The 72,089-nt window shown below is 40.5% G+C and overlaps 1 long non-coding RNA gene across 2 annotated transcripts; it reads left to right on the top strand.

Annotated features, from left to right (window-relative positions):
- Positions 1 to 14,606: 14,606 nt before the first annotated feature.
- LOC135983941 (uncharacterized) lies at positions 14,607 to 59,072 on the top strand. 2 transcript variants are annotated; one of them, XR_010601803.1, is made up of 4 exons: positions 14,607 to 14,686; positions 51,029 to 51,162; positions 55,901 to 55,980; positions 57,125 to 59,072. It is a non-coding gene; the product is annotated as an uncharacterized LOC135983941 (long non-coding RNA). The 2 variants fall into 2 exon arrangements; XR_010601802.1 differs by lacking the exon at positions 14,607 to 14,686 and adding an exon at positions 21,425 to 22,272.
- The last annotated feature ends 13,017 nt before the right edge of the window (positions 59,073 to 72,089 follow it).

Here is a 72,089-nt window from a genome sequence, read left to right as displayed (position 1 = left end):
ATCAGCAATACCATAACCTGAAATTCTACAAAATTAAGATCAAAATATCCTGACAATATCCCAACTTGTGTGCAACCTGGTGAGATAAGTTCTATCCTTAGTTTTCCATAAACACAAGATTTTATCAATGCTAAGCAACTCTAAACTCCTAGCTTGGCCAGAAGAGTACAGCTCTAGAAAAGAAAATACTCATCTTCCAGACTCAGGCCTAAACAATTTGTTAAATTACTACTGCTGGTGAGAATATTTTGAAATATTTGAAATTTGGACAATTTTTTTTTTAAATCTATTATTCCCCCCCCCCATTTTTTGATTAGCTGTATTAACTACTCAAATGCCATTTCATCAAGCTTTCATCTCTGTTTATAAATCGTTGTAGCTAATCCCATTGTCTCTCTCTCTCAAACACACAGACATTACCAACATCTGTGCAACAAACCCGAAATATCTTTTTATAAAGGAATTTACCAAGTATAACTTCCTAATAATTTTAAACACTTTATTATGCATATGCATACACAGTTGTCTCAGCAACAGTAGATATAATACAACAAATTATTTCATACACATACAATACACATACAACTCACTCTAACAAAAGCATTTTTTTTCTAGCTTGTGGCTGTCTCTCAAAACACTGAAGAAAACCTGTTAAATATATGTACAAAGCATTTGATAGGGTGACTCTGCAGTCAGGCATGCATGTTCACATCTCCTTATTAATGAGGTATCTACTCTTAAAATGTGATTAAGAAACTAATTGGGTTAGCACCCCAGAGAAAAGGTCGGTGATATTTATCACCAGATTTTAATTCAGTCACAAGCTCTCAGCTTGAGCTGCAGCTCCTTACTTCCCAGTTGTAGTTGGTACTGCAAGAATAACTCAGGCTACTAATGGTAAAGTATATTTTTTGTTCTAGTAATGCCAATAGACCCCTTCTGGATTGAAAAAGAAAGACAGTTAATAGTGTTTAACTGTAATAAATCTTTTGATGATATCAGCACACAAGATCCTTAGATCTTAGAGCTTTTGGATACCATCCTCCATTTTTAACTGAATTTGACTTGAAGAAGCAAATTCTGAAGCCATCATAGTTTTTTAAATACAGATTTAGGGTACAAGCCCCCTGTTAAAATTCCTTCTGAGATAGAATCTCAGACAATTCAGTGGAGGGGCCACACTTATGACACCACTTTCCATAAGTCTAATCAGAGGAGGTGTCACATTTGCATTTGTTTATAACTTAACCACTGAGTTCATTTTTCAGACACTCATATTTCTAATGATATTCATTGGTACCTTATTTTGGGGAGTTGGGGGATGTTACCCACATAGACTGCTCATGAGTAATGTTGTTTTTTTGACACTGAATCAAGGAAAAACTTGCAGCATGTTTAGAAGCCTGATGCAGCTCCCTCTTAGAAATAAGAAAAACTTGTTTTATGTCTATAATCCTTCTTTGGTCTGTTTTAATAGAAATCCCAGGACCCACATCAGTTTTCCATTTGTTTAGAAGAGGTCATATCAACTTGTTCTTACTAGTTGTTTGCTTACTTGTAAGGCAGCTGCAAGAATCTTTGCCATCTTCTTCTTTGCATATGCGCAACGTGCTTCAGGAGGCACATGACCAGAATTCATCACCAAATTTGGTCTGCTGGTTGGATCATTAGATGTGAACGCTGACATGAATGCTGATCCATGTCCCCTATCCTTATTCTTCTGATAATGATGGTTTCGTTAGAGGTTGTATCCCATTCTAGATTTCTCTTTCTGCTTTTAGATACTTGGTTCTATAAACACATGGTACAACTTTATAATACAAAGACATGATTTGCTCTATAATGATTCCATAACTTTGTATAGTTTTGTTTCAGATACATTATTGATTTATTATCAATTATTAATTATTCTTATTCTTTTGTATTGCAGTAGCAACTAGGAGCCTCAGTCCTGGACCAAGACCCCATTTTGCTAGCATTGAACAAACAGAACAAAAAGACAACCCCAGCCCTAAAGAGTTTACAATCTAAGTAATTTTTAAGATTTTAGGTGTTTATTCTAACACTTTAACATAATATCAAGATTTGGGTTTTAATATTTCTTTAAGAAATATCACCACTCAACTCCATGGTTGGCATTTGATATTTCTGTTTTTGGAGCGGTCTCATAATATCCAACTTGGTACATTGCAACTAGTATTTATTTCTTCATGGTTAGTTTTTTTTTTTACTCAATTTCAAATCCAGGTGAGAGTTTTCCTAGTCGAGGCTTTCTGAATTCAAGTTTTAAATAAGAATTCTCAAGATGCATTATCAAATGCTTTACTAAAATCCATATGTGTGGAGATATATAAAACATTCTCTGCATCCCTTTTGGTAGCTCTGCAGTTGTCCAAGGTGCATCAGCAGTAGTTTTTAGTACCACAGTCAGATTGGAGAAAAAACAGATGAATTACCAATTTTCAGTTTAGGAAAGATGCGTGAACTTGACAATTACCAATCTAATATACTAAGGCCATGTCTACACTACAAAGATAAGTTGACTTAAGTTACATCGATGATCATAAACCACTGTAATTACATCACACACAATGCTCCTCAAGTCAGAGGAGCACATCCACAGTTGGTGCTCTAGGAATGATAGAGATCAGTGCAACTTGGGTAGCTAACCCACTGTGCAAATTGCCACCTTCTCCTGCTAGGAGTTCTGGGAAGGGATCACAGTCCATCACAGGGGAGGGATCACTGCCTCATGATACAGTTTTCTCCATCCCATAATTCCAAGGGTTTTGCACCACTTTCAACTGCTGCTGTAAACTTTGCGCCCATCATCTCTGCCTAAAATCATGGATCCTGCACTACTCACCAGTCTTGTGATAAGCATTATGAACACAACACAGCTGATCCTGCAGTATTTCATGAACTGCAAATCTGAACAGGAATCCGTGGTGCCTGCCCTGCTGTGTGTCATGGAAAGAAACAATTCAAGATTGATGTTGGCATTTACGGAGCAGCTGGACATGGTGGACCACCACTACTGGACTCAGGAAACGAGCACTGAGTGGTCGGATCAGATTGTGATGCAGTTGTCTGCAGAACTTTGTATGTGCAAAGCCACCTTCCTTGAACTCTGTGCAGAGTTTGTCCCCACCCTGGTGCAAGGACACCAAAATAAGAGCTACCGTAATGGTGGAAAAGCATGCAGTGATCAGTGGGTGGAAGCTGGCAACTCCAGACTGCTACTGGTCGGTCACGGATCAGTTTGGAGTTGGGAAGACCACCATGGGGTTCCAGTTTTACAGGGCCATTAATCTCCTCCTGCTATGAGGGGCTGTGACTCTGGGCAATGTGCAGGAAATAGCAGATGGCTTTGCGGCGATGGGATTCCCTAACTGCGGTGGGATGTTAGAGGACATGAATATCTCAGTTTTGGCCCCAGACCATCTTGTGATGGAGTACATCAACATACAGGGCTACTTCTCTATGGTATTGCAGGCACTGGTGGATCACCAGGGTTATTTCCCTGACATCAATGAGGGGTGGTCAGGGAAGGTTCACGACACACACATCTTCAGAAACACTGGGCTGTATAGAAAGCCGCATTCAGGGACTTTCCATATCAGAGGATTCCAACAGGCGATGTGGAAATGACTATAGTGATCTGGGAGACTCAGTTTACCACTTACTCCTGTGGCTCTTGAAGCCATGTCCCAGAAACCAAGACAGCAGCAAGGAGCACCTCAACAGGCTCAGCAGATGCAGAAGACCATAGAATGTGCATTTGACAGATTAAAGGGTCACTGGTACTGCCTTTTTGGCAGGTTAAACCTCAGTGAGGAAAATACTCCATGGTCATAGCAGCTTGATGTGCTCTGCATAACATCTGTGAAGCCAATGGGTAAAAGTTTCCCCAGGGATGAAGTGCTGAAGTGGATCATCTGGCGGCTGATTTTGAGCAACCAGACACCAGGGCTATTAGAGGGGCTCAACAGGGGCTATTCGAATCAGGGAGGCTTTGAAGAAGAATTTTGACAATTAACCCCAGTAATGTGTCTTTCTGTAATGAATTAAGCCAGGCATTGTTTACTTGCCACTTTGAATGACCCCTGTAATGATTCCTGCCTGAGTGTTAATTGTAGTCTGCAAATATGCCAATTGCCACAGTGTATGAATTTCTGTTCAACCACCCTGTGTAGGCCACAAATAAAGAATCACTGTCTTTGTAAGACTACATTTTTATTAAACAGCAATGCATAGATTAATATTTCTTACAAGGGACATGACAGTGAGCACCACTTTCTGAGGTGAGGATGTCACAGATATGTGTAAGCCCAGCTGTTGTTATGGAAAATGTCCCTGAAAGAAGGGTTGGAATTTGTGGGGAGCATGGGCTGTTATAGCAGGGATAAAGGAGAGACAAGACAGAACTGGGGGGGAGGGAGGAAATCAGTATCTTAGATGTCTGTATATTAGTGTGAGAAGTATAGGGAATAAGCAGGAAGAACCCCAAATGCTAGTAAATAAACACAACTAAGACATAGTTGGCATCACAGAGACCTTGTGGGATAATATGCATGACTGGAATATTGGTATAGAAGTGTATAGCTTGCACAGGAAGGACAAGCAGGGGCAAAAAGGGAGGAATGTTGCCTTATATATTAGAAATGCATACGCTTGGACTTAAGTTGAGCTGGAAATAGGAGACAGACTTGTTGAAAGTCTCTAGGTAAGGATAAAGAGGGTAAAAAATAACAAAACAAGGGTGCTGCATTGGTAGGGGTCTACTACAGACTTCCTAACCAGGCATGAGGCTTTCTTTAAACAACAAACAAAATCATCCAAAGCACGAGACTTGGTGGTGATGGGGGACTTCAACTACTCAGACATCATTCTGGGATGTATTAGCAGGAGTGTTGTGAGCAAGACACAAGTCATTCTTTTGCTCTAGTCCATACTGATTAGGCCTCAACTGGAGTATTGTGTCCAGTTCTGGGCACCACATTTCAGGAAAGCTGTGGACAAATTGGAGAAAGTCCAGACAAGAGCAACAAAAATGGCTAAAGGTCTAGAAAACATGACCTATGAGGGAAGATTGAAAAAACTGGGTTTGTTTAGTCTGGAAAAGAGAAGACTGAGAGGGGACATGTGTGATGTTATAAGTATAATATAATATCTCATTGAGAGGTGACAGGGCCAGAAAGAGTTAATTAACTCACAGACCGAACCTTAAGGACTGGTTAGGAAGATATGTAAATGAATAGGAGCTTTGAAATGCAAGTCTGCATTGTTAGAGATCTCAAGGGTAGATGTTTGCTCAGGTCTTGTGATGTAAGCAAACAAGTCTTGTCTATTGCTATAACTTTAATTCAAAGATCAAAAAAGGAATATTAACATGATTCTTGAGTGAAATAGTATTATTGACTATATGTCTCTTTGAAGGTTGTGGTAATTTGTATCTAAACTGTTTAATGGATAAATTACCCTGTGCTAATTGCTAGGATGTTTGGAAGGAAAGTTAAGCCTATTGCTTTTTTCAGGCCAAAAGGCTGCTGGAAATGTAGAAGAACCCTGGGACACAATCCTACTTCATCTTAGATCTGCTTTGGGTTTCAAGAGGGGCAAACCTTAAACCATAAGGATTGAGATCCCCAATTTCCTGGAGCCACCCTGAATATGGACATTGGACTATAACCTATGGACTATATCTAAAAGGACTTTTGGCAACTACAAGCTCACCTCTGCCATGTATCTAAACCTCAAGAATTAAATTCAAGTCTGTATGTATATTGATCTTTTAACCAACACTCTCTCTCTTTTCTTTTTTAATAAACTTTAGTTTAGTTAATAAGAATTGGCTATAGCGTGTATTTTGGGTAAAATCTAAGTTATAATTGAACCTGGGTATGTGGCTGATCCTTTGGGATTGGAAGAACCTTTTCTTTTATATGATGAGATAAGATTTACAGTAATCATCATATCTGACAGGTGTGTCTGGATGGAGGCCTGAGGCTGGGTACTTTAAGGGAACTGCGTTGTTTGGACTTCTAAGTAACCAGTGAGGTACTATAGAAGCTGTTTTGTGCTGGCTTGCTAAATCTAAGTATTGGAATATCCACCAGCATTTGGGGTTTGTCTGCCCCTTTTTGTTTGCAGTTCACCCTAATTGAGTGACCTCAGCTGGCTCCTACGGGCAGCACCGTCACAACATGGTAACAGTTTTCAGTATATAAAAAGTTGTTAAAAGGAGGAGGGAGAAGAATTGTTCTTCTTAACCTCTGAGGATAGGACAAGAAGCAAAAAGCTTAAATTGCAGCAAGGGAGGTTTAGGTTGGCCATTAGGAAAAACTTCCTAATTGTCAGGGCGGTTAAGCACTGGAATAAATTGGCTAAGGTGGTTTTGGAATCTCCATCATTGAAGATTTTTAAGAGCAGGTTAGACAAATACCTGTCAGGAATGGTCTAGATCAGGGGTCGGCAACATTAGGCACGCGGCTCGCCAGGGTAAGCACCCTGGCAGGCCGGGCAAGCACCCTAGCAGGCCGGGCCAGTTTATTTACCTGCTGACATGGCAGGTTTGGCTGATCGCGGCCCCCACTCGCTGCAGTTCGCTGTCCCAGGCCAATGGGGGCAGCGAGAGGCGGCGCAGGCGAGGGATGTGCTGGCCACGGCTTCCCGCCGCCCCCATTGGCCCGGGACGGCGAACCGCAGCCAGTGGGGGCCGCGATTGGCCAAACCTGCCGTGTCAGCAGGTAAATAAACTGGCCCGGCCCGCCAGGGTGCTTACCCTGGCGAGCCGCGTGCCAAACATTGCCGACCCCTGGTCTAGATAATATTTAGTCCTGCCATGAGTGATGACCTGCCATGAGAGATGACCTCTCAAGGTCCCTTCCAGTCCTATGATTCTATGATTCTACTTAAGGAACTAGCTGAAGCAATCTCTGAATCATTAGCATTAGGATGGGTGAGATCCCAAAAGATTGGAGAAGGGCAAACCAACTTAATTTCCTTTTTTGACAATATTACTGGCCTACTGGAAGGGGAAGCAGTAGATGCGATATATCTTGATTTTAGTAAGGCTTTTGACAAGAGTCTCACCTGACATTCTTATAAGCAAAGTTTGAAAATGTGGTCTAGATAAAATTGCTATAAAGTAATAGGATACAAAGACCAAACTCAAACTCAAAAAGTAGTTATCAGTGGTTCACTGTCAAACTGGGAGTATATATCTAATGGGATTCCGCAGAGGTCAGTCCTGGGTCTGGTACTATTCAATATTTTCATTAATGACTCGGATAATGGAGTGGAGAGTATGCTTATGAAATTTGAAATGACACCATGCTGGAAGGGGTTGAAAGCCCTTTGGAGCACTGGATTAGAATTCAAAATGACCTTGAAAAATTGGAGAATTTGTCTGAATTCAACAAGATGAAATTCAATGAAGACAAGTACACTACACTTACAAAGGGAAAATGAAATGCACAATCACAACAGGGGAATAACTGGCTAGGTGGCTGAAAATGATCTGAGGGGTATAGTGGATCACAGATTGAATATGAGTCACCAATGTGGTGTAGCTGTGTGTATTAACAGGAGTGTCATATATAAGACAAGGGAGGTAACTGTCCTGTTCTACTCGGGACTGGCTAAGATGCCTTCCAGCCCGACATTTCTATGATTCCACTGAATCTATAGGCAAATTGTTTGTGTTTCTAGAACTTGAGGCATAAAAAGATTTGCTTTCTTGTGTATTGGTGGTTTCTTGATGTAACACTATTAATGTTTCATTTTTGTCCTTGCAAAATAAACCAAAATGTTCAAAAGCATCCAAACAATAGGATTTGTTTGTGTCCTAAATCTTTTAATGTTCACCTATTGTTAATCATGATTCTTAATATTCTTGGAACTGCTTGTATGATTACCACTTTTTTTCTGTCCATGTGTAACAGAGATGCAGAGATTGGTGTGCACAACCCTGCTCAATTCAGATATTTGGACTAGCTGTATTCTGCCTTTATTAAATTTTCTGTGACTAATGGGACTGATGAATAACAAATAGCATTATAAATGTAATATAAAAAAAGCTAAATGTATAATATATTTCAAGCATTGCTTACTGCAGTGTGTCCCAAACTTGGGACGCTGCTTATTAAGGGAAAGCCCCCGGTGGGCCAGACCAGTTTGTTTACTGGCCATGTCTGCAGGCCCGGCTGATTGCGGCTCCCACTGGCTGCGGTTCACAGCTCCAGGCCAATGGGAGCTGCTGGAAGCGGTGCTGGCTGAGGGATGTGCTGGCTGCTGCTTCCTGCTGCCCCCATTGGCCTGGAGCGGCGAACCGCGGCCAGTGGGAGCTGCGATTGGCCGAACCTGTGGACGTGGCCAGTAAACAAACTGACCCGGCCTGCCAAGGGCTTTCCCTAAATAAGCGGGAAACACTGGCTTAATGGAACACTATATAAATATAATAATAAATATATACAGTCCCAAATATCCTTGCTGGTCTTTAGCTTTTAGTACCATTTTTAGGAAAAGGGAGCTCCCAATCATTTCAAGTTACCAATATCAGCCAGGCAATTTGCATGTTGTCTGAAAACAGGTAGCAACAGCAGCAGGTTAGGGTATAGCCATCCTGAACAGTAACTGAGAAGTGATTAAAGACACCAAAATACCCTGTCGTAAGACTATTGGAAGCAGAGAAGCTGCACCTCACAATCACAGCTAATTTAATACCAGGCATCAGATCAAAACGATTTCTTTAATTTTCCAATGATTTACAGAGAGTGAAACCTAAACAAATAAAATGAACAACAAAAAACAAAACTGTATGAGTCCTTAGATTCTGCTATTCATATATCTCTGTATTTTATCTTGAAGATGTACAGTACAGCAAAGTGGGTTTACTAATTAAGAACACTGGACTCACAAAGTTCATTCAACTTTCCTTTTGTTCAAATCCATTTGACAAAAATTACCGTATGTGTCAGTTTAAAAGCACTGTAATCATGCGGCAGTTCATAGTACCCAGTCAGCTGGCATTAGTTTCAATAATTTCTTCCCTTATGAAGTTGACTGAGGACACATGTAGAGAAGTGAGTAAAACTGATGTGAAATAATAGAATCTGTATCTTTAAATTCCACCTCTGGTGTTGCATTCTTAGATCAGATCAACGATCAACGTAACACATTGTGACTCCTTAAACATAAAGTAATGCCAAATTGTTCTTGAGCAAGTCAGATATTATTAGGTAGGATCCTATTTGTCAGAAGATGACAGTTGCCGTCGGGGTGTGGGATACACGTGAGAAATGTAAATGTGTTCTGAGGTTCCAAAGTTCATTATTATACAAGCCCCCAGCAAATCAGTACATATGTAAATGATATGCACAATGTCTTAACATGATGCATCACACAGGAGGCATGTAACACCTCTTCTGGATTTTTTGAACCCTTAGTCCATAAGTGTTTGTTATGGTTGTTGGCAATATGGGTGTAGATTAACGGAGTAGATAAATAATATTTGTTACCTTTGCTTAGAAGAAAATTCCTACTGATAGTCCATGTTCCTCTTTATTGGAATATATATTTTTCCAGTCTTTAAATAATACCAGTGAGAAGAGCTATAAGTGTCCTGTACTCACCTGTGGATACATTGAAATTCTCTATTAAATTTCAAGTGGAATTTCTATTAACATGTGAAGGGGTCCACTTTACCATCTGTATTAAGAGACTACAAACCTTTTGTCTAATTAATGGCCTTGCTTTAAAATATACAAGTCTACCTTAATTATTTGAGCATGCTATTATACTGCGCCCAGGCCAGGGCATTACTGCAGTCCTTGCCTCAGCTGGCACCACCTGGAGGCATGTAATATCCAGTCATGGAGAGCCTAAGAAAGATTCTGCTCAGGCAAGAGAGCTGCTGATTGGCTTCAAACATCAAAAGATTGCAGTCTAGGCCTCAAACATCAGATATAACAGATATAGGCTATTTTGGTGGTACCAGTGGCAAGCCTCTAGGTTCACCTGCTAGGTACTGCTGCTTCCATAAGCAGCCTTAATCTCTGTTATTATGAAACCTGCAAATAATCAAATAAAATCAAATATGGGCTGATTATTTTTCTTCCTTATATGTTATGGGAATCACTTTTTCTTGAGAAGGCATGAGTGTTTCTCTTTAGAGGCATACTGTGCATACTCAATTATATCGTGTACTTTAAACTCTCTGTTTACCTGTCCATTTCTCAAATCAGGATCAACACTTTTAATCTTGTAACCTTCACCAATGCATAAGGGTAACTCAATCTTAGACATAAGTCTGAAATCCAGACAAAGTACAGCATTAGAGATCTTTTCTTTGCCCATATAATTATTCATATTTTATTTCCATCTTTTACCTTTTTAAAAAAAAAATCTTGTCATTCTCCCTACCATTGATTTAGTTAAATTAATTTTCTTCATCTTCATGTCTGTTGAGGAAACTGGCTAATCAATACATTGGGTTTTTTTGTTATTATTTGTATAATAGTAATAACTAGAGGCACAAGCTGAGATCCGAGACACATGGTCAAGGCTCCTTCCCCACTCTGAACTTTAGGGTACAGATGTGGGGGCCTGCATGAAAACTTCTAAGCTTAACTGCCAGCTTAGATCTGGTCCACTGCCACCATTCCCAATGGGCTAACTCCCTTCCCTAGGTAGCCTTGAGAGACTCTTCCACCAACTCCCTGGTGAACACAGATCCAACCCCTTGGATCTTAAAACAAGGAGAAATTAACCACCCCGCCTCCTTTCTCCCACCAACTCCTGGTGGATCCAGATCCAATCCCCTTGGATCTAAAAACAAGGAAAAATCAATCAGGTTATTAAAAAAGGCTTTTAATTAAAGAAAAAGGTCAAAATCATCTCTGTAAAATCAGGAGGAAAAATAACTTTACAGGGTAATCAAACTTAAAGAGCCCGGAGGAACCCCCTCTAGCCTTAGGTTCAAAGTTACAGCAAACAGAGGTAACAGAGTCCCAAGAGCGAACTCCCCCCAAAACAAAGAGCACAAACAAAAGCATTCCCCCCACCAAGATTTGAAAGTATCTTGTCCCCTTATTGGTCCTTTGGGTCAGGTGTCAGCCAGGTTACCTGAGCTTCTTAATCCTTTACAGGTAAAAGGATTTTGGAGTCTCTGGCCGGGAGGGATTTTATAGTATTGTACACAGGAGGGCTGTTACCTTCCCTTTATAGTTATGACACACATGGTGCTAGGTACTGTACAAACCCATGTTGAGAATCAATCCCTGGCCACAATTTACAGAGAGCTCATGATTTTACTTGCATAACTTCACATATGTTCTATTGGAGCAGAGGTGGTAGAACAGGAGGGCAGGGGGCTAGAACTCCCCGGAAATACTGAGGGGATGGATCTGTTTCCACCTCCCCACATATCTTGCAGAGGTGAGAGCGGGACTGAGCTATGTTCCATGCACATGTGGGAAGGGGTGTGGAGATAAAAGCAGAATCCAGAGGATGGGCTGGAATGGCCGCCACAGCAGACGAGATCAGGTCAGCTGCTGGGGAACAGGTAGGACTCCCCAGGCCAGCTCAGTCCCAACTTCAAGCTACTGCAGGTCCCAGTATAGACACCCAATCCAGGAAAGGAGCAGGAGCATGTGCACCTACCACCAGGGTGGGTTGCGGGACATAGCATCGACATCTGGGAGTCATCAGCACACAGAGCACCAGCCTCACTGGGCATGGAGAACAGGGGACTGTGCACCAGCTGCCAAGGAACTGCATTAGGAATGGCAGTAGGAACCACAAGGACACCCCTTACCAGCCTGGAGCCAACTTGTTCTCCTTTCTGCCCTCAAATCTTAATAGCTTCCCTCCTATCCCCCTGCCCCTACCATTCACAGGGAGCTTCCTCCCACCCCTCTTGCCCCATATAGGAGCAATAAGAGTAATGTAGCTGCTGGCCCAGACTTGCGTTGTGCTTCAACAGATCCTTCAGAGAATTCTATGATCCTTGCAAAAGTAAGTAAATTTGTAGACTTCCACTCAGTCTAATTGCATGATCAATAAGATACAATCCAATTTTCTTATATTTCATCTCTATTAATACTCATCCTTTAACTTCAATCAAACTGCTCACTAGGCATCATAATTAATCTGTGGTATTCCAATTCTATTTCTATTCTAATTAGGTTCTTATATCACGCTCATCACCACGGTATCTAAGCACCTTCTAGTAGAGCATTAAGCAATGTGACAAACAGCTTTCATGTGTTTGTTCTTTCTACCCTTAGGGAGAGGATGAATGTTTTGTTTGGGAAAAAACCTTTTATATGTGTATATATCTATCTATCTAATATGCGTTGCATATGTTTGTTAGAGAAGGCCACATCAAAGAACTTTCGCTTGGACTTGATGTGGAAGGTGGTGAGGTGGGAATTCATTCCACAGTCTTGGGTCAACCACTGGGAAAGCTCTCTCTCCTGTACAGAGGATCTTTATTTTTACTGCAATAATGTCATTTTGCCAGAGGAGTGAAGTCTCTCTTTCCCAGGGTCAACTAGGCTTTGCTAAGCATCGCTCATATTGCACCTCAAGCTGCTGGACGCTAACTGCTCAGTCTGTCTTCCTGCATTTGAAATAACTAGTAAATTCTGCCATGTCACTGAGTGTTGATCACTGTGTTCCATACGTTGACTAGGTAGGCTGTATCATGAATAATACATTAATTTAAAAACAATCAAAATATTTAAAAATAATAAGGAGTGTGCGAGGGTGCACTGTTTTATCACAAGCAGGCATTAGTACGGACAATCACATGGTGACATGTTGTTTCTTCTTATTCCTACAAGTCTCATGTTGTCATCTGCAGGTCAGCTGCTGCTTCTTACAGGTTCCGGAATCCAAATGAAGCAATGTACTTCTATCTCCACTGTCATCATGCTTGAATTGCTGGGTTAGGATATATGATCCTATTTTAACTAAGACAAGCCCAAACTAAACCTCTGGACCTATATACCTCCAAACTTTGTAGAGATTGAGAATCTGAATCCAGATCTGTGGGTAAAATTTGTGAATTACCCTAAGTGATATAATAAGCTGACACAAAATCTGATACCAAACACCTTAAAGCTTTCAATATATGTATTCCGAATATGAACATAATAATGGCCATACTGGGTCAGACCAATGGTCCATCTAGCCCAGGATCCTGTCTTCCGACAGTGACCATTGTCAGGTGTTTCAGAGGAAATGAACAAAACAGGTAATCATCAAGTGACCAATCCCCTGTTGTCCATTCCCAGCTTCTGGCAAACACAGGCTAATAGCCATTGATGGACCTATCCTTCATGAATTTATATAGTTATTTTTTGAACCCTATTAGTGTTTTGGTCTTCAGAATATCATCTGGCAAGGAGTTCCACGGGTTGACTGTGCATTGTGTGAAGAAATACTACCTTTTGTTTGTTTTAAATCTGCTGCCTATCAATTTCATTTGGTGACCCCTAGTTCTTCTGTTATGGGAAGGAGTAAATAACACTTCTTTATTTACTTTCTCCACACCAGTCATGATTTTATAGACCTCTATCATATCCCTCTCTAGTCGTCTCTTTTCCAAGCTGAAAAGTTCCTGTCTTATTAACCTCTCCTCATATGGAAGCTGTCATAACTATAAAGGGAAGGGTAACAGCCCTTCTGTGTACAATACTATAAAATCCCTCCTGGCCAGAGACTCCAAAATCCTTTTACCTGTAAAGGATTAAGAACCTCAGGTAAACTGGCTGACACCTGACCCAAAAGACCAATAAGGGGACAAGATACTTTCAAATCTTGGTGGGGGAAGGCTTTTGTTTGTGCTCTTTGTTTTGGTTGTTGTTCGCTCTTGGGACTAAGAGGGACCAGACATCAATCCGTGCTCTCCAAATCTTCTGATTAAGTCTCTCATATTTCAAACTTGTAAGTAACAGACAGGCAAGGCGTGTTAGATTTATCTTTGTTTTCTCAACTTGTAAACGTTCCTTTTGCTAGAGTGTTTATCTCTGTTTGCTGTAACCTTGAACTTAAGGCTAGATGGGGTTTCTCTGGGTTCTTTGAATCTGATTACCCTGTAAAGTTATTTTCCATCCTGATTTTACAGACTTGATTTTTACCTTTCTTTCTTTAATTAAAACCTTCTTTTTAAGAACCTGATTGATTCAAGGGGTTTTGGATTGGTGTTCACCAGGGAATTGGTGGAGCAGTCTCTCAAGGCTACCCAAGGAAGGGAGTTAGCACTTGGGAGTGGTGGCAGCAAAACCAGATAGAAGCTGGTAGTTAAGCTTAGAAATTTACATGCAGGTCCCCATATCTGTACTCTAAAGTTCAGAGTGGGGAAGGAACCTTGACAGAAGCTGTTCTATACCTCTAATCATTTTTGTGGCCCTCTCCCTAAACTTTTCCAATTCCAATATATATATATTTTTTTAGATGGAGCAACCAGATCTGCATGCAGGATATATGAAGCTTAGTCCATCGGACTTAGGGTTAACATAAGTAAGTTAATAATAAACTTGCCTATCTTGCGTCTATGTTTATGATATGCTGATAGTCTGAAAATAACTGCTGAGTTTGGAGAACGTCTGAGAGAGATCAGTAGACACCACAAGATGACCATTGGTAGCCAGGGTGAAATGTTAGAGACTTCCTTAAGGTAACTACCTGTTAATACGGTAATAAGGTGTTGGAAATGTTAATAAATATAAGGGAAACTAATGAGTTACCCTATAAAAATGGGGCACTCCAAGAGTAGAGGGATGTTGAAGTTCAAATAAGGAAAAGGAGTTAAAACCTTCAGAGATGTGTATGAACACCAGTGGGTGCCAGCATAACACATTTATAAAAAGTGTCATGGCCTGCGTGCCTTGGTGTGGGGGAGATGCAGGAAAATGACCACTGGTGGTGGTAGTTGTGATGGTAATGATGAAGGCTAACACTTTGGGTTTTTCTGCAAGACCTGGTGTGAGTAATGCAAATATTATGCATTTTGTAATGGTCTCACTCCTTTACCTGATTGCAGTCTGTGTAATTATTGTAGAAAGAGCATGGTGTAGATTCTATTGTGCACCATGGCGTCCCCGTTCCATTAAAAACTTCTCTCTACTGTAGTTGATCTTGGGGGCTGAACTCTCACAGATTAAAGAAGGTGTAAACCCTCACTTTGGGGTGGGTAATTGGTTAAAGATGTGGGCATACCATGAATTTATATAGAGGCAATATGATGATATTATCTGTCTTATTATCTATCCCTTTCCTAATGATTCCCAACATTCTGTTAGCTTTTTTGACTGCACATTGAGTGGATGTTTTCATGGATGTTTGTGAGCCAAAATATGCAGCACAGGCCTATCCCTTGAGTGAGCAGTTGATCAGATCTGATTCCATATTATAGAAATCATCTTCTCCCTCTTTGTATTGTTATCTCTTCTACTGTAGGTTAAAGGCTGGCTTAAAATCTATCATTCCCACATTATGTGCTCCTGTATTAAGTTGGTATTTTCTTGGTGTAAAAATAAGGAACATGACCATTACTTTCATGGTTGGGAAAAAAAAAAAAAAAAAAGCTAACAGCTCCCAAACTTTCTAGCTCTTAACTGCACTAGATCCAAATTGCACATCATTTCAAGTTTGCTCATCACTATAAAAAGCCTAGACAAATATGCCATTTGTATAAATCTCTACAGTTTACACAGGGCTGTCAATAAGCCAAGCCATAAAGTTCTGACCAAAATCCACTTTATGAAAGCTGGAGGAGGTAAGAATTGAGGTTTGAGGGGGTTGCATTGGAACATTATAAAGAGAGGAGTCAGTTTATAGGTTTCAGTTGAATTTAGATCCAATGTTTTGGATTAGTTGCATTTCTCTTTTAAAACTCTATAAAGCATACAGTCCAAAAGTTCACAGCACAAATTAAAGTGTTGCTGTCATAAGGCTCTGTATCTAAAAAAGAGCATGCACTTTACATCATGTAGTACATGGCACATGTGTAGTGTTTTAGTTAGCAGGCACTCAGGTATGCAAAAACCTCTACATAACCCATTACCTGATGGTACATAATTACTGCTATTTTAGAGTGCAGCAAGTTGTTCACTTTTCTGTTGTAAAATGGCTCTTGATGCCTTTTTCCTTTTCTTCATTGATGTGCTGCAGATTTATGACAGCAATTCTTTCTAATGCTAATGGGAACTGAATATGTAAAACAAGCTTAAAACAAACAGTTAGCATTAGAATGATCGATGGTTTGGGGTTATTTATGCAGATGGTTTGGGGGTTATTTATTAACTTACAGATCCGTCCTTGCTCTTTTTTAATCAGAGACCAACTTTGCACATACTTTCTCTAACATTAAAGGAATATTGACCCACACAAACAAACATTTTTATTACGGCAAAGTTACAATAAAAGATTAACATACAACAGCATACATTACTCATTACATATTGTGACAAAGTTCCTCCTCTATCTTGGTGGGTTCTGCGCTTATTGGCGGATTTTCTTGCCTCAGAGATTCACCATGTGGGTTGGAGAACAGCCCAGAGACCTTCCCCTCTGGAAGAACCCACAGAGCAGGTCAATTGGGAGGTTTGGGGGGAACCCAGGCCCGCCCCCTACTCCGGGTTCCAGCCCAGGGCCCTGTGGACTGCAGCTGTCTATAGTGTCTCCTGTAACAGCTGCATGACAGCTACAACTCTCTGGGCTACTTCCCCATGGCCTCCTCCAAACACCTTCCTCCTGGTGTCTGATAACGCTTGTGTGCCTCAGTCCTCCAGCAGCACAGCCTCTCAGCTCCTTGCACTTCTTGCTCCCAGCTCCTCACACTCACCCCACAAACTGAAGTGAGCTCCTTTTAAAACCCAGGTGCCCTGATTAGCCTGCATTAATTGATTCTAGCAGGTTCCTGATTTCTCTAGTGCAGCCCCTCCTCTGGTCACTCAGGGAACAGAAAACTACTCATCCAGTGACCAGTATATTTGCCCTCTACCAGACTCCTGTACCCCACTGGTTTGGGTCTGTCACAATATTCAGGATCAGTTTAATTTTCAAAGAACCTGGCTAAAGATTCTGGCTTGCTGGCTGGGGAGCCCTTCTCCTCTGAGTATGCTAAAAAGAATGAGAAAATTTCTAAATATTTGTCCTCTTTTTGGCACTTCTCTTGTGTACATACTTGGTGTGAAAGCTTTTCCATTTCAAGGACTGTCCATATTTAACTATACCACAATTCCACAGGAGAACTCACATTTTCCCAATAATGTGCAATACAAAGTCTTGCTGCTAACAATAAACAAAAATGTGTTGTTCTGTTTAAAATGTAGATCCTTTGTAGGTGTCTCATGTAAAATGGGATGGGAATTCCAGTCTGTATGTTAGTGAGAAGATGCTACATCACACTATACACTCATTGGCACCCATGTTGCCAAAGGAGTGACAGATAGTATGGCCATCAAGAGTGCATTGTTCACCATCTGTGATAGGAATTTGCACCGCCACTGTCCAAGTGATACATGTTTTGGACTGCAGTTCGAACTGTGAGTCTGTCAGTTTTTACTAGCATTAAATTCACTTTTTACAACATAACACAGGGAAGCAGAAGGTGTAAGAACCTCCAAATTAATGGGACAATATTTTTTCCACATTTTCGCCATACTGAAGTAAGTGAAAATCCCAGAGAAAGGAAAAGAAATGACTTAGCACCAGAAGACATAATATAGTAACTTTTAAACATGATTATTTCTCTGCTTAGAACAAGTACTTCCTTAAAATCTATCTGTTAACTATTGGCTAACTTATGCTGGAGATTACAATAGTTATATGGCATTCATTGGTTACATGTGTGTTTCATTAACTGATGAAAAAGCAAATTAAAAAATGGGGCAAAGTTAAGAGAGCGAAAATCTCAAAAGAGCTAGTTGACATCTCTGAAGTTTTGATTAAATCAGAATAAAATATTTTCTGAGGAATTAATTTTCCAGTGTACTAAGCACCAAGACTTCCAAACACATAAAAAATTAACTCTCAGACATTCGAGATTCCTTGTTTTGTATAATTTTCAGAAGAAATGGCAGATAATAATGCCTGCCCCACATTTCAGAAAGGTGGGGTCAGAAAAGAGGTATAATTTCATGACAGCGTGGGTATTTTATCTGAAGGCAGAAAACTTAATCACTACAGTTGTGAGGAAGGAAGAATTCCTCAAAGAAGAGAAATATTTTCCAAGTCATAATTGTTATCATCTCGTTCATACATTGTATTAAACTGATTTTTTTTAAAAAATAATCACAAATAAAAATATAAATTGACAGAAGCATGACATGGAATATATGCTAATATGTGTATTATAATGTTCCTGTCTGTAGAAATTGAAATTAATTGTAAGAGTCAATGAAGCATCAGAGAGATAGCTGACTGTAAATCCTAGCCAGTCTCCTAAATGTGTCAGTCTCCAAGAAACACATACTCTCTGACGTTGCCTTTCCCATTTACAAATTGATATCTAGAGAACTGATGTATAGGGCATTGGGTTAATTTGCATGTCACTGATTACTTCCTTTCTTCCCAGGACCCCCCACCTCCATGTAATAGGGTGGCAACATTTTTCCACCTACATAACAGGCAACAGTGTTAATTTTTTGATAATTTCCTAGTAATTACATGACCCTTAAAGTGCTCCTGTGCAGGATCCAAAGATAATCCCCCAGTCTGAGTGTGAATCTTGTCTCATTTGAGGTTGGCACCTAGTTATTAGCTTTCACTTGGCTGACAGATATAGTGGGCGACAGCAGAACAAGAAAAAGAAAGAGGGAGTAGGAACCAACAACTTTAATCTAAATAGAATAAGAAAGAAAAAAAAGTCTGTAAAATCTAGAAATGTATAGACCAATTTCAACAGAGCATATTTAGTTATTTGCACAAGGTTTTCTTCATAAATTGTCCTGTTGTTTAAAGGAAATACAACATGTACTCTACACATAACTTTCAACCTATATTCCCTGCATGCCTTCCACAGGGATTAGTACGGTATGTCACATCGCTATGGGGGAGGTTTGGAGTAGGGAGTCACCTTGGTAATATTGCTTTGCTGGCTGCTGAAATACTAGCATGATGTTACAAAGCTGACATACTTGGCCTCCTCTCCAGAAGTGTGTGCATGAGACGCACCATTCATAATTTACCCCCTGCCAGCCAACTCCTGGAGTAGCACTGAGGGTGTCCAGCACCACACTCAGAAGAGGTGACAGCAGGTTTTACCCACTTTGTCTTAGGTATCACTGCTGTTGAAGTGGAAAATGAGGCGTGGAGAGGGGCAGCCCATAACAGAGAAATTGGAGAAAGCTACAATTTCTATATCGTGAAAGATACCCAGCACCAGCCAAATAGTCTACAGTTTAAACTTAAAATCTAAACAACCTGCAGTTTGACATTTCTCACAGCATTATATTAATGATTAGATGATAGCAGCATGGCAATAACATTTATTAAAGGCTGAAACTGGTATTTAACCTAAAATCTGAGTTAAGATCAAGGTATTTAAAAGAACTAGACTTCCACTTTTTAAACATTCACCTATAGGATATAAAGTCAGATTTATCTCTCTCTCGATCAAAGGTCATGGACAACTTGCAGCACTATTTTAGTCCATCTATCTATTACTCTAGCTGTGCGATTATCACAGCAGCATCCTGAGTGTTGTCTCTCAGGATTTTCAGCATTTCTGTTTATTTCCTATGGAGATTATAAGGCTGCAAAAATTTTCTGTGTTGAATCAATGTCTTGGAGTACTACCCAATATTGCTTATAAATATTTAATATAGCTATGATACAGCATGCCAATTATGATTTTATTGTGTGTATATCACCTAGAGGCCTCGACCAGGATCAGGGCTCCATTGTGTGGGGCATTATACAAACACATAACGAGAGACAGCCCTGTGCACCCAAAGAGCCTGCAGTTTAAACAGACAAGGCAGATAAAGAATGGGAGGGATACAGAGGCCCAGAGAGCTGAAGTGACAAGCAAATAAATAGCAGATTTAGGAATAGATAGCCCAGGTCCCCTGAGGTCCCATGCTCTACCTGCTAGACCATACTGTCTCTCTGCTTTTTAAACATCTTTTGGTGCACTGTTCCCTACTACAGAATAGAATGTTTTTTTCCTCCTCAATACAGCTTTATTGATAAATATGGAACTTGGTTTATGATTAAACACTTGAACAGGAGCACCCAGAGCAGGTAGAAATCTGACACACACTTCGGTTTGCTGTGAGGATGTGGGGACTAGTGTGACACCCTGAGGGGGCATGAAGGGACACACATTTGTGGACACACGTGCACACACACATTTGGAAGCAGAGATGGTTCTGTAACAGAGACTGCAATGGGCTGTACAGACCCCACAAAATAATTTTTTCTCCCTTACATTGAAGAATTTGTGCTTTGCCTCTGACCTTAACTCAGTGTTTCTCTTCTGTGAATTTGACATTTTACAAACAGAAAAATGCCCATTATTAAAGTATGCTAAGGATGCTTTTATAAGTAATAAAGATGACTTATTTATTTTTGACCCTATAACTTTGTATCAACCAGATGAAGGAAGAGTCTCATCTGGAGATACAGTTTTAGCCACATATTTCCCTTTGTGCTAAAAGAAATCATTTGGCTAATGTTCTGTGCTTCAAAGTCTATGCACTAGAGATAGGGCCTATACTAAAAACACCTGGGTCTGAACATCCTGTTTTAGAATCTGCATCAAATTTCTCCAATGATAGTAAAAAACACTCCCTTCTCTGCTCTGCTGAAGTGTGTCCTAGGATCCTGACACTCCTAAAGCTTGGAGAACCTCAGATCTACAGTCAAATTAAAACTTCATGACCCAAGTCTGTTCCCCAAATATGTAAGGAGTCTGGCAGTGTTTGTCTTCTATCAGCATTAATAGAATGATCTCTATCAATCCACTGCATAGCAATTAGGAAATAGACACTAGAGTTTCAAATGCAGGTTTGGTCCTGCTCTCTGGTACTCAATTTATACCAGTGTAATGCCATTAAAGTAAATGTAACTACAACAGAGTGAGAGCAAAACCTCTGCCTCTGATGATTTCTCTAACTTTACAGAAGATGGGTTCTCCTACTCCACTAGTGTGAATAGCATACTTCCATCAAGAGAAAGTTTATTATCTCTCCTTTTCACTGTATATTAAAAAAACCAAATCCACATACAAAGTCTCCCCTTTTCTGGAACCCTACTAGCCTCCTACATTGAAACAAAACACAGTGATTACTCACTAACTGATTAAACACACTGTCCTTTCAATTTTTATACAAACCATCTGGGCATGATAGGTTAACAAGCCTCAGCTGCATTTAGTCACCAGCCAATTAACCCCTCCCTATCTGGTTACAAACCCTGGCAGACCTGACAGAAAAACCAGAAGTCTGGCCTTTGAGTCTATGTAGGTGACTGTAGTATAGCTTTATATCATTGTAAATTAAATATAAGGGGAATAACATTTGGGTTATTGCAACAGTTGGGTTTGGAAACTTTTCTCTATTTTAGGATAACTCTTAAGGGAGATGCTGCTTTCTGGTGGGAGTTCCTGAAAGCAGAGTACCATAGAAACCCTTGAGGAACATGTATACTGCATTACCTTTAAAATGATATTTGGTATTCTGTTGCCTAGAGTTGAAGAGGGATGGGGTCTTCTCTAGGGGAATATAATAACACACTACTCCTGAGATAGTCTTTGCTCTTATAGGGCACTAGAGCTATTGTACTGAACCTTACACCAGGCATTAGGAAGAGGGGTCCTCACTTGCATCCTTGCAGAACTAGAAGTAATTGAGTCCAATGTCAGCACAATTTCTTCAATTTTTAGCTATTACCAGATAAGCAGGGCCTGTTTTTAGTCAAATCAGATGCTGAACAACCAGCATTCTCCAAACTAACATACTGTCCCTTTCTATAAGAGATTTGTTTTGAAGAATCAGAAGATGGCAACACTTTTGAGCAGTCTACACTATCATATTGTCACTGAGCTTTATTCATGTCTATCAAATTTAAATACACCATAAAGGGATTTCATCTAGGGTTTGTTGTCATATCAAGCCTCAAAGAAAACTTCGGGGCAAACCTTCAGCTTCTGTAACTCCACTGAAGTAAATGAACAATTTACACCAGCAGAGGACTTGTTACTTCTACATTTCAATTTGGTGGAAAATGACAACTGGTGCACTCTCTGGAAAAAAGGTGGGTCCAGTTCTAAGGGGTGCTGAGGGCATTCTCAAAGCACTCTGCATCTTGCAGGATCATTTCTTATATGTTCCAATTATTGCTATTTGTAGGCCTGTGCGCTATTTAACAAGAATAAAGAAGCACGAATTAATTAACATTAATTGCTCGTTTAATAGTAGCGGACTAAATGATGTTAAATGAAATTGAATTCATAACATTCCAATCATGCTGATGTTGTAGAGGTGAACTAGTGAAACTAGAGTTCTGCTTGATGAGTGGCTTCAGACACCAAACTTCTCTCTTCAGCTGTTCGTAACTTTGAAAATATGTTCCCTTCAGGCTGCAACTTGTCACAGTTGGTCTCAATCTTGCAGAATTTTTTTTGTCGAGTCTGACAACTTTAGATTCTCAAGGATAGAAAGGAAAATTCTGAGGTCAAGGCACACTGAAAAATAAAATCACTTTGTTATAAAACTACAAAATTGGTTGTGATTAGTTTGTAAAGGGGAATGGCCAGCATTTCCCTGCTCATAAAATCCAAAATGAGCCTTGAGTTGTATTTGTAGACTTACAAGTCAAAATGATGAATTTTATCATGAATTTTTAAAAAAGTGTTTGCTCTTTTTTCTAAATAATGAGGTTAGGCTGCAAGCCTTCATTGTCTTCTTTCAACTAGTGCTGATGTTGCACACACTGGCTATTGAAAGTGTGCTACCAAATTCAGTGGCAACAATAGAAAATCAGATTTTAAAACACAAATAAACCAAAATGGCATGAATGGACCCCAGGTGGAAATATCAGGAAAACATATGGAAATTTAAGTTTTTAAAAGCTGGGGTCTTTGTTCTGATAAAATTAAAAATCATAGACTATTATTATTTATTGGTATTATCATAGTGACTGGGATCCCCACTCATGGACCAGGTACCCCCTGAGGTAGGTTTTTTTTCAACCTATCCATTTTAGACATTTAGTAATATTCACATATATATATTTAAGTCCTACGGCCTAGATCCATAAAGTAACAACGGTATCTATGTCCTGCTATTAGGCACCACTGCAATCCACAAAACTGTTCAGCTGTTGCTGAACCAAGTAGGCAGGTACCCTTACTTGGCACCTATGTTTTTGCAGTAAAAAGTTCCCTACTGGCACTGCTTCTTCACTGTAGGTGTCAGGGTGCCTAAGTTCTACACTAAGCCCCAGAGCAATTCAGAAACCAGGGAAAGAGAGGCACTCGTCCACCTAACTCACATGGGGAGGGGGGCGAATCTGGTAGGGGGGCTCAGGGTACATCTACGCTGCAATAAAAGACCAACTGACTTAAGCCTGGTCCACACTAACCCCCCACTTCGAACTAAGATACTCAACTTCAGCTACGTGAATAACGTAGCTGAAGTCGAAGTATCTTGGTTCGAACTTACCGCAGGTCCAGACGTGGCAGGCAGGCACCCCCGTCGACTCCGCGTACTCCTCTCGCGGAGCAGGAGTACCGGCGTCGACGGTGAACACTTCCGGGATCGATCCGGGATCAATTTATCGCGTCTAGACAAGACGCCGTAAATCGATCCCAGAAGATTGATTGCTTACCGCCGGACCTGGAGGTAAGTATAGACGTACCCTTAGGCTTGCAGGGCTCAGGCTGCCATGCTATATGGCAAGTCATCTTTGGAAAGTCATGGGAGACGGGAGAGATTCCAGAAGACTGGAAAAGGGCAAATATAGTGCCCATCTATAAAAAGGGAAATAAAAACAAACCAGGAAACTACAGACCAGTTAGTTTAACTTCTGTGCCAGGGAAGATAATGGAGCAAGTAATTAAGGAAATCATCTGCAAACACTTGGAAGGTGGTAAGGTGATAGGGAACAGCCAGCATGGATTTGTGAAGAACAAATCATGTCAAACCAATCTGATAGCTTTCTTTGATAGGATAACGAGCCTTGTGGATAAGGGTGAAGCGGTGGATGTGGTATACCTAGACTTTAGTAAGGCATTTGATACGGTCTCGCATGATATTCTTATCGATAAACTAGGCAAATACAATTTAGATGGGGCTACTATGAGGTGGGTGCATAACTGGCTGGATAACCGTACTCAGAGAGTTGTTATTAATGGTTCCCAATCCTGCTGGAAAGGCGTAACGAGTGGGGTACCGCAGGGGTCTGTTTTGGGACCGGCTCTGTTCAATATCTTCATCAACGACTTAGATATTGGCATAGAAAGTACGCTTATTAAGTTTGCGGATGATACCAAACTGGGAGGGATTGCAACTACTTTGGGGGACAGGCTCATAATTCAAAATGATCTGGACAAATTGGAGAAATGGTCTGAGTTAAACAGGATGAAGTTTAACAAAGACAAATGCAAAGTGCTCCACTTAGGAAGGAAAAATCAATTTCACACATACAGAATGGGAAAAGACTGTCTAGGAAGGAGTACGGCAGAAAGGGATCTAGGGGTTATAGTGGACCACAAGCTAAATATGAGTCAACAGTGTGATGCTGTTGCAAAAAAAGCAAACATGATTCTGGGATGTATTAACAGGTGTGTTGTGAGCAAGACACGAGAAGTCATTCTTCCGCTCTACTCTGCTCTGGTTAGGCCTCAGCTGGAGTATTGTGTCCAGTTCTGGGCGCTGCATTTTAAAAAAGATGTGGAGAAATTGGAAAGGGTCCAAAGAAGAGCAACAAGAATGATTAAAGGTCTTGAGAACATGACCTATGAAGGAAGGCTGAAAGAATTGGGTTTGTTTAGTTTGGAAAAGAGAAGACTGAGAGGGGACATGATAGCAGTTTTCAGGTATCTAAAAGGGTGTCATAAGGAGGAGGGAGAGAACTTGTTCACCTTAGCCTCTAAGGATAGAACCAGAAACAATGGGTTTAAACTGCAGCAAGGGAGGTCTAGGTTGGACATTAGGAAAAAGTTCCTAACTGTCAGGGTGGTTAAACACTGGAACAAATTGCCTAGGGAGGTTGTGGAATCTCCGTCTCTGGAGATATTTAAGAGTAGGTTAGATAAATGTCTATCAGGGATGGTCTAGACAGTATTTGGTCCTGCCATGCGGGCAGGGGACTGGACTCGATGACCTCTCGAGGTCCCTTCCAGTCCTATAATCTATGAATCTATATAACTGCAGCGTAGACCTTTGAGCTGGGGCTTGAGCCTGGGCTTTGAGACCCTGCAAGGGGGAAGGGACTCAGACCCTGGGTTCCAGCCTGAGCCCAAACATCTACACTTCAATTTTAGATCCCCATGAGCCCAAGTCAGCTGACCTGGAGCCGGCTGTGCTGTGGGTCTTTTATCCTCGTGAGACCTACCCTCAGAGGGCACCCAACACCACACAAAACAGGAAGGGTTAGGAGGAGAAGCTGCTCTCTTATAACCTATATCCTGGTGGCTAGTGCACTCACCCAGGATATGCGAGACCCCCAGTGTAGGTCCTCCCCACTCATGTGAATGCCCCAACTACTATGCTATAGAGTTATTCTCACTTTCAGTGGCCCAATTAATATTCATTATTCAATTATTTATATCAAGTGGAACAACTTCAATGGGAGAGATTGAGAGAGCCCCACATCAGCATAGCCTCATGGTTAGAGCATGACAGAGGCCTGTTTAAAATTGTTTTCCTCATCAGGCATGGGCAGGGGGCTTGAACTGGTGGTCTTCTACATCCGGGGTGAGGGTGCTACCCACTACACTAGAGATTACAAGAGATGCTTGTCTGGCTTTCTTCACCCCCACCCAGAGCTGTTCTATATGGAGTTAGGTGGCCTCTGAGTATGCCTACCAGATTGGGCCCCAGATGCAAGTTAGATGGCTGAATGCCTATCTTCCCCCGGTTCATAGCTTGCTAGCAGAGCTAGGTGCCTCCCTGTAGCCCAGACTTAGGCACCTATTTCCAGGAGAGGGGAGGGCTTAGCACACTCCCCTCTCATTGGCATCTCCAGTTGACTACCTTAGATGGTTTTGTGACTCAGTGTGATTTAGACGCAGTGGCACAGTGTCTAAAACCTTTTGTGGGTCCAAGCCTAAACATCTCTGGAAGTAGCATGTACAAAACTTCTATTGACTTCATGGTGTGCGTGATAACAGCCTAAAAGTGAAATTCAGAAACACCTCTATCTTGCAGCCCCTCCTGGGTTTGGCAGCATGTCCTGAAGCCCTATACTGCACCTGGAGGCAGTGGGAGGTTATGTTCCTATTGCCTTTTGTGGAACTGGATTGCCACCTTCATGGCCCACAAAGCTCCAGCTGGCAAGAAGCAAGTAGACTGCTGTGTCACTCTATTGTGATCCCCCTAAGCAAGCTTCAAAGTGTCCAGAGACAGGGCAGATTGAGGAATTCATTCATCCTTCCCATCTTCCTTTTGCTTCTGCTTATGAGCTCTCCAATACAGCTGCAACCTCCACCATGCCTGTACCAGAGAAACTGGACTGCACGGCTCAGAAAGAAAGAAAATCCTGGAGCTAATGGTCAAATCTTGGTCTAATTGACAACAATGGGAATTTTGACACTGATTTCAAAGAAACTAGGATTTGGCCCTAAAGGTTTACACTATATTACTGCAGCTGTACAGGCTCCTACTTCTGCTTAATTCATTTTAAGCTTTGTCTACATATCACTTTTGCCAGTAAAACTTTTGTCGGTCAAGGGTGTTAAAAGAACACACTCCTGACCAACATAAGTTTCACTGGCAAAAGTGCTGGTGTGGACAGCGCTATGTTGACAAGGCTAATGCTGCTCTTTGGGGGTGGTTTAATTATGCTGGTAGGAGAGCTCTCTCCTGCCGGCAAACAGTGGCTACACAGGAGACCTCACAGTGCCGCTGTAAGGTCCATAGTGTAGACAAACCTTAGTCTTTACACTTTAAGCTTCTCCCTGTAAAGGAGGGGCTAACATTATTTGTAGATCGAAACCTTTTGTTTATAGAAGGACAACTACAAATATTAACTGACATTCGCCTTTAGGTTGCTAGCTAGCACTTTCATACAAACAAAGGCTAGAGATACTAATTTCAGCAAAAATGGATTTGTTATAGTTTTCATAATGTGACTTTTCCCCACGCTTGGGAGTCCAATTCTGGACTGCTTGCTCACCCAAAATTCCCACTCATTTCAATATGAATTTGGCTGCACAACTAATTCAGAATCAGGTACTTAGTTAGCTTCCCAAACTTATCTGCAACCTCCCCATAATTTTATGCCATCCATTGAAAGAGTACACTTGTGAATCATTCTGCTTCTGTTAATTTGAAATATTACTATTGCTAATTTGAGAGACACACGGTTGGCTGATGAGATTCACTATTGCTGAACAATAGTGATGCATATGTCTCATCTTAGGGCTGCTTTAGCAGATACATGTCCTTATCAAAGGCACAAATCCTGGTTGGTGCCATGACTGGCCTGCCTATTCAGGCAGGAAATGTTAGCTTTTCACAGGAGTTTAAATCTTGCAATAAAAAGGCCCCAAATTGTGGTGCTATCCAGGAGACTGAGACTAGAGTCCATGTGCACTGTGATACTTTAAATTATTTAGCCAGTCTCTTTTCTTCTTTGTTGCCTGCAAGAGTTCATCGCATACTAGTACTATCCCCAGAAGCCGTGGATTGCAGAAGTGAAGAATACACAGAGTTGAAAGCCCATTTTAGGGAATGCATTTTTTGTAGGATTTCTTTTTAAAAATATCATTTTCAGTGCAAGGATCTACAATAATTTACTTGAGGTTTTAAATCCACATGTGCCTGGAAATTCAAATTAAGGTTCCTAAGAAAACTAGGTAACCATTGTGGGTTCTGATCCTGCAGCCCTTATATGCTTATGGCTTTCAGTGGGAGTTCTGAACGCATAAGGGATGCTATCTCAGTAGGATTTTTATGATTTTGAATCTAAAAAGCATAGTGAAACTCAGGGGGTTTAAATTTAGATGGATCAAAACCAAATAAAGTATTGATGTGACGTGACACCATTAAGTATTTTATACATCTCCACTGATGACAATGCTTAATAAACAGCCACTCAAAATTTTACTTGCATCCTACAACTCATAAACACTGATTAATTCTGATGATTTTTTGGAGGTTGGGGGGAGTGATTAGATAGCTTAGTGGAGGAAGATGAATTTATAAATCAGAGAGAGAACAGCAAGGAATAGAGAAAAAATTACATCGGACAGGAGCTTATTTAATTAACCTGAATATTAGTGGCTAAATTAAAAATTAAAGAAGATGTATGCATGGTGTCGGGGATCCATGTAATTGTTAACACCAACTGTTATAGAATCATAGAATATCAGGGTTGGAAGGGACCTCAAGAGGTCATCTAGTCCAACCCCCTGCTCAAAGCAGGACCAATTCCCAACTAAATCATCCCAGCCAGGGCTTTGTCAAGCCGGGTGATTATATCACTTAAAACATAATCCTAAAGTCTCAGCACATAGGGAACATAGTTTTTTTGTTACAGATGACATAATGGCTGGAGGAAGGACTTTGATAACTTAATCTAAATAGTATCACTGTGAAAGAGAATATGACAAACAATAAGAAAGTGAAAGTTTTGGAAACTTGTCTCTTGGCAATTATTGGTCATAATATTCTGACAAGATAGCAGTGAACCATCTTGCAGTTCAGAGACTACAAGTTGACATGCAGGAAATAGATGTCAACACTTAAACTGTTTTAACTTTCTATCCAGAGTTAGTGGTTCTTTCATCTGTTTAACCTTGTTGCATCAGATTCTTGCCTATAATATATTCACCTTCATTTTCATCTCAGATGCCATTCATTCTCTACTAAGTTATCTTTTTCTTCAGTCCTTATTACAGTACATGTGTGAACACCAGATGGTGTGTTTTATCAAGTTCAGCAGCTATTCACTTTCCCTCAGTAAACTGTTGACATATCCGACTTGCTGCTGTGAAATCTAGCTCCCAATGCAATGATTCTCCAATCTACAAAATTTTCAGTTTCCAGAGTGACCATCTATTTTATGACAAGAAACTTAGGCCAATATTTTCATATCTGCATGCATAAAATTGGGCTCCTAAATCTATACTTACGCATTTAAGTGAAGTTGGCCTGATTTCCAAAGAAACACAGCACCGCTTGCTCCCATAGATTTCAGTAGGATTTGTGGAAGATCAGTAATTCAGTATATATTGCTCAGCAATTAGAGAAGAAGCAGGATCATCACTGTCACTGTTAGTAGGTTGTACATTTTTACGGCGTGATAAAAATGGAGCAACCTATTCAGTGAATGAATTGGGGAGGATGTGACATTTTTGAAAAGTGTGAAAGCCAGATAATTTTGATGATTCTGCAAAACAGGGAAAGAATGATTTCTGTTCTCCTGTGATTTATTTTTTGGCATAAGCTAAAGGTCATTTTTGCAAGGAGAAATGAAAAGTGCTCACAAAAATTACTAAAATACTCAGCAAATATGTGTGAAATTCAGGGAAGAGGGTAAAACTTTCTGTGTGAAAATATCTGCAATACATATTCTGAAATATTAATTTGCCCTGGGGAAAAAAAAAGAATAAATCCTGCCATAATAGCCAAATACCCAGAATGTGAGTGTTTTTATGAGGTGCAATATTTGGTGCTTCCTGATGTGGTGAGAGTCCTACAAATCAATCTATATAATTATTCTTAACTTTTATAACAGGGATCGGCAACCTTTGGTCCGCAGCCCGCACAGGGCTGGTTTGTTTACCTGCCGTGTCCGCAAGTTCAGCCGATCGCAGCTGCGACTGGCCACGGTTCGCTGCTCCAGTTCGAATGAGGCTTTGGGAAGTGGCGCGGACCGAGGGATCTGCTGGCTGCTGCTTCCCGCAGCCCCCATTGGCCTGGAGTGACGAACCACGGCCAGTGGGAGCTGCGATTGGCTGAACCTGCGGACGCGGCAGGTAAACAAACCGACCCGGCCCGCCAAGGTGCTTACCCTGGTGGGCCGTGTGCCAAAGGTTGCCGATCCCTGTTTTATAGCAATACTGTGATATCTACCATTTTATGGATAAAGAATCCATCAGGGCCCTTGCCCAAAAGAGCTTGCAAGCTAAATTAAATAGACAAAAATGGGGTGTGATAAATGAAAGGGAGGGGAGTAGCTTCCTTTTATGGACACACAGCCAGTCAGTTAGCTATAAAATCCATCTTGGTGCTGTTCTCTCCTTGCTTTACTGTAAAGGGTTAAAAAAGCCAATAGGTAAAAAAGAAGAGAGTGGGAACCTGACCAAAAGAGCCAATGGGAAGGCTAGAACTTTTTAAAATGGGGAAAAACTTCCCCTTTGTGTCTGTTGTGGTTCTCTGGGTAAGAGAGACACAGAGCAGCAATGCTGTAAGCAGCTTTAAAACCAGGTATGAAAAAGCATCAAATAACACCTCAAACCTACTTATCTGAAACTCCAAATATGTAAGTAAATCAGGGAATGTCTAGGAAGACGTGATTAGGTTTATTTATTTTATTTCTTATTCACTTGTGGACTTCTCTGTGCTAACCCCAGATGCTTTTATTTTGCTTGTAACCTTTAAGCTGAACCCAGGGGTGAAAATAATTTAAAGGCCTTACCGGTATGCCGGAGTTCTGAGTGGGGGCGTGGCCTCAACTGGAAGAGGCAGGGCCTTTCAAGATTTAAAGGGCCTGGGGCGCCAGCTGTGGCTGGGAGCCCCAGGGCCTTTAAATCACCCCAGAGCTACCAGCTGCAAAGGCGGCTTGGAGCCCCGTAGTTCAGGGGAAAATTAAAGGGCCCAGGGCTCCAGCCACTGCGGAGCTCCGGGCCCTTTAAATCCCTGTCGGAGCCCCAGGGCTCCGGCAACTGGGCTCGGGGGTGGGGAGGGGATTTAAAGGTGCTCCTGCCTCTGCAGGGTAGCGGTTGCAGGGCTCCGGTGATGATTTAAAGCGCCCAGGGCTTTGGCCACTGCGGGGAGCCCTAGGCCCTTTAAAGTGCCGCCGGAGCTCTGGCAGTGGGGCTCAGGCAGCCCTTTAAAGGGCTCTGGGCTCCCCACAGGGGCCGGAGCTCCGGGCCCTTTAAATCACTGCCAGAGAAGCCGGTTCAGTCCGGCATGGCGTACTGGCTCTTGCTGGTACGCCGTACCGGACTGGACCGGCTTACTTTCACCTCTGGCTTAACCTCAAGAGAGCTATCTTGATGCTTAATTTTTGTAATTGGATTTTTTAAATCTAGCAAAAGCCTAAGTTCCAGGTGTATTTTCTTTCTTTTTGTTTTTAATAAAATTTACCTTTTTTAAGAACAGGATTGGATTTTTGGTGTCCTAAGAGGTTTGTGCATATGTTGTTAAATTAACTGGGGGCAACAGCTAATTTCCTTTGTTTTCTTTCTCAGCTCTTCCCCGGAGTGGGGAGTGAAAGGGCTTGAGGGTATCCCACAGGGAGGAATTCCCAAGTGCGCCTTCCTGGGTTCCAAAATGGGTTTTTTGCATTTGGGTGGTGGCAGCATCTACCCATTCAAGGTCAGAGAGAAGCTGTAACTTGGGAATTTAATACAAGCCTGGTGTGGCCAGTATTAATTTTTAGAATCCTTGCGGTCCCCTACTGTCTGCACTCAAAGTGCCAGAGTGGGGAATCAGCCTTGACAGGGGGTAAGAGGGATAGTTAAACAATTATTATTTAATTATTTATATAAAGTGAAGCACTTCCCACAGGACAGCTTGCTAGAAAAAAACCTGACTCTATATCCCAGTGATTGAGGCATACCTGGGATATAGGAGAGCTGGGTTCAAGTCCCTGACTTGGCTCCTTTGGAGCAGGGACTTGAAGCTAGGTCTCCCACAGCTTACATAAGTATACTTGGCTATTGTGTAGTGGTTATTTCTGTTGTTGGTTTTTCACAATTTTTTTTTAAAGACCTCGGTTGTGTCCTGAAGTAAAATGGGAAAATTATTGACATCTCTAAAATTTGTATGGGACTTGAAAATCATTTCCCACCCAGCTCTAGGGACTAGTTGTTAAAGAAGGGTTCAGCCCTGGAAAACAGAGGATGAAGTGGAAAGGTGATAGGGGATGAATGAGAGTGCTGATTCTTAGCAGGGGAATTAGGAGTCAAGCTAGGTACCAGAGGAGGAAGCAGGGTGGAGAGATTTCGAGTTGGTTGGTGGTAAGCCAGGGCTGATGGGGACAAGTGAAGCAAGGAGTGTCTCAAATGGGAGTTGAGATGTATGAGGGATGAAGAAATAAATGTAGGGAAAGAGCAGGAGGCATATAAGACAATCCATTCAGGGATCCAGGATTTTTGGGAGAGGTTGGAATGTTATAAATGACTTTGGTAGCTACTTAAGGTGTTGTTGTCTCTGCTTACTTTTCCTGATAAAGCTTACGTTCTTAAGGCTACTGGGACTTTACCCCCTGAGATTGTTCTGGTTGGACTGCAGTATCTGATTGGTGGGCAGGTACAGATGGAACCCCCTGCCTTGCCATGACACCACAGAACGTTGTGCTTATCCACAGTCAGGCCAATAGATTTGTGAAAGGCAAGCAGCACTGCTGTTCCCCTTCAGCAACACACCAGAAGGTGTGAAGCTGGATTCTGTAATTGCTTTCTGCAGTGTCTCCACCATCTTGTTGTCTAAGATACTGCGGAAGTACCCATCAACATTGGGCCTGTGAAGACTATATAGACGACTTCCTTTAACAAGATTCTTTAACTTTCTTTCTTTCCGACTGCCTTTCTATTGTCACTAGTTCTGTAGTTTCTCTTGCCTTATTTTGATTTGGATAATAAATCACTTAATGCCTAGGAAGCAGATGGTACCCTTTGATACTTCCATGGGGGCTCAGGCTGGGGACTAATTGAAAATTCCCCTGGTGTGCACAGAATTACACTTAGCTCTCATCACCCAGATAAGGGAAGAGTTTGCTCATTTGCATACATCACAATCTCTCACTCATTAAAACGACTTGAGATGGGCAACTCCCTTTGCCAAATTTCAGAAGCACTTAAGGCTGGTGAATTTTAATTTGGGCCAGATCAGAGGCTTCCCAGATTTGGGCTCTGCCTACGCCTGACAAAATATGACTTCACTTCCTGATTGACAACTTATCCTTAGTTCTTAGTTCCAAATAAAATGACCTCCTGGCATCAAAAGACACTTCCTTCCTACTTCATGGATTGGAAATAGTGTGAGAGTTGCTGTCCAATACATTTCCCAGCCCCTATAAACTTTTTTTCCGTATGTTAGTCAGTGTGTTGAGGGGCCCTGTGATGGTGAGGGCCAGAAAAATGGAGGAAAGAGGTAGCAGCAAAGTAGAAAACATTTGAAAACCCAAATTCTGTAAACTATCAAAGAAAAATTAAACCTAATGTTCTGTTACTCTTGTTCCTGTAAGTTAATGGAATATATGTTATATATATTTTCCTTAATAAGGGCATCCAAATGTGTCTGTGATTCTGGAAGTCTTGGAAAGGGTCTTACAGTTTCAGTTTGTAGAAACCAATATACTACGACTTCCTTTTGTGGTTTACTACTTGTACATTTCACAGTAGATGTCACCCTATGCTGCTGCTACCAACTTTTTTTATATATAAAGTTGTTTAACATAACTTGTGCCATGAGGATACCCACACCAGTCACTATTCTATTCTATACAGTTTGTTATACTACTCTCCGTATCACAGTATCTTCCATTGAGAATTAGGCACCTAAGGACTTTGAAAACCCCACTAGGCACCTATCTGCATTTTTAGGTGTCTAAATATATATGTGGCCCTTAGTGTTACCCCAAAAATCAGATTGGGGTGCTCCTAGAATAACCTGCCTATTGCCCCCTTAATCTGTCCCTCTCGGGGTATGGGTTTCCAGGGCAGTTAAGGAAACATAAAAAGGACACAGATGTAACCTTCCAATAAAATGATCAACACAGGCAGTATTATTTTTCCAAAACAAAATATCTTTTATTAATGTAATCCTACTACAATGTATTCTAAGAATAAAAATCAGACACAAATCCTTTATTGCAAGTTAAAGAGAATTAAACCACAATTGGATATAGTCTAAATCAGTGGCTCTCAAATTTTTTTTTTCACGGCCCACTTGAAAATTGCTGAGGATCTCAGAGGACTACTTATGTTCTTTCCAAACGTTGTTTGTACCGTTAGCTAACTGTTGTAAAGCGCTTTGGATAAAAGCGCTATGTAAAAATAACTTAATAATTAATATTTTTTATTCTACAAATAAAAGCACACAACTTCTATTTTAATATCAGTGGTCTTACCTTTCTAATATGATGGATGTGCCCTCTCTCTGCCGCCGCGGCACCCCCCAATCTGGGACTAGGAGGGGGTCTCTCCCCTACCACAGCAGCCACAGAGCTGAGGCTGGGAAGGAGGACCATCTATCCCCGGGAGCCACAGCCCTGGACCTGGGGAAAGTCACCTCTTTCTCTGACAGCGCAGACCTGCACGTCCCAAATTCCCCCCACTCCTTCTTCTCACCCCCAACTGCTCCCCCCCACCTACCCTTTATTCCCCACAAGGCCACCACCTCACCTTACAAGTGCATCTTCTCCAGGGTCCAGGCATCTAATTAGTGGAATCGCACCTGTGCAGCTCCACTAATTAGGTGGGTGGCCCTTCAGTCTCTCGTGTGCAGCCGCCCAAGCGTGCACCTTAGAGAGAACTATGTACAGACCACCTGAATGGAGCTCGCGGACCACAGTTTGAGAACCTCTGTTCTAAATGATTCTAAATGATGCTCTCAGCCACAGATGGCCAGCCTGTGACAGATCGCTGACAGCAGTTCTTAACTTATACTTTAAATGTTTTATAGGTAAATTACAATTAAAACACACACACACATCACAAGCATATACATATTCACGCTAATACAAACACTATACTTAGGCTATACCAGGGATCGGCAAACTTTGGCATGTGGCCCACCAGGGTAAGCCCCCTGGCGGGCCGGGCCAGTTTGTTTACCTGCTGCGTCTGCAGGTTTGGCCGACCGTGGCTCCCACTGGCTGTGGTTCGCCATCCCAGGCCAATGGGGGCTGCAGGAAGCGGCAGCCAGCACATCCCTTGGCCCGCGCTGCTTCCTGCAGCCCCCATTGGCTTGGGATGGTGAACGACGGCCAGTGGGAGCCGCGATTGGCCGAACCTGCGGACGCGACAGATAAACAAACCGGCCCGGCCCACCAGGGGGCTTACCCTGGTGGGCCACGTACCAGAGATTGCCGATCCCTGGGCTATACAATAAACACTTTGTGACCATACCGCATTTTACTTGCAGTGTCCTGTAGTGTCCAATGGGAAGGTACCTACAGCTTTCAGTTGGCGAAGTGACTCCTGCTTATTCAAGGGGGAAGCTGGAGACACAATATGGAAGTTAAGAATACAAAATGAAGTTCAGGAATTTTTTTGTATCATTAATCTCAGTGAGGTGTTCATGAACACTCATAAACAAGGACTGAATTGACTGAAATGAGTGTATAACTTCAACTAAAGGAGACTTCACAATAGCTGTAAACTTTTCAATGTGCTTTCCTCTGCACACCAGTATCAGCTCTGTCTTGCTCGGGTTCACCTTCAGCGGTTGTTATTCATTCATGAGTTGATCTCATTGAAGCACTGGGCCATCTGATGGCAGTGGTGTGGTTGTATTAGGGTTGCCAGGTGTCCCTGAGGCCCCTAGGCGCAGGTGCGATCAGGGAAGCTCCGCGCACTGCCCCCACCCTGAATGCTGTTTCCGCAGCTCCCATTGGCTAGGAACTGCAGCCAATGGGAGCTTCAGGGGCAGTGCCTGCAGGCGCGTGAAGCCTGCACAGCCACGTGGCCACCCCTCTGCCTAGGGGCTGGACATGGCGGCCGCTTCTGGGAATGGTAAGGCAGGCAGGGAGCCTGCTTTAACCCCGCTGCGCTGCCTGAGGTAAGCATCCACCTGCACGCCAGCCACCTGCCACAGGTCAGAACCCCTCTCCCACACCCAAATAACCTCTCAGAGTCTGCACTCCACACCCCTCCCGCAACCCAAACCCTTGCCCCATCCCTGAGCCCCCTCCAAGAGCCCACACCCCCTCCTGCATCCCAACCCCATGCCCCAGCCCAGAGTCCCCTCCCACACCCTGAAACCCTCATTCCTAGCCCCACCCCAGAACTTGCACCCCCAGCTTGAGCCCTCCCTCCCGCATCCCAGCCCCCTGCCCCAGCCCAGTGAAAGTGAGTGAGGGTGGGGGAGAGTGAGTGACAGAGGGACGGAGGCTGGTCTGAGTGGGGGCGGGGCCTCCAGGAAGGGGCGGGGCAGGGGTGGGGCAAGGGTGTTTGGTTTTGTGCAATTAGAAAATTCGCAAACCTAAGTTGTATGTGATGAAGGATTGGTTTATTTGTGTGTCATCTATATATTACTGGCACTTGAGTCCATGGTCTTCTCATTCATCTTGTGGCTGCAAGTAGGTGTTGAATATTCGCAGAGAGAGGGCGAGAGCATTGAACCTTGTGGAACTCCTCAAGAGGCAGAAGTACAATTTCCTATGTCTCCCCTTTGGGTGCATCCTTACAGAAGGTATTAACCTATTTTAGTCCCTGGACCTCTACTACCTCTCTCTGTCAGGACAACAATATCTGTCTTAGGGATATTATATTGCTATGTAACATCATAGTATGTGAGAACCCTGACAATTACTGCAATAGTTAATGTTAAAGAGTAATATTAACTGGATAGGAAAATCATAATAATTGAAAAGCAAAAATCTTATAAATATATTAATAGTTCCTTTTCCATTCCATAACATATAAAGAAAGGCCAACAGTAATTATCTTGTTTACAAGCATCACGTTATTAGTAGAAGATGATTAAGAATGTCCCTCTAGCATTCTCTCTCTCTCAATGCAAAATATTTGAAACAAAGCAATTAAGGAAAGCTACAGTAGCTAGGGGGTAGTGGTTATCCCTATTTGACCATCCCAGATGTTTAAAATTCACTTCAAAATGTACCAGTACTTTAATTAATAGTCCTAATCAAGCAAGTACATGTATGGAGATTTCCACAGTTGCTGAATATCCAGAGGGAAAGAAAAAGTACCAGGTTATCCACTTCAGTTTATCAACATCATTCATTGAACACTTAGGACCAGATTCTGATCACACTTACAGGTTTAATAATAGCATAACACTACTGATATCAATGGAGTTACTCCTGATTTACACTGGGATAAGGATTGAGCCAAAGGGATTGCTTTCTTCCATCACATTGAAGAAGATTGCTTGGGTCATCCAGTTCAGAAACCTGCCTCTGACAGCAGCTACTAGCTGATGTCTCAGAAGAAGCTGACAACCCCCAATAACACACTTTTATACAAAATGTAATGGGGTGAGGGATCCTTTCCTGATTTCCCCCCTCACCCCTCCTACCTCCTCCATATACATACATGCATGATCAGCTTATGCCTTGAAAAGTCAGGCTTGATTTCCCTTGTATCATCTAATTCAGGGGTCGGCAATGTTTGGCACGTGGCTCGCCAGGGTAAGCACCCTGGTGGGCCGGGCCAGTTTATTTACCTGCTGATGTGGCCAATTCAGCCGATCGTGGCCCCCACTCGCCGCGGTTCGCCGTCCCAGGCCAATGGGGGTGCTGGGAAGCGGCACAGGCGAGGGATGTGCTGGCCGCGGCTTCCCGCCGCACCCATTGGCTCGGGACGGCAAACCGCGGCCAGTGGGGGCCGCGATCGGCCGAACCTGCCGCATCAGCAGGTAAATAAACTGGCCCGGCCTACCAGGGTGCTTACCCTGGCAAGCCACGTGCCAAATGTTGCCAACCCCTGATCTAATTACATGCTCCACCAGCTGGGTTTGGCTTTGGAAAACCTTACTTCCTTGCTTTATTATGTTTTAAAAAGATAATAGTAGTAAATAGATCCAGGCACACTTCCCGGAGGCCAACCAACATCCAATCTTAGCCTCTCACGAGGTTAATAAAGGAACCCTTTATGTGATGTGAGCTTTCTGCTGCTACTACATAAGTATACAGTGAAGTGAAGAATGGAGGTCATATAAAGACTGAACATAATTTGCTACGTCCAATGCATATTTTTTAATTATATTGTTATACAGAGGTTCTCAAACTGGGGGTCGGGACTCCTCAGGGGTCACGAGGCTATTACCTGGGGGGTCACGAGCTGTCAGCCTCTACCCTAAACCATGCTTTGCCTCCAGCATTTATAATATACAAAAAACATGGTTTTAATTTATAAGGGGGTATCGGACTCAAAGGCTTGCTATATGAAAGGAGTCACCAGTAAAAAAGTTTGAGAACCACTGTGTTATTATCAAAAAGAACAGGAGTACTTGTGGCACCTTAGAGACTAACAAATGTATTTGGGCATAAGCTTTTGTGGGCTAAAACCCACTTCATCAGATGCATGGAGTGGAAAATACATTAGGAAGATATATATACAGAGAACATGAAAAGATGGGGGTTGCCATACCAGCTCTAACAAGACAAATCAATTAAGGTGGGCTATTATCAGCAGGAGAAAAAAAACATGTTTGTAGTGATAATCAGGATGGCCCATTTCAAACAGTTGACAAGAAGGTGTGAGTAACAGTAGGGGAAAATTCGCATGGGGAAATAGTTTTTAGTTTATGTAATGAGCCATCCACTCTCAGTCTTTATTCAAGCCTAATTTAATGGTGTCCAGTTTGCAAATTAATTCCAGTTCTGCAGTTTCTTATTGGAGTCTGTTTGTGAAGTTTTTTTGTTGAAGAATCACAACTTTTAGGTCCGTAATTGAGTATCCAGGGAGGCTGAAGTGTTTTCTGACTGGTTTTTAATGTTATAATTCTTGATGTCTAATTTGTGTACATTTATTCTTTTGCATAGAGACTGTCCGGTTTGGCCAATGTACATGGCAGAGGGGCATCGCTGGCACATGATGGCATATATCACATTGTTAGATGTTGTCATAAACAGTTAGTTAAGGGTTAATGCCTCTTTTACCTGTAAAGGGTCAAGAAATTCACCTAGCCTAGCTGACACCTGACCAGAGGAACTAATGGGAGGATAAGATGGTTCAAAAGGAAAGAGGGAAGTTCCCTTTGTCTGGGTCAGTTTCACTTTTGACCGGAGGGAAAAGCTCCAGAATTCAGCCTCTTATCAAGTAGTGAGTATTAGTGAAGGAAATAAATAGGTTTATGTTTATTTCTTTGTAACCTGTCTTGTGCAATTAGAGGAACAGTCAAATTGGGTATTTGGGTATTTTTTGTGTAACTAAGTTTTTGCCCAGGGGAACATCCTCTGTGTTTGGAATCTGTTGTTTGTGAGAGTAGCTGGTATGCTAATCTCTCCCAGAGGGTTTTCTTTTACCTTTCTTTTCTTTAATTAAAAGCCCTTTTTTAATACCTGATTGATTTTTCCTTGTTTTTTAGATCCAAGGGGGATGGATCTGGATCCACCAGGAGTTGGTGGGAGAAAGGAAGGGGATGGTTAATTTCTCCTTGTTTTAAGATCCAAGGGGTTTGGATCTGTGTTCACCAGGAAATTGGTGAAGAGTCTCTCAAGGCTACCCAGGGAAGGGAATTAGTGCTTGGGAGTGGTGGCAGCCAGGGCTGTCTGTAAGCGAGGACTGGTGAAAGCTTATGCCCAAATTCATTTATTAGTTTCTAAGGTTCCACAAGTACTCCTCGTTCCTTTTGCTGATACAGACTAACACGGCTGCTACTCTGAAACCTGACACTGTGTTGTTATGTGTATCACAGCTCCATATAGAGGCCCACTCAACATCAGGCTCCATTGTGCTACTTACTGTTCGAACATATAGGAAGAAACAATACCCACCCCAAAAATATGACCGACAAAGGGTGTGAGAAATGTAGTATTCTTTATCTCCATTTTACAAATAGGTAACTGAGGCACAGAGAGGTTAAGACCCAAAGTGACAATGGAAATTAGGAGCCTAAATACCTTTGCGAATTTGGTCTAAGTGACTTGCCCACAAATATACAAGAAATGTGTGGCAGCACTGGGAACTGAATCCAGACTTCCTCAATAACAAGTGTGTTCACCTTCATCTGGTTTCAAAAAAGAACTTTATTTGGAATAGAACGACAAAGCTCCAGGAAAGACATTAATTAAGAAGAGCTGATGATAGTCTGTGGTGCAATCTTTCACTTCACTAGCCTCAGTGTGTACTGCCCCTTGTTTTTGTTTGTTTGCATCCTTGTTTGTTTAAAGAAGAAATGTAACCTCTTGTTGTTTTTACTCTGACCTTTTCTTCTATTATATTAATAATAATAATGTTTATTATTTTCTTTGCACAAAACTCTTCAATAGAAAATTAACACTGAATGACTTTTTCATAGTCAAAAGGCACAGCATCTTAGGTATTCTGTCATTTCTGGCAAATATTTGGGAATATTTCCCAACTCCCCCCCAAGTTTCTCTCCATTTCCAAGCATTCCCTGTTGTGGTGTTAGGCTTGAACAAAGAAACTCACAAGGGTAAGAGCTATAAAAATAAGTTGCAGTGGGAGAGGGAAGAGATGAAATCTGACATGAAGACAAGCTGCAGCCTTTTATTTTTGCACTCCTGGTAGAGTTTCACAGTGGAGAGTTCACATTTGTGTCAGTGTTTTAGACATGAAAAGGTGGAATCCTTCATGGAAATAGTCACTTACTGACATATTCTTATGAAACAGCAAAGGGACAATATGAAGATTAAAAAGATTTTTTTCCAGCCATACTTACTCTTCTCTCAGTCAATGATGTAAGCGGCATCTTACCTTTGATTCATGCAGTGTGTTTAAGTGCTTTCTATATCCTAGCAAATTACCTCAGTCTGAGCATGGAGTCCCTTCATGAAGAGTCTGATAAAAATGCAAGCTTCTTTATCCTCTGTGGGACTGAAAGTTTTTCCTCTAGCTTTGATAACTTGGATAGTGATATGAAAGTCAGTAAGCGTCAACTGGAGAGTATCAAAATGGAGACCACAAATGCAGAGGGAGTTAGCAGAAAATTGAATTACCAGCTAAGACTGCTAATAATTGTGGCTATTTTTGAACATATAGAATGGAACTATTAATAAACATGCATGGGCCATACTATCAGAATTATTATCCTAAATAGTGCACAAGGCCTTCCACATTGAAAGCTGGTAGAGTAAGGATTTGGGTTGCCTTTGTGGAATACCATAGGTGTCATAAAACCCTGGAGAACCATGATAGTTGTGTTTTCTGACTTTATTATTATTCACGTTTATTATGGAGGTGCCTAAAGATCAACCAAAAAGGAGCTCCATTTTGTAGTAAACATGGCAGGAAGGCAGGTGTTAGAAATAAGAAATATATTGTCTATAACATATTTAAAAGGCAGTGTACAAGACAAGAATTTGCTACCCTATAAAAGTACTAAAGATTCCCAAAGAGATGGGTAACTTATATGGAGAAGGCTTTTATTTGGGGGCAAAGTCAGCTACTAAATTGGGGATGATTTGCCTCAACATTACTCCAGTTTTACTTTGGTTTAACTCCACTGAAATGAATGGTGTTATGCTGACAGAAAACTGGAATAACTCAGTGACAAATCAAACCCTTTCATTAAATTAGGACTTTACAGAGAGAATGCATCTAGTAAGATTTCACAACACTGGAAAAGAAAAACCTCTCCAGAACTTTTCTCTCAATGTGGAAAGAGAGGGGGCGTGCTAGTGACTTACTACAGAAATTGTTGCTGCTGAAATCGGTTTTTTGTTTTTGTTTTTTGGGAGTTTTTTTTTTTAATTGAGCCTACATTGAGTAACTAAAGCTACAAATGCTGTATTTTTAGATACAGATACATTCTACTGCTGTCTAATTGGTTCAGGTAGTTGTGCATTGTATCTACCCTATTTTCCTTCTGTTAGTGCATGTGTAGCAGCAGTAGGAGAAAATTATCTCTCTGATTAGATTTTGTAGTTTGCTGCCTACTTTCTCCAAAAGATCCTGTATAATAATCAAATGTGGATGCCTCATATATGGAGTGCACGTCTTACTTTTATGTTAACTTGATTTCACTACATTTGGTTTTATATAACATTCCATTAAGGGAAAAAACAAACCAACTCTAAACAGAATTTATCCCAGGGCACTCAGAACTCCCTGAAACAGTAATGCACAAAATTTGTTCAGAAACAAATTTGTTTGGAAAGTATACCAGTTTCACCTATAACCCTGCAGCCTGCCCCCAGCCTCCTGCCTGAGTGACCCTTCTGTGTACTGTCAACCTCTCTGCAGGGCAGAACACTCTGGATCAGTTCTTCAGCTAACGGCAATTGGCATGGCTCTACTGAAGTCAACGGAGGTCCTCTGATTTACACCAGCAGAGTATATGGTGTTATATGTGACGCTGGAAAAAAAAGAACATAGGATACAGTTTGGAGATATGTTTGGTGCACAGTAAAATGGGAATATTGGAAAGCTGGAGGATAGAAGCCAGTTTTCTTAATGAACTGTACTCAGCAGAGAAGACTAATTAATTGAAAAGAACTGCCAAGAGGTTTGCATTGCTTTTTCCTCCCTCAACTCTTTTTATTTAATAAGTGCTCTGACTACCGATTAATATGTTCCAAATAGAAATTAACTTTTTGTCCAATATTTATTGTTTCACCTGCATTGAAATGGGAACTGGAAGCACTTTTTTTAATGGACTGAAATTCTGAAAAGTTGTCTAATTTCACTGTAGCTTCTGTAAGAACCTCTTGATCATTTATCTGCAGTGTTGTTTTGTACCTGCCAAGAGCAGTTCTCCTGAGGGAAATAGATATCCCTACACCAGCCATTGCAATTTTTCCTTTTTTCCAGCGGGGGGAAGGACAGTAGAATTTGCAGTGAAACCCTCGATATGCCAGTGCCAATTAATCTAGCATTTAGAGGCAAATCCTGCCAACTCATTCATGATTGTCGAGTGCCCTGCCTGCCATGGAACACTGTCTAGTGCAAAGGGAGGTGATATTTGTGAAGACCCAAATTCATATTGTGAATTCAAGGGCTGTTGGTGTGTCCCTGCACAGCAAGGCTTGGGCTGGGACAAGGATGGGCTGGAAGAGACACAGGGAAAGGGCTGGTGGAACCATTAGCCACTTCCCTCTATGCAGTAGGAGAGTAACAGCAGCAGGGCTGCCTTAGGCTATGGCCTGGTCCACACTAACCCCACACTTCGAACTAAGATACGCAACTTCAGCTACGTGAATAACGTAGCTGAAGTTGAAGTACCTTAGTTCGAACTTACCGCGGGTCCAGACGCGGCAGGCAGGCTCCCCCGTCGACTCCACGTACTCCTTTCGTGGAGCAGGAGTACCGGCGTCGACGGCGAGCACTTCCGGGATCGATTTATCGCGTCTAGACAAGATGCGATAAATCGATCCCAGAAGATCGATTGCTTACCACCGGACCCGGAGGTAAGTATAGACCTACCCTATGTCTACACTACAGCCGGGATCAACACTCTGAAATCGATCTACTGGCAGTCGATTTAGCGGCTCTAGTGAAGACCCGCCAAATCAACAGCAGATCACTCTCCAGTCGACCCCTGTACTCTACTCCCGATGAGAAGAGTAAGGTAAGTTGATGGGAGAGTTTCTGCCGTCGACCGCCCGTGGTGTAGACCCCGTGGTAACTCAACCTAAAGTACATTGACTCCAGCTACCTTATTCAAGTAGCTGGAGTTGCATAGCATAGGTCAACTTTCTTTGCACTAATAAGGCTAGGATTAGACATTTAAGGCATTTTTTATTTCCTTACTCTCTAAATCTGCTGTCTCTGTAGAACTGACATATCTGCCATTAGTCAGTTCATTATTATCTTTTTACTCCCATTTCCTCTTATTAAAAGTTTTGTTCATTAGCTATACCACCATGCCATCAAGCTCCCCTTCTGCAAAACATCACAGCAAAAGTTCCCTTAAAGTGCTTGCACTTAACAAGTGTATTCTATTTAGACAGATTTTAGTATTTTTTAATAAAAATGTTGCCTATGCTTAAAATGGGGGAGTGCCATTGGAACTACAGCTATCACTCTAGAAACTTTCCCAGGCGTGTCTTTTTCTCTTGTACACTGATCTGATGTATGAGTTTGAATCATTGATAACTATCAAGCACCTTGGGCCATGTTCTGTGCAGACCTACTCTGGATTTACAGTAGTATTTCTGAGAGCAGAAGTCAGCCACTTGTCTCACATAAACAGACAAAACTGTATAATATGATTTGGTAGGTCTCTTTTAATAACAACATCACAAGGTTCTAGAATGCTGTTGCATGCTTCCCCTTTTTTACCAATGGGTACTCTAGTTTCATCTGACTTAAAGAAGGGATAGGGAATCTCCTCATATTAAATTTCTGAGGTGAACAAAAATTGGCATTTTTGATATTTCCCCCCCTAAGGCTATAGAGTGGGTGGCATTTAAAAGCAACACTTACTGTTACTATGGAGAAGTGTTAAACTTCACTGCAGTATTTCCTATATATTTAGAATAGGAAATACCAAAATGTTCTTTTTTTATTTACTGTATCCATGGCTCTGAAATATAGCAAAAGAACTCTGTGTTTTTTTTTAATGTCAAAAAAGATGCTGTGAATTTGGGGGAGACAAATGATGAACATGAAGGATTTCAGTGGCAGGATTTTCTTTTTAAAGGTTGTACAGCCTTTCAGCATAAGAGAAGGGGAGAGTGAACAAGAGAGTTTGCACTCATCCAGTAAAACTGAGGGACCTGATAACAGTGAACTTGGAATGAAAAAACAACTACTACATTTCCTGTGTGTATTGGTGTAATAGGCTGTCAGGTTTTAGGATTCTGCCTAAAGATGCAGTCTGCTTCTACTGACTCACCCAATTGTCAGATACTAAGACACTGCAAAGAAATGCTGAGTTATTTTATTGATTCATGCTGGCAGCCAGAACAGATGGGTCCTATCAACTCTGCCCAGGAATTTAAAAGAATTTGTGCATCTTTCTGAGGCAGAGGGAACTATGCATAGGGACAGAAGGAGGTTACAGGGGAGCCAAACTCAAGAGAAAATTAAGGCTGATAGCATCAACAAAACATAAGTATTTAATTAACAATAATGGCAAACCCCAGGAAGGAGGTAATTTGGACTAAAGCTAAGTATGTGTGCAGTGTGTTGGGGGCTAGGTGTAACTCTCCTTGTGTTTGCAATTGGTTTGCTTAGAAATCTTTCGTATGGATATTTGGATTTGTTTGTCTGTCAGGGACCTACGAGGAAAAGGGGAAAATGTCAGATAACTTAAATAAGGGATGGTCTATGAGAGTCTTTTCCCAGGGTTATTCTGCTGATCTTGTGTGTCCTGAGCCAACCCCAGCTGCCCTCCATCTTCCCATAGTCAAACAGAGAGAGGGAAGCAGGTGCATCAGCTTAACCCTACGTGTACCGTCTTTTTTTCCCTAACTATGTGTACATGTATATAACAGAGGCAGGTTGCTTTCTCCATGTTCCCTTCTGCATTTAGGATCCTGCTGACTATGCCACTTGTAGGAGACCAGCACACCTTATTTCATAGGACTGCTTTAAAAACTAAGAACTAAACCAAAACTCTCATAAATGTACTTAAAAAACCCCACAACAAACCCAAACTTTTTAGAAATGCCCCAAAAATGAACACACAGCAATCAAATAAATGACAAATGAGCACTGCACTTTGTCAAAGTGATATTTAAGGCAATGCAATTTTAAAAATCTTGTGACTCAGACAACGACAATTTTTTTTGTCCTTGTTACAAGATGCTACAGGACTGCAGATTCAAAGACCTCTGCAAACATTAAGGGTTCCAGAGCATATACAATCTTGTTGACCCCTATTAAATTCTGTATTATTACACTTTCCACTCCACCTTGCTCTTTCTTACAATGCAATTAATGGTTTCTGCAGACTGTGGAAGGGTTTAGAAAAAATTAACAATGCAATGTATCGAAAACAGCATACTGCATAATAAGAAATGATTGTATGCAGTGTTGTTGTCGCCGTGCTGGTCCCAAGATGTCTTCTGACCTGAAGAAGAGCTCTGTGTAACCTCAAAAGCTTGTTTCTCTCACCAACAGAAGTTGGTCCCATAAAAGATATTACCTCATGCACCTTGTCTCTCTAGATAGAGAGACACATGGAATATATGTTGGCATGACAGCGTGCATGGCTTTATTGGTACTCATTTGGGTTGTCCTGCATACCTTGCAAATGGACAAGACGTATATGCAGGCTGTCCCAAATGAGTGCCAATGGAGTCTCTCTAGTAGCATTTTGTAGTGTCTGGCCCAGGGGGTATCCTAAAGAAAAAACTAGTTTAGAAAATGTTAATAGTTTTAAAAATTTCTTCCAAATTGAGCATATCAGGCACAGACCCCTGTTGAAGAAGTTACTGTGCATCTCCTTAGTCTCTCCTCTGAGGAGAGCACAATGTTTCAAATTGTGGCTTGCCTCTGCCTAGGAAGGTCATGGTCAGAAAAGGCTCCGTGCATCCTCTCACTTTTATTCACCTGTGCAAAAGCTGGCTGCAATGCGGCTCTTTAACTGAGACTACCTTGAGAAATACGAGTCTTGAGAGATAGGGACAAAGTGTTCTTGGAGCTGGAATTGTTCATGATGATATCCATCAGCAATGATTGGTCTTGTTTAAAAAAAAACAACAACAACCTGATTGTAATGTAAATTGTAAGTTGGCCAAAACAGGCTCTCATTTTATTGTTTTTATTCTTGTTACACTCTGCGGTTGTAAACCATGGAGAGAACCAAAGATTAATTGGGGGGACTGGTCTGGGTTTTGTTTTATTTTGTTTTGTTTTTGACTATCTGGTGTCCACCCAAGTCCTCAGATTTCCTAGGCTCACGTTGCTTGTTTGGGGAAAAAAGTTTTCAGGATTTCTTTATAAATGCTACTAAAACACTTAAAAATAAAATCAAGAAAACATATCACCAAAGCTAAGCTTTTAAGTAGTAATATTTAAATAAACTGTCCAATAAGTCTCAAATAAAAGTCAAATCAACTAATTAGTCTTGATATTGGATTGGAATTAAATCCAGTTAGTCCAAAACCATCAATCCTTATTAATTTTAAGGAGGTGGCTGTCTGGTCAAATTATTAATATTTTTTTTATAACCAAAGTCAATAATATCTAATTTGAATTGTTAAGTAGCTGCATGCTGAAACCAAGTTATTATCTAATATCTATATCACAACCTCAGAGACAATCATAAGAGCTTCCTTTTAGAATTACATTGTTATGGGGTAGATACCCCTTTCCTCTCTCCCCAGAACTGAGATATAATACAGAATTTAACAGAACACTCTAAATAAGATGTTTGATAAGTCTTATTTACCAGAAATTAGAGATGACGATACAAAGTCTCTCAGGATTTTAAACACAGAACACACTTTAATGAGTATCTTAGTAAGAGATTATTTAGGGCTGTTTGAAGTTGTGGAACATTTTTTTTCAGGCATCATCCCCAAGTAGTCTTTATGGGGGCACTCAGACACACAGCCACACTTTCACTTTCTCATCCAAAAAACAAAAAAGTTGGGACGCCTTCCGTTAAAAAACAAGAACAATAATAATAAAAGAACAAAAGAAAGAAAAATAAGACCCGAAAGGTAACAGGGGACTTGCAAACTCTTCAGCTCTTGACTCCGGAGGATAGATGACTCAAGGAGCGAGATGGTGATACTGTTGGCACAGTGCTTCTCGCAAGTGGGCCTCCTTTGGGTTCAGGAAGAGACTGGTTGAAAAGGCTGGAGTAGCCAGGTTGTTGTTGTTGTTGTTGTTTCATCTCCCCAAGGTGATCAGTCTCGGGGATTCTGGAGAGTCAATCTTCCCTCAAGTGACTCGCTGAGCCAAAAAGTGAGACCTCTTAGCATTACCCTTTGTTCTTACCGTTTGTGAACTTCGTTTACTCCACCTTGCAGCACCTCTCCCTAAGGTCTTTGGGCTATATTTCAGCCTTAGAGCCATGCAACTTGATTCAAATTAGGTTATTGTCAGTGAGACTCAATTTGGAAAAGTCCTGCTTCAATCAGCAATTTGACATAGTTTTCGAAGTACCATAGAGATTGACATCCAGGATCCTACAAAAATATAAACACTTTGGATATATGAGGCCACTTTTGAGGAAGCTGTCATGGTCTTATCCAGGTAAAAAGGTCTTGAAATTACATTGTATCACCAGTTTATGGACATTTCAATATAAAATAATCCTATCAACAAAACTAATCTCCCAACCTGCATTCATCAGCAAAATTAAAAATAAACTCAAATTTATGATCAGTTTCATCATCTCCAGTTTTCTCTTCCTTTTTCCACCTTGCCATTCTAGTACTAGCCTTTAGGTCAAACAGCTTATCTTCTGGAATCTTCAACTTGATAGAGAAAAAGTGACTTTAAACCTTATCAAGATTAAACCCATTTGAAACATAATGTTTTAAATGTTATAGAGCCTTGGTAAGGGTGACTCTCACCCGCAGTGTTCCTAAGTGGCTAGGCATGGGTTTGGCAGATGGTCCCCCTTCCTGACATCTTCCCTTTCCTCTACAACTCCATCCTGTGGAGCCAGTCCCATTTTTTGTGGCTAAGCCCCTCCAGTTGGGTCCTGCATTCCAGAACACTCTCTTTGGAGTATACAAAAAGAAAAGTTCAATAAGGGAGAAGTCTTTTGGTCTCTGCAAGAGCTTCAGGGCTTTCTCCTTAGCTCTGGGGCTTGGTGTCTTGACCCTTGTGTATTCAGAGCCTTCCCCAGCTGGATTCCCCATTGAGGAGTAGACTCTGTTTCTTGTCCTCCCTTAGGGATCTGTAGGGGAACCCAGTACCATCCTCTGATGTAGAGCCCAAGGGTAGGCAACTAAGTCCTGTGCTTTGGGGTGCTAAATAACTGCCTCCCTAAATCCCTTCCTTACTGACTTCTCCTTTTCTCCCCTCAGGGTAAATTAAATGACTCCACAAAAATAAAGCTCTGCTCTTCCCAAAGAGTCACCAGTCTCTCCTTTGCAGGCTTAGGTGGGTCTCAGGCAACCAGAGCACCTGACTGTTACTGCCTCAGAGCAGAGGTCTGTTCTCTTTCACTGCTTGCCCCTTTCTGAACTGCTCTGTTTCCCCTTTAAAGCTCCACCTTGGGCCTGTGCAGACTTTGCAGGTGTGCCTGGGCAGGGCCACCTGGTCCCAGAGTTGCTCCTTAACCCCTTGTTCTCCAGTGTGGGGCTTGTATATCCCATCACAGGTCTGTAATCCATATGAGCTATCCCTCTCTCACTGTATGTAGCCCAATTGTCTATATTTTTCAACTGCCTTAAGGCCCAATTCTAGAAGACATCTCTATTCAGGAAAAAAGTTAAGCATTTGCTTAACTTTAACAGCATGCTTAAAGTCCGATGGAAGACAAAGGGATTTAAGACTACAGTATCCTCAAAATAAAGCATTTGCTTAAGTGCTTTTCTGAATTAGGTACTAAGAGATATGAAATTTAGCTCCTTTGGGTCCGCTGCTCCATATCAATGAGAATAAACCCCTTAGACATTAACGGGATACATTTCCCCCATGATACAAAGCACATGCTAATCTTCTGTTAACAAGTATGGAAATTTTACTCCTATTTCTCTACTTTTCACAGTGAACGTTTACTCCCAAATATTTAACAATTTTGGCATTTTAAATAACTATTGACCTCACCCATTTGCATGGCAATTTTAAAAGTGTAAGCTGTCTTTTTTTTTTTTGACCAGGAGGACTGTTTTATCATTTCCATAGTCCTGTGTCTAATGACTATGGAGCCATGCTATGTCCATGTACCCATTACATGCTGCAAAATACACATTCATAATGGTATGCACATACTTGTGATTTGTACATACAAATGTGCATTTGGAATTGTGGAGGCTTACCTAATACATGTGGCTTTGAAAAGTTGCGACCACATTGCTTGGTATGTATATTGGATTCCTGGATAAAGTGGGAGATCATATTGTGTAAAGGACAGATCATGGATCAGCTGACAAACTGTGAACTCAAATTCTGAGACAAGTATATGAAAATAAGTTTGGTGGCTTCACCCAGGTCTTCATTTGTGTACATCACAAATCCACCACCAAACCGACAGTCCCTGTTTCAGAGAGGCCTAGGACTAGAATAAACAGGGGTGTTGGAAGTTAAGATTGGAATATATTGGCAGAACTGGGTGGGTAAATTTGCAAGTCCTTTACCTGGTTCAAACCTGTAGTGTAAGTCTTTCAGGGCCAGAGCCGAAAAGGGACTTATGCACCACTGAGATTCACAAAACCTTGCTCAGCTGCAGCCTAACCTTTTGGCACTGCCTAACCTCATAACGACCTAAACTCACTCAGCACCTACATTTGCTGTAAAAGTCCCCTCCATGCCTAAGTTTCTGCTCTGGGCACATACATTATCTTATTCCTCAGCATCAGTGAGATCCTCAAATCAGGAGAATATAGGTGTTGATTCACCTCTCCTGCTTGTGGGGCCCAATCTGGTACACAAAATCCCAACTCCACACTATCCAGCCAGTAGGAGGCCTTCCTTTTAACCTTTAGCTCAGTGGTTACGGAACTCAGCTGGGATGTGGGAGACCCCAGCTCAGCTTTGCAATGCCCAAGTCCCTTTGTGGATCTGGCCCTTGCTTTGTTCAGTGCCAGCATTCTGATCTGATTTTTTTTAAAGGGTTCCAGAACAGATAGCTATTGATGCATAAGCGGACTCTCCCCCTACACATTTCATTACCAAAATAAAACATTTAAAATATTTCTGATGATAAAACATTTTCTCTCTCTTTACCAGTTCGTCTCAACATATCATTCAAGTGCACCATTGAGTTGCTCTAAGATTCAGCGAAACTGGCATCATCTGAACAAAGTGATGAATGAAGGATGGTATCACCTATGTCTAGAACTGCAATGAAGTTCATTTTACTGGTGGGTCCCAGGTATATTACCATCAAACCAGGCTACTGAACATATTTAATTTTTGAATATAAGCATTGAAATGGATGAGTGATGGGGTTCTAAAGTGATTTCCTTAGCTTTCTAGGCATGAAACATCAAATAAAATAATTCATTTGTACTGGTGTTCTATCAACAGCTGCTTCAAAATCAAAAGAGATAGTGAATAGACTGTAAACATTTTACTATTTACCATAGAATTATTCATTCACAATATATTGTCTATATTTTCTGTACTTGTGAAATTTTAATATTCGACTCTGTTGTATTTCAATATTTTGCAAATATCTGAAAACCAGTGCAGTACTGCAGATGTACCTTTGTTATCTAGACTGTACAATCTAACAATCTTATATCATATGTCTTGAAGACAAGTTATTAGAAGTGTTAAATATGACGAAAGGCGCACAAATTGTGAAATGGAGAAAGATAGGGAGAAAACAGGGAGAAATGAAAATGGATTGAGATTCAAGAATCCTTTTAAATTCATTTTAAAAATGTATATATAGAGAGAAAGGAACAGAAGAAAGAATGAGGAAAGGGGATTGAGTCCCAAAAGTAACACTTTGTGAGAGATTTTCAGGAGTTCAGCACTTTTTCTACTGAGACTTTTGCAGGAAACTGAAATTCCATTTCACAGGAAAGTCTGTGATTTCAAAATTTGTTTTCATTCCAAATCATAATGAAAACAAAGAACGTCAACATTTTCCACAAAAGGAAATTAAAAAAAAAAAATTGAATCCAAATCTTTCATTTTGATAAGATGGAAATGTTTTATTTTGATTTTTGACATTTTTGAAATAAAACAAAAAATAAAAATGTTTTGTTACAAAAATGATGAAACAGCATTTTTTGACTTTATCAAAATGCTTTCCCCTCTCTTTTATTTATTTATTTTTTTAATTTAATTGAAATCAACACATTCCTATGGGAAGTTTCTGTGTCAATGAAATTGCATTAGGCATTGGAAAAAAGTTCTAACAGAAAATCTCTCATTATCTCAAGTATGGAGCTTTTTCAAATGCTTCTGAAGGAGCCACAATGGTGCTGCACATTTTGAAGAACTGGTACCTAAATGGGAACAGTTATTTAGAAAAACTGGTCCCTATTATGGATGCTGAGCACGTGAAAACCTAGCATGGCGCTTTGTTTAATATTTACCCGTTAAAGAGTTTAAGAAAGTGAAAATTAAAAAATAGCCAATGGACCTGAGCTGCACTCAGTGGCGGCCTCTACCACTGACTTCATAGAGTTGGGATCTGGCCCAATGAGAAGAAAGGTGAGAGTTCATTGACTAAGCCTTAAAGAACACTTTTCATTGCACTTTTCATTGCATTCCCTACCCCCCACCCACCTACTCTACTTTAGAGTAGAATATGAATTCAGTGATGGAAGCAGACATCTTATATATCCTTCCTTTAGCAGTTATTTATTTACATCACAAATAAATTCTATGGGTCCCAGCTGCCAACATTGCCTGCTATTCCTCACCGTGATGAGACACAGAATAGCTGAAGATGTTAAACTTGAAGATGTTACATAAAACTGTCTAGTCACACTGACAGTAGAGAGATGGAGCCTTTTAAACTAGGAAATATTTTATAATATACTACACCCTTAAAAACCGTACTTATTGTACAGTAGTTTAAATATACTGCTATGATTTTACTTTTTATGTAAGACAAAAAAGATACCAATTAAAGATCTTTATTTTAAAAATCACAGCATTAAATCACATAACTTAAAGTAGTGGGGTTTTTTCAGTAAAAAATAATTGTGAGCAATAACAGCACAGCGGAAATACAGGTTGTAAATCCAAGGACATCACTAAATCTTATAAGGAAATAGACTTCTCAGTACTGAAAGAAGCCATTGCAATAAGCATATTGACGGTTCTGAGATAAGGAAATGAGTTTTGGGGTTGATTTAATGTTGCATTTGGACTTATTTATTTCTCCCCATGTGTACGTTATTTTACATTTGATTTAAACTGTTCTAAATGAATTGTTTTGTAGAGAGATTTAATCTATATTAAGTAGCGCTTGGTTCTTTCTCTTTTACAAATGGATTAATATTTATTAGGAATCATTAATCTTTCTCTGTATGACGGAAGTTGAAAGACTTATACCAAAGATTTGTAACTAGATTGGGACAAACTCAGTTTAAATAAAACTGAAAAATATCAACTACTATATCTCAGTAGTAGAAGTGAGGTTCTTATCCACGAAAGCTTATGCTTCCAATACTTCTGTAAGGTGCCACAGGACCCTCTGTTGCTTTTTATATCTCAGTAGCTACATCTGTCTGCAGGCATCATCAAGAAGACTCCAGTATGATGGGGAAAAATTGCTATCACTGTTCAGTGGCTGAATGCATACGAGCTTCCTTGTGAGCAGGGCAGCAAAGAAACTGCAATGCCTTTCATGCTCAAAACCCCTGTAAGGAGTGTAGCGTACTTCCCCCCCCTCCCCCCCCCCATGCAGCTGGCTAATTCTGCTGACCAGGACATGAGAGTTTGCATGGAACCAGGCCTACACTCTGTCCCTTGCTGCCTCCTTTTGATCATGTTGTTCCTGGGGAAAGTTGGATATCTTTTAACAGATGTCATGGAACAGACTTTCTATTGCATTATGGGCCCATTTCGCTGATCACAAAGGAGCTGCAATCTGGTCATAGAAATACCTAATATTTGTGCCTGTTCTCTCCTGTTCCTGTAATGCTGGGGAGAGAAAGGGGATATGTTGGAGTCAGGAAGGAGGTGAGGATGGTATGTGGTGGAGCAGAGCTCTGCTGCACCAATCCTCCACTTGTTTAGGGTCCATTAAACCTCTGTGTCAGTGACATAAGTTAGAGCAGACCAGCCACTGTTCTAGGTCACTTCAGACCTGGAACCAGCCAGGCTCCCTGACACTCACGCACCCTCCTTTTCTTTACAAATTGTAGTTCTCGTGCAGGAGAGAATCTATCCCCACACCTTTAAACTGTATGGGTCTGATCTAATGCCTTTTGGAAACAATGCACAGTACTCCCATTTGAATTCTATGTACATTGGATCAGGCCAAATTGCAGTCAGCCGCTGCTGTGTTTTGCTTTGTTTTGTTTTGGGGGATATTTTTAATCAATTTTCTTACAGATGGAATGGTTTGGGTTAGATAGAGTAGGCAAAAGGGAAAGATGGTGTTCTTATTTTTAATTCTGGCAGTCAAGGTTTACAGAAAGCTTGTTTATCTGAAGTCTTAGGAGAAGGTCATACATGATAACAGTGAAAAATCATTTACAGTATCAATCATATGTTTTCCCTGATAAGCCTTTTTTACACTCCACAAAAGCTTTATTTAAATTAAATGAACCCATCTATTCAATATTTACTTAGGGCTGGTCTACACTACTGTGGTAAATCGATCTAAGTTATACTACTTAGGCCTTGGCTACACTTACCGGCAAGTTCGACGGCTGGAAATCGAACTTCTGGGTTCGACTTATCGCGTCTAGTCTGGACGCGATAAGTCGAACCCGGAAGTGCTCGCCGTCGACTGCGGTACTCCAGCTCGCCGAGAGGAGTACCGCGGAGTCGACGGGGGAGCCTGCCTGCCGAGTGTGGACCAAGGTAAGTTTGAACTAATTCGAAATAAGGTACTTCGAACTTCAGCTACGTTATTCACGTAGCTGAAGTTGCGTACCTTAGTTCGAATTGGGGGGGTAGTGTAGACCAAGCCTTACACTACACTACAACGTGAATAACGTAACTGAAGTTGACGTAGCTAGATCCACTTACTGCGGTATCTACACTGTGCTGTGTCAACGGGAGACGCTCTCCCACTAACTTCCCTCACTCTTCTCGGGGAGGTGGAGTGCACAAATCGATGGGAGAGCGCTCTCCCACCCATTTAGCATGTCTTCATCAGACCCAATAAATTGACAGCACTGTATCAATAGCAGCAGTGCTGATTTAGCTGTTAGTGTAGACATGACCTTAATTTACCTTTTAGTTTCTCCTACATCAAGCCACAGCCAACATTTCAACTATCCAGGCATTCCTTTATGAGGCGGCACTGCTCTTTAAACCATAGAGGTGATCCATACCTTTGGGCTTTAGGAAGATAGCATGGAGAAGATAATATCTTTGCTATTGCTGCAATGCCTGTGTCATGGACAGAGGATTTTGGACTCTAGTGCTGTCAGTCTGACACCTTTCAAGAGTACTAAATCAAATTTCAAAATAACATTGAAGGATCATTTCCTGAGGGAGCCAATCTAGAAAACTGCTAATGGATCAGGGAAGAAGTTGCTATTTTAAAGCCCTAGATATTTAAGATTTAAACAAAGGACTTTAAGAAAATCAATTTCCTTCCTGCCAGGACATCCTGAGAACTAAAAGGAGAAAACTGGGAATGATAATACTGGAATCACAATTGTCTCATTGATCAAGTCTAGAAATTGCTATTGGAATATACAACCTATTGCATCTGGTTCAGTGTAGAGAAAAACTTGGCATCAAAAATAGAGAGAGATTTATTCACCATGACAAAATGAGCTGTGGAGCTACAATATCACAAAAAGAAGAAAAAAGAAAATAGATGTACCCACAACTTTGAAACTTCCATATTGCTCTATTGTGGAAGTGGCTACAATGACATTGTAAACATTATGACATATTGAGAACAATGGCTTGCCTTCCTACTGATTATTGTTTATATGTTTTGACATCTAGGAAAAGATCAATTCTGTAAACAGAACACCGAATCCATAGCAACATACAAGTAATTTATTAATTTTTCAACACATAAAAAGGTAATTACTTTATTTTTCTTTGATGGTTTTTCCACCTCACAATTTATAATGTTAGTAATGATCTCTGGATTGGGCATTTCCTAAGAGTTGCTAACTAACTAGTTTACTGGCTCTCTGGCTTCATCTCTAGCTCCCAATATCTCCAACTGATCATTAACCACTAGAAAATGACCTGTGTGTTAGGCCTTATTACTTAAATAAAACACTGACAAAAAGGAGAAGATCTCTTTGGGTGTTGATTTCTTAATTGCTGCCATTACAGCTATTCTTCCAGATGTTATTCAGAATTTATTTTCAATGCCACTGAAAATGTTAATAACAAACAGGTGAATTGATCCTAGATAGGTTCCTTCTAGATTCTTGTCCAGGATACTAGATTACTAAAAAGGAGACTGCCCCACTAGAGACTCCATCTCTGGCTACACATGCTGGGACAGGCCTTGGGGAAATTAGGAAGTAATGTGTGACTACTCATAAAGTACAGGTATGATCAATATGTTCATAATTCTGTGCTTTACTATGAAGCCTCAGTACCTTGAGATAAGGAACTCCAGGAAGTTGGAACACAACAGCAAGGAAGTCTTAATCTGGATTTATTATTACAGGTAAACATTAGGGCCTGATAACCAATTTGGAAAATTATATTAGCTGAATTTATTGTTACATGCAGCACCAAAGCAGTTTAAATTCTGAGGATTCCCAGGACTATGATGGACAGAGGTAGGCATAGTAAGGTACATCTGACCCAGAAAATTCTCAGAATGCAAGACAGCTGAATAGACTCACTGGCTGGAGGGTAGCAGAGAGAGTGCCAGAATGGAGTTTCAGTTCAAAATGGATTATCACCAAAGCAAGGATGTGTAAGTGGTCTGGAAAAGCTGTTGGTCAAAGGAAGGAATGATGAGATTGAAGGACAAAGAGTGTGCAAGTTGCGTGAGAAGTTTGGAAGTTGGGAAATGGGGAGGAAGAGAGATCCTCAAAAAGTATGGTTTTAAGCTTGATCTTTTGAGACGTTATTTGACCCAAACACCATCTTTTGAGATTCATCCCACCTTTATTCCCAAATCTTCATCCACTGGACACTCTTGTTGCTGCTACAGATGGTCACAGCGTTTGAAACTAACAGTATTTCTTTTCCACGTAGATCGGAGGCAGCATCAGAGTGTAAAGGAACCCTCCGTCGAGGAATTGAATGAGAGTACCATTACGCTTGCCCAGACTCAATTCAAGACTGAATAGAATAGAATATCAAGCTGTTTCCAAATCTGAGTTGACTGTGTGTTTGTCTTTTTGTCACATCAGCTACATTTCATTGAACTTGGAGACAAAGAGCCAGCAGCTCCAGTCCAATGTGTGTTGCGCTGCCAATATAATCTGTCTATGAATGTGTGTTACCCAGCCAGGGACGATCACCCAGCAGAAGAGTAATCTTAGAGTAAGAAAGAGCCACCTGTATGCCATACAGTCTCCCAGCTGCAGCATAGAAGAGAGAAAAATGGGTCTGTCTACAGAAAAGGGGACATGGCTGCTCCTATGCCAATCTGATCCTCTGCTTTGTTTTTGGATCTTGTGGTCATTTCAGCCCAGTGTAAATTACAGTAGCCCTTAGTCTATTCTAACCCAGTACATGAGGAACTGCCTGTACAGAGCAGCACAATACTTACGGCAATACAAAGTTGATTCACCTTTGATGAGCTCTCCTGATTTGTACTCTGTGCAGTCTGGATGTACCTAAGGCTCTCTGACTCAATGTTTTGTAGTTATCTAAATGTCTGTGGAAATGTTGAAGCAATTTTTCAAAATACATTTCTTGTGCTGTCTTTCAAGCTAGGGTTGGTCACCTGGGGCATGTAGTTGGTCACATGGTAGTTATTCCAGTTCCCTAATTATCTAATCCTAGCTCATGTGTTCAGCAGGAATTAAGTTACAATTTTGGCTCATCATTTACAAAGGAAGAGGCTGTCTGATTCTCTTTGAACTTTTCTTTTTTTAAGAAGTCAAAAAATCCTCAAACTGAACCTCCGTTCCCCAAAAAGATCTGTATCTGTCACAAAGGGTATACCCTAATAAATACTAATTTACAATTACTTTGAATCTAGATTGTTGTGCTTTCCAGTCAAGGCTTCCAAAGTGCTTTACATATATTATTGGATTTAAGCTCACAATACCCCTATATTATTCTCAACAGGCTTTGGATCAGGCCTTTACAGACATAGATTTCAAAAGTACACATACATTTCATGTGAATTAATTTTCACATTATGCCCCTGCCATCTGGAACTCTGACTATGACCCTGCCATCTGGAATCAAGCTCTCAGGGAAGCTCCATGTCCTGTTATCTTTAAAACAAAAGTGAAAAGCTTTTTTAGGGTTTTTTTTTTTTTTTTTTTTGGCTATTGGCTATTTCCTTTTTAATAGATGTTTTATTGCATTTTAATCATTAAACGATACTGCTAAGAACTCTATCATATAAAGAAGTAAATAAATTAGTTTCCGTGCATTTGTATTTATGTCAACAAAAAAGGTAATCCTGTCGGATTAAAAAGTAATATTAAATCCTTGTTTAAAACAAAACCACTCATCTTTTTATTTTTATTATTTTGGAAAGGGGATGGTGGGTGTAACATTTTAGAACTGCAGCCACATTTTATCCTCTGAAGAATGCTTTTCAGATTTGGATAATGTGTTGATGATTTATTAACATGATTCATACCAGCAGCAATGTTGTGCTGATAATGTGTTTAATAACTGTGGCAATAATGATCTGTAAAAACTTATTATATAGTCTTACGCTCACCATGTTTACTCCTAAAAATAAATGTAATTTTTACAAAGAAAATTGCTTTCAAATAGTAAAAGGAACAGGGGAGGAAGTTAGCCTAGGATTGTCTGTGTACTCACCAAGGTCCAGAAAATGTAGGAGATTTTTGTCAGATGGATTGATGAGATTTAATTTACTAACACCATGAAAGATATTTTGGGAACTCTGAATGGGTTCAAACTTTTACAAGAGTAATTGGAATTGTAGTAACTTGTAATTAGAACTGGTCAAATGCCGTGAAACATGATTCATTAATGCTTTTGTGAAAAATAATCCGAGAGTTCTGTTCAGTTTATGGGGTCATTTATTTGTTGTCTGCAAACATTGGGACAGCTGCTGGCTATTCATGAACATTTTCATAAATCCTAACTATCTTTTGAATTTTAGCACAAATGATTATTTTGGAGAATACTTATAAATAATTTGTACATTTCCAGCAATTAGGATCATGAAATGTTCAGAAATAGAAAAAAGTGCAATATTTTAAACATATATTGTTTGCAAGAAAACTTGTTTATGAACATAAAAAAGGCTTTTAAGAATCTCATATTTCCAATAGGAAGAAAGGTCTGCAGGAAAAAAATCCAAACAGGCAAAACCAGAAAACCAAAAAAACCAAAACAAGCCTATAATGCCTTCACTTTAAAAACCATCTCCCATTCAAATTGTGATCATTATGGGCCAAATTCAGAGATGAAGGTTAAGCTAGACTCCTTCATACTAATTTTGACCTTTTAGAGCTATTTATATCCACTTTGCTGACATCTAGGAAAACCCAAATACATGAAATGTGCATCTGTTTAATCAGATCTCTTTTCTGGATGTATGATCTAAGAGGTCTTTATATAAATTCACATTTACAATTTGCTCACTGGGAGAAGCAAGAATTTATACGCAGACTTCAAAGAATAAGTAAAAATGTAGCGGCAGTAAAGTGGTCACCAGAGGTTTAACTGGGGTACCCAGAGCATTAGGGGATGGAGCCATGCTCCACCCCTCCTTATTTCCTGTTTTTAGTGGGAGTTCCTCCACACCCTCAATTTATTGTGATGCAGTGAATAAAGCAGCAAGTTCCCCAGCCTGCAGTCCTGTGAGTGAAGTGATATTTTGTTGCACTGAGTGGTCCTTTTACAGAACTAGTGAAAAGAGAAATATAAGCATGGCAATTTATGGGGAAATGGAGGAGCTCAATGCAGAAAATGAGATTCAGTAGCAATATATGGAAAAATTGGGCCACTATTTTCTTGCAAATGAGATAAAAATCTTCCTCAGTATCTGTGGCAATGAAACCTACGCCATCTTAAGGAGTTTGTTATAACCTCAGAAACCAGGAGATAAAGGTTAGAGGACCTGCAAAAGATCTTAATGGAGCACTACACAACAAAACCAAATATGATTGTAGAACTTTTCAAGTTTCATAGTAGGATGAGGAGGAAAAGTGGCACTGTAGCTGTGTATGTGGCAAAACTGAAAAGTTTAACTGCATATTGCTCCTTTGGAAATGTCCTAGAGAGTGTGCAATGGGACAGATTTGTTTGGGGTAATAATGAGAGAATTCAAAGATGATTGCTGGCAGAGAGGAACTTAACCAGGCCCAAAGCAATAGAATAGCAATAGCAATGGAACCAGTATTGAAATACTTAGGTGAACTGCATTTACATGCAAGGACTATCTCTCTGAGGGCAGGTCTACACTACTCTTAAGTTGATCTAACTTACATCACTCAGGGGTGTGAAAAAGACACCCTGCTCAGCGACACAAGTTACAGCAATGTAAGCACTGTCCACACTGGTGCTATGTCGGCGGAAGATGCTCTCCTACCAACATAGCTTCCTCCTCTCATGGAGATGGAGTAATTATGCCAACAAGATGGGCTCTCCCATCAACATACAGCGTTTCACCATACATATGATGTAGTGCTTCTAGAGTGGGCCTGCCCTGATTCAGTAAACAAAATGCAAAGTCAGCTGGAAGGGGCTCAGGGTCCAAAAGAAGGTTTCTGCTGAGGAGAGCTCATTTGGTATCAGTTTGTAAATTTAAAACAGCCCACGGTCATAAATGCATCAAGACTGGACACTTAGCCACCTTTGCATTTTCTGGCTATCGAACACTGGCAACTCAAACCCAAGAGATTAAACCCCATATGAACACAGAAAAGGGAAGAAAGCAGTTTGAACCCATCCAACTTGCACTTACCAACTTCATCCTTCAACATGTAATCTTGAAAGACCTCAAAAGAAAGGTCTGAGCTGCTGACAGTTTTGGGGAGTGCAACCCGAACGCTGATCCATGGTCTCCAACACACCTACTGAATATGGTTAACAATTTCCTGCACTTCCTTTAATATGCTAAAATAGAAGTTACTTGATTACAGTCACTGAAGCCTCTGTACTGCCACCTTGTCTGGAAATATTTCTGTATCAACTCAGAACAAGCAGAAACATCAGTTGCAATTACAGAGATAAGGTTTTTGGCTGAACACCAGAAAATAAAACAATGGGGGTTACATAGGGTTACCAGACAGCAAGTGTGAAAAATCAGGACAGGAGGTGGGGGGTAATAGGAGCCTATATAAGAAAAAGACCCCAAAATTGGGACTATCCCTATAAAATCAGGACATCTGGTCACCCGAGGGTTACACAAGGAGCCCTTGTGTTCAGCAATGATTGCTTATCTTTCTAAGGGATGGTCTTCACTACCCGCCTGGATCAGCGGGTAGAAATCGATCTCTTGGGGATCGAATTATCGCGTCTTGTCGGGATGTGACAATCGATCCCCGAATCGACGCACATACTCCACCAGCCCAGGTAGGAGTAAGCGCAGTCGACCGGGGAGCCACAGCGGTTGATTTGCTGCCGTCCTGACAGCGGGGTAAGTCGGATCGGATACATCCAATTCAGCTACCCTATTCACGTAGCTGAATTTGCGTATCTTAAATCGACCCCGCCCCCCAGTGTAGACCTAGCCTAAGTTGCATGTATGATACAAAAACTGAAACCAGAGCTGTGTTGAGTTGCAGCATTCTCCAGCTCATTGACTTAGGGCGAGTGTGGTTGTGTCTGCACTCCAAAATGAAGGAAGCTTTTCTAAGCACGCCAGCCACTGCTCACATCACTACTTGTAACTGAAAACTACTTATCACCTACCATTAACAATGTCTGAGTCATACGTTTCCACAAATGAATAACCTTTAACATCCTCTTGCAATAGTGTGGGAAACACTTAAATGAAACATACAATGAGTGATCGTTTCACTCAGCAAATTAATCCAGCCATTAAATAAAATGAAACTGAGCACTGTTCCAGTGCCCCATGGAATAAATAAAAAAAATTCTATTATCATTGCTACATGTATTGACTCTTCTTTTTAATTCTGTATTGTGATCAATACACTTATTTTTTCCTCCCTATTTTCAGTGCCCATGAGATTTTGTTTTGATTAAACAGCCTTGATTTTCTGAGGAAGAGGAATAGTGCTGTTTTCAGTAATCTGTTAATATTTTAACTGAGATCTATTGAGTGTGAAACCATCCATTTAATTTCCAGCATTCCATGCCAACATATTTCTTTTCTTGGGAGAGTGTGACTTGGATGTACTGAAATTACAGCACTCAGCAAGTTTACAATCTTAATTAAGAAAAAGAACAAACTACTTTTATTTTCCTAACGCATTTGACTCGAGTGGAAAGTTAAAGATGTGCATTACTTTTTTCCCCCACACATTTCATTTTTTACCACCAAAACTAGAATGCAAAACCAAAAAAACCCAAACCCCAGCTAGGTCAGGGACCTAATATACTGCTATGGTAAGAGGTGCTAATGTGATGTGCATTATGAAACACTGATGTGTAAGGACTCAGGTTGAAACTCTTACCACATTGAGATGGTTGTTCAGGGCACTGTGAAGGGTAAAATGCCCTTCTCTAAGCACTCAAATCTTGGTGAGACTCAGGCATACTTTTCAGGGTCAAGTCCAAGATGAGTAACTTTGGTATAGGGATTTTCCCAGGTAAAATCCAGGAGCTAGGAATAGTGTGATGTTCAGCAGTGAGGTTCCAGGAGAGTGCAAGAGACAGAGGCATGACGGCTGCTCTTGGAGATATGTAATGGTGTTTTAGCTGAGGTTTCTGCATGGTGCAATTGTTTAGGTGTGATTTGTGACCACTGCTTTTCAAACAAACAGGACCCACGTACATTGTTTAAGGAAACAAACTACTCTAAGAAAATACTGGCTCTGCAACAATGATTTCTGCTCCAAACAGAAAATGTTTTTTCACAAACTTTTATCAGGTCCAGGATGGAATTTTGGGTCAAAAAAAAAAAAAGAGAGAGAGAGAGACCCATGCCAGAACAACCCAATGGCCGAGGTACTCATCTGGGATGTGGGTGACCCAGCTTTAGCCCCCTTTGACATAAAGAAGGGATTTGAACTTGGGTCTCCTATAGTTTGCAGGCGAAGACCCTAGCCACCAAGCTATACACTATTTTGCAGTAGCGTATTCTCAAGCTATCCTGCTTAAGCTATTCCAGTTTTTATAAACAATTAAACAGTTATTTCAGCAGACACATGAACTTGAGTCTCCCACTTTCCAAGTGAGCCCCCAAACCACAGTCCATAGAGTCTTTCTTACTAGCTCTCTCTCTGGCCCAATGATGGTAACTTGGCTTATTAGTTTTAATAATTCAAACCAATATCCAGGAAAGAAATACATTCAAATTTCTGGAAACATTAAACTTGTTTTACCCATGTTAGTGTACATTTTATGGAATAACTATATATAAATAGGTAAATGTTCATTTAAAAATATTTCAAACTTTTTGAGCCAGGTTTCGCCCCTCTTACTCACACTGGCTACAAATCATTAAAACATTTAAACATGTGGTTAGGCTTATCCCTGTTCTGGGAATCATTGGAGCAAGTGCTTAATTTTAAGTACAAGTCTCATTATATCAATGGGACTAAGGCATGTATCTAAAGTCGAGCACTTAAATGCTTTGCTGATTAGAGAAGGACTGCTGAATCCAGACCAATGGGAAAAATATCTTACTGCACAAATACTTCAGCTGAAGTCATGGTGCAATGGTACTATTCAACATGCCTAAGGGGGACAGAATTCATCCTGCATGAATCAAATCATGGGGGTTTTGTGACTCTAGCCCTCCCGCCCCATTTAGCCTCCCACATGACCTATATGGGACTAAAGCCAAAAGCAATTTGTTTCATTTTTTGTTTTAAGATGAATGCTAACACACACATTTTAAAATAAGTAATTAAAATTATTATACTGCATCCATTTAATAGGTTGGAGGTAAATCTTCTATGTAGATATATTTAATTAGTTACTTGCATAATGACAGTAACTAAAATACTCAAAATGAGAGCAGCAGAGTATGCATGGATTGACTGCTTTGCACACAAGATGTTTTTATCAATTAGTTACTGTATTTAATAATAAAACACAAGTTATATAGTTGTCTTAATTGGTTTAGGCTATTGATTATTATGGACACACAATATAATTGCTCTTATACCCTAAACATGGTTGCCTGGAATATAATTTGAATTCCACCTTCCATTTTGATGGCTGCATTTCATTGGTGCCATTCTATCATTACTCTTTATAAATGGGTAAATGATGCTGAAAGAACATTCAGGGAAATCTGCCTTAAAGTGACTATTTTATGACATGTGTGGAATGTTTTTCCTTCCACTTCCAAAAATTGAAACTGCTGCTGGAAACAGTCCTACTCATTTACATTCTGAAGTGGTACATTAAAGAATATACAGTTCACTTTGTGGTTAGACCATTAACCTCCTTGCTCCTTACATATCTGCTGGCTGACTATCTAACATTATTTTGGAGGCCTCCATTCATCACTTTAAAGCTCCCATCCTCTTAGTATCAAAACAAGGCTGCTACTTTCTGGGCAAGATGGACAGGACAATTATTTCAGCATCATACCAATCAAAAGGCCACTGATGATCAGCTTTAAGCAGTCCCTCCCTATAGGGGTTGAACCCACTCTTTTCAAATTACTCAAGTGATCTGCTAGTCCACGGGATAGTTTACCATCAGGAATAGTTTACCATTGGGAGATCCTGCAGCTGGATATCTGTAGACAAGCCTCTGAAATCAATGGGATTCCTTGTGGGTGCAAGGATCTGTACACACATCTCACTGCAGGATTGGGGTCTCACTTTGGAAGAGATTAGGAGAAGGAATTACTAGATCTAATTGCCCCAGAACATGGGAGCTGGGTATCCAGTCATGACCCTGAAGAGGAGCATCAACTACGTACCTTAAACCTAACCCTGAATGGGTTAGCAGGCTTTCTAGTTTCCCTACAGACCGGAAAAGAAAGTAGTAGATTACTGTTGATTTTCAGTTCTCCTGAAGACAACAGAGGTATTTTGGGTTACAAGCATTGTGTGAGTAGGGAAGATGTCGGGGCTTGGTGCTGAGTTAAGGCAAGCTTAAAATAGGAATAGAAACTGAACCAAATACAATATCCTGTTAAGATTTGTTCATCATTTATGGTAAACCTGTCCCAGACTTGGGGATCAGTAAAGTGTCCCTTTGAAGTCAATGTGAGCTTTTCCATTGACTTCAACTGAAGTTGAATCAGGCCAGTGGCAGTTAATAGGTCTGGTGCAATGCACAATTAATGATACTGCAATATACTGAATTCCTTTTCATGTAAACTAATGATGAGGGGCCGTGAGGAAGGAACTTTTAAGAAACATTTTGGAAACATCAAATACTATTGCATTTAAAAGGATGTTTAATTATCACATATATTGTTACAAAGGTTTGAAATGAAATCTAACATTTTGAAAGAGATCCTTTCATAGTTAACATATGCTGTAGAATGACAAGCCTCAAAGGATGAACAATGGCTGTTTGATCCTAAAAAGCTGGAAAAGGGTTGGCCTCACTTATGTTTGTTCAAACATTAGCAAGTAATTGCAAGTTATCTAAATTACTATGAAAGCTGCAGAAGTAGGAACAAATGACTGGCATTTCAAAGAGCTCATAGAAGTGACTTTAGACCTGACTATGACAATATTAACAAGATACTGGAAACAAAGTGAGCATACTTGTCTGATCTGTATAGTTTCATCATCTTCTTCAAGGGCAACGTTCTCAAATATGCCTTCCCACAAATCTGGCAACTAGGATGAAGGTAAGTAGATGTCTTGAACTCCACCTACCTGTGTCTGTATCTACAGTATAATCAAAAATTATTGACACTCCATTGACCTGCAGGATCCAGGTAGACATGTCCTTGGCCTTTTCCCAGAGCAAGCAATTAAAACTCACTGACAACTAGAGCCATGAGAGTAATTTACAATGAAAATTGTATCCCATGAATTTCCTCTCTTTTTCTGTGTGCAAATTGTTCACCAACAGGATACTATTTTTTTTAATGTACCTGTAATTCAAAATTATTCACTGAATGATTTTGACAAGTAATTCTTGGTCTCTACCTCACTTGTCAACACTTCATTGTGAGTATTAAATATTAAAAAAATCTAAACTGATGGAACAAACCAATTAGATTGTATGTTTTTTGTTTCCTGGAGTGGATGAGCACAACGCTTAAATTCTGAGCACAGAACCTATCTCACCTGTTACACCTTCTATTTGAGGATCTCAAAGCATTTCATAGATTTTAATGAATTAAGTCTCATTTTTTCCCATTTCACACATGGGGAAAACCAAACACAGAGAGGAGATGTGGCTCCCCCAAGGACAGAAAGTAGATGTGTGTATGAGTTAGGAACAGAACCCATATATCTTGACTTCCAAAACCAAAGTTAAAGATCATTCTTCCTCTTGTTTCAAGACCAGGCCTTTAACCTTATTAATTTCAGGTTAGTTTCCTTTTTTTCAGCTTTTTGTTGCATTATAAATGTGATATTTCAATTAGTTACTTTATATGCTCTAATAGAGCAGATTATTGTGATGTTTCTGGATTCAACTGTCCAAGATATATAAACAAACCTATTATAATATGAACCATTATCAGAGAAAATCCTTGCAATAAATTCTTATTTCGACTGTTGTTTCAATTTTCCAAGGAAAAACAAAGCATAAACAGTTCACAGATCAGGGCAGGAGAGGGACCTGTCCACATGATTCCCACAAACTTTATTTTGAGCCACATAACTAAAACCTGCAGCACTATTGTGATAATTTAGGGAGCTGTGGGTCATTTGTGAAACATGAATTAATATGAAATATACAAGAGGCTACACATTTTGCCCTTTCTCCAGATGACTACTTAATATTTGAAAGCATAATATGCCAGATGATGACAACATTATGAACTCTAATAGCACTGAATGTGGGAGGGATTTAATTTGGTTTTGTTATATTTCTTTTTTAGTTAATTTTCATGAAAGAAAAATGCATTTCAATAGCACCATGTATCATTGACAAATGTTTCATTGTGCAGCATCTCATTAGTAGAAGGCTATATCATCTATGCATGAATGAGGCATAATCTGTTGAGTGAAATAGATCACAGTGTAAACAAAAGTAAGTGTTGTCAACGCTGCATTTTAACTGCACTGAAACACATAGTTTATTATGATACACTGATTTGATTTACTAAGTTACAAGTAATATATTACAGTTTATTGCAAAACAAGTGAATTTTTTGTTAAAGTCAAGAAATTTATGCACTGATTTCTGACCCCATTTCCAAGCAAATATCATGAGGTTATGAGTGCTGGGCGAAATATGCATCACAAAAGATGTTTATAAAGGAATGTGGTTATTTTAGAGTTCATGGAACTTGGAGTAATTATTAAAACTTATTTGGAAAAACTTTGTTAAAAATGCCACACTTACATATTAAAAAAATGTCATATACACCATATTTTGCCATATTTTGTCACAAGCCCTGAGTAAGGGCAGAGCATTGCTGTGCTGTCTCAGGAGGAGACCCAGAAGCAAACCGTAATGTGCACTCCCTGCCTACCTGAGCAGGAGCAGTCCTGTGAAGGCTGCTGTCCCTGCTGCACTGCTACCTCAGATGCAGATAGCCAGCACAGGATAGTAAGACAGTGCCTTTTAACCTCTTACTCCTCTGTGTGCTAAAATTATATGGCCACAGTCTGACCCTAATTTTTTTTAAAGCTGTTCCCTGCCTTGTGCTTTGGGAGAAACCTGCAGAAAGACAAAAGTATTGCCAATGCAAAGAATAACTTCCTCTGTGAAGTGTAGTGCATAAGCTACACTGTGTGGGCTTCTTGAACAGATGGAAGGATGAGGACTAGTGCAGACTCTACAGTCACTAGAATTTCCTGGTGGAGGTGGAGCAGAAGCCAGAAACTAAAACTGCAATGTGAACTTGATGAACCGTACAGAGAGGTGAAGTTTACAAAACTTGACCTTTCTTGAGGGTGTTGTTAGAGCCATCCTCTACCAATAATTCCAACTGGGCTGACTGACTACAAAAAAACTGTTAAACAGTATAACTAGTTCCCCTGCCATTTGCTAAAGAGCTATTTGGTTGGCATATGTATAACCAGAATTAATAGGAAGACATTTGAACCTGAAAGAGGTTCTAAAAAGATTGAAAAATGTGTCTAGAACTAATAAAGAAAAGTGTTATCTTCCAGAACCAATGAGCTTGCATAGGACGTGGCATAGAAACAGAAGACATACGTCCTCTATAAAAGAGCCAGGACAATGTATTTTACCAAACAGTGTTGAGATCCTTTTAACTACATTAAACTACTGTGGAAGATTTATTTCAAATTTATCTACTATCATAGAATCATAGAATCATAGAATATCAGAGTTGGAAGGGACCTCAAGAGGTCATCTAGTCCAACCCCCTGCTCAAAGCAGGACCAATTCCCAGCTAAATCATCCCAGCCAGGGCTTTGTCAAGCCGGGCCTTAAAAACCTCCAAGGAAGGAGACTCCACCACCTCCCTAGGTAACGCATTCCAGTGTTTCACCACCCTCCTAGTGAAATAGTTTTTCCTGATATCCAACCTGGACCTCCCCCACTGCAACTTGAGACCATTGCTCCTTGTTCTGTCATCTGCCACCACTGAGACATCATAAGCCTGATGTCTTCATAGTTACAGAAAAATAGAAACTGGGTTTGGACTGAAAAGCAAAATAAGGCCTTTGAAGAAGCTAAAGCAAAAGGAATAGCTTGTGTAAATTGATATAGCTCCACTGGCTTCAAACCTAGGTTGAAAAATTAAAAGCGGCGGGAGGAAGCAGGGCAAAGTTGTTGTAAGGAAGATACCATTAGCATATCTTGTTGAAGTAAACAGAGAAATAATGATAGATACCGACTAGGAAGGAATTGATACTGTTGGTGATCATTGCAAAGAAAGAATGCTTCTATGCCTGTTGCCATCACGGTGATGAAACCAGTGATCACAAAGACAATATTAATGTAGAAACTATTTTCGAAAGTTTCCTGACAAGCACTCTCAGCCAAAATGTGGACCTACCAAAATAACAAAAGGTACATTCATCACCCCATGTGAATTCTGCTCAGGTGCAGTAAAGAGAAGTTGTGTAAGGAGACAGTTTGTGGCTCCCTAATCCTCAGTCACTCAGCTCTGGCACCAAAGGAAGATCAGGGCTCCTCCCTTCCTCATCCCCATCCTCAGCCCTGACATGGTGGGGATGGGGTGATATATAGTGTAGGAAGTAGCAGAGGAACCTCCATCAGCCATCTGCCAGCAAGAACACCTCAACCAGTGGAAAATTCCCCCTGTGCAGTCTCCAGTCACTCTGCACCAATTAAAGGGGATTTAGTGGACTGGAGAACACAGTCCTAAATTTGGACATTTAAAACCATAGGTGTAGTTTATGGAGCTTTGTGGACTGTGGTAACAGTGTGTGGTTAATGTGCATCAAGAGCTAGAATATTCTAGATCCAGAGTTCAAAATGATACTTGTCAGCTGAACGAAATTGCATCTTGAGTCAGTTAGATACTATAATTTACAATGAAGTGGGGGATAGCAAATTTGTAATCTAGGACCCCACTGACTGTGTTTACTTTTATTTTGCTGTTACTTAATTTTCTTCTTGTTATTCAGAGCCAAATAAAATCACTACAATTGAATTAGGAGGCATGACGTATTGATTGGATTTGGGAGATATAACACATGCAGTTTTTTTTTAAATCTTCTTTTCCCTTTGCATTTAGATATTTTCAAAACAGAAATCAGTGTAACATAATGCAATTTAAAATAATCCACTGCATGAAGTACATCTTTAACAGCTGCATCATGTATTCCTAGAATCCATCTTATTTCTTTTTTTGAAGAAGATGAAAATTGATGCAAATGTATACATGTTTTATCTATACCCAAATTCCACTTAGCAGTAAAGTACCATTCTAGAATTTCATTACTGCCAACAAATCTTGCAGTTTTTTTCCCCTTTAAATGCTTTTCAGAATCAAAGGTAACTGATGTTGCAGCATAACATCACTGAAGAAGGGAGTTTGGCTGCTTTTTTTGATGGGGAAAATGTCAACGAAAGATACACATAGTATACATGGATAGTATGTCAAAGAGAGTCAATATCTTCTTATTTTCAGATGGTACAATCATAACTTGTTGGCACTAAAGTTTTATTTGTAACTAACTAACTTGATTGAAGAGTGTGATTTACATAGTAAAAAATTCTGGTTAGGTATATTTCTTGCTTCTGGCTTAGATTTATTAGGAACTTAGCCATCAAATGACTTGACAGAGAGCCAAGAACTTGCAGAGCTGCTATTACTGGAGATCACATTTGAAAGGGAAAAAGTGCTGTAATTAGAGCATAGCTTCGAATAAGAACAGTGCATGAAACAAAAGGTCAAAACCAAGGTGTTCCCTTACTGAAGAAACCCTTGGGAATACAATAATGAGAATCACCGCCAATGTGTATACTTGACATATCAGCATTACTCCAAGACCAACTGGTCCACTTCAAAGAAATGTACACTAAGAATTCCCTTTATAAACAACTTCTCCCCATTTCCTCCACAGCACAGAACAAATACTAGCATAAGGAAAGGAAGGGACAGAGATACTATTAATGGGCCAGACTGTGCAGAAGGGAAGGGTACAAGGACCCTTTTCTCCCAGTGCCAAGTGTAAAGGAATTCACCCAAAACTGCAGTCCTTGTGCTCACTTGAGTACATGATTTGCTCCCCACTTGCATCACCATATTCTCAAGCCATTTCAATGGGGTGAGGAGGAGGCAGGGCCATGGCACATTTACTACTTTGCACTGACCATGTGCTTAACGGTTGCAGTAATGGATGTATTCTGCCTGAGTTCTGGAAGCCATTGTGCCCCTGGAGAGAGCGAGAGCAGCTGCCCATCACCTTCAAAGCAGACTAATCTCTAGTAAGCACAAGTACCTGAAGTATTTACTGCAGTTTCTGTTTCTCATTGTTTTTTGTTTTGATTGACAAATATGTCATTATATTCCAAAAAGCTTCTATATTAAGAGACTCTGGTTGATGGAACAATTATTATATTCCTGAGTTACATATTAAAAAGAAGTAAAGCATGCCTTCCTTCAATCAAAACATGGAACCTGCAAGGATACACGAGAGACACCTGTCTTGATAGTGTTGAGGCTAATAAAAGTTTTAATTATAATTTTGCAAAGCTTGTACATGCATGTCTTAATATCCTAGCAACCTGCTATTCCAGAATGAGATATGCTGTAGGTATTTCAATATTTAAAAGTCAAGTTTTAATCAGCCTCCATGGATAGAATCTTCATGAAAACTGAAATATACCAATGTAAAAAAGCTATAAACTGCTTAAGAAAAATTGGGCAATAAGGCCTTGATCCTTTATACGTGTACACATGTGAATAACTTTACACACATGAGTAATCACATTGAGTTCAGACTGCTTACACATGTAAAATACTGGTGCGTATAAGTATTTTCAGAATCTGAGCTCAAGACTGACAATAGATGATAATTTCTTTAAATAAGCTATTATTGCACTGCAAAAGGTTGTACCAGAAATCTTATTTTTTATGGTTAATTCAAGGTTCAGGTGTGTATATTACAGAGCGGTGTCAGATATTTCCTTTGGGACACTAACTTTATGACCAGCTTATGGGTCATAAAGTTCAATGAAGACCTCTACTCAGTTTGCAGCAGTAGTCAAAAAAGGGAACAAGATGTTAGAATTCATAAGGAATGGGATGGTGAATGATAGAGAGAATATTATAATGGTTTTATATAAGTCACTCATGCAGCCTCTTCGGGAATACAGTGTACAGTAC

The sequence above is a fragment of the Chrysemys picta genome, chromosome 1, assembly GCF_011386835.1.
Source record: "Chrysemys picta bellii isolate R12L10 chromosome 1, ASM1138683v2, whole genome shotgun sequence".
In the NCBI taxonomy this organism is placed as follows: Eukaryota; Metazoa; Chordata; order Testudines; family Emydidae; genus Chrysemys; species Chrysemys picta.
This window is presented reverse-complemented; position numbering and strand designations above follow the sequence as displayed.